At 33.5% G+C, this 72089-nt stretch overlaps 1 pseudogene; it reads left to right on the forward strand.

The window, feature by feature from the left end:
* Positions 1 to 31881: 31881 nt before the first annotated feature.
* On the forward strand, positions 31882 to 32540 carry LOC149564040 (agamous-like MADS-box protein AGL29; annotated as a pseudogene).
* The last annotated feature ends 39549 nt before the right edge of the window (positions 32541 to 72089 follow it).

The following is a 72089-nucleotide window of genomic DNA, read 5'->3' on the forward strand; positions in this document are numbered from 1 at the left end:
GAGTAGGGGATGGGGGAGAGAGAGAGAGAGAGTTGGTAGTGGGAGAGAGAGAGAGGGGGGATGGGAGTGTGAGAGAGAGAGAGTAGGGGATGGGAGATGAGAGAGGTTGAGAGAGAGTAGGGGATGGTAGAGGAGAGAGGTTGAGAGAGAGTAGGGGGTGGGAGAGGGAAAGCAAGAGAGAGAGGAGGAGATAGGAAATGAGAGAGAGTGAGAGAGAGTAGGGGATGGGAGAGGAGAGAGAGATCAAGAGAGAGTCAAGGATGGGAGAGGAGAGAAAGTGAGAGAGTAGGGGATGTGAGAGAGAGAGAGAGAGAGTAGGCAATGAGAGAGGGAGTAGGAGAGGAAGAGTGAGAGACAGAGCAGGGGATGGGAGAGAAGAGAGAGAGTGAAAGAGAGTAGGGAATGGGAGAGGAGAGAGAGTAGGGGATGGGGGATGGTGGGATAGGGAGATTAATTTTCACATAGTGCATACGCACTATGTGAAATCACCAAAAAATGGTCATAAAGCAAGTTTGGGTTCCTTTTGATCCATATTATGCTTTTTGTCTATTGTGCATTTTGTTGTTCTGATAGAAAACATGGGTTTCAAGCTGTTGGAAGATAGCAAACACTATTTGAAGACTTTTTGAAGGTAGCAAACACCAAATTCAATCATTGGATACACTATTTGAAGGATTTTGAATATTGTTTCTATATAAAAGGTTAGTGTAGTCCTTTTTAAGTATTGTTTGTTGATATATAGGAAAAATTTGATTATAATTTGACATGTTGTTTAATATATAGTGAATTCATTGAAATTTGTATGTTTGAATGAATTGTTATTTGGAAATGGTTAGAAATTTGGCAAGTTGTTTAATATATATTGTGTATTCATTGAAATATTTGTAATTTTTTTATGTATTTGAATGATTTTTAATTTACAAATTGTAAGTAATTTAGATTTTTGAATAATTTGACATATAGAAATCATCATCATGTCAAGGAAGAAACCAAAAACTCAAACAAAGGAAGAGAAGGAAACAAATTTGGCAATTAAAAGAGATAAAATGAAACTAAAATGAAAACAAAGAAAATTGGAAAGCAATAATGAAGAATTGACTTTCAAAAAGAAACAAGAACCACCAATACAAAGAAACAAAGAGGAAGAATTGGAAAGACAAAAAGAAAAAATAGACTATTATGCTCAAGAAGATAATTGAATTGTGAAGCTACACCATCTTCTAATGTTGGAGTCACATCATCCTCTCATGTTGAAGAAATGCTAATTTGTAGATCCGATGATGTACACACTACATTATGTCATGTTAAAGGCACAACATCAACATATTAAGTAGGTCATATTCCATCTTTTGTATCTTATGCCAAGGCACATCATCTTTGGTTCAAGGTATGCAAAACACTCAACATTATGTCAATGTTCAAAATGTTGAGGGAATAGAAGAGATTATAAAATCTTTCAAAATTCATTTTAGAAGACCAAAATATTTGTTTGATATTGATACTAACTATTGTCATAAAAGTTTGCACCCATGTCCAAAGTTTTTACCTAAGGACAACCTTGTGTAAGGAAAACCTCCAAGCTATGAGACTCAAACTATGAGGTTGAGTCTTCGGAGAAGGCCGACTTATTTTACTATCAAGGTGCACCTAACTACTCTTGGAGAGGAAAAGGGAGAAGGAATGCATAGAGGAAAAACTACCTATTCTAACCTAAGGGGGTGATGCACCAAAATAGAGTGTTCAGACCAATCTCTGCCCATACATGCACTATTGAACCATCATGACACCAAAAGATACACACATTCAGTCTTGCTTTAATCTAACAATCACATGCAGATCAAGAAACCCAAATGAATGACACAAGGAAAGAGAGGATTCACTTAAATACCATTCATAGGCCAAAAGAGATACAATCATGCAAGATTGAAAATCTCTACAATACACCAATGAGAGGCAAATAGTTCTTGCACTTTAGAATGTTAGACAATTTAGAGGCAAAGGGAATTTACACTGAAGTTGTAGAGCAATATTAGAGAAAATAGAGAAGAGTCGAGCAGAACAAAATCTACAAAAATTGCCTTTATAGTTCAGGCATAATTGAGATGTCCTCTAACTAAAGTTACTCCACAACCACCATCATTAAGTCGTACAAAAAATAATCATGTAGATCTAGGGAAAATCCAACCTTGGCACAGACTTAAATACAATAAAATCTAATATTTTGTCAAAGAAGGGCCTTGAGAAGATAGAAAATGGTGCCATTAAACCATTTTGACCAAGTAGATGGGTAGGATCAGAGATGATGGAGTGTTCCCCTTCACTTACCATGTGTAGTATTCACTTCGGAGTGGTTGGAATCAACCATGAAGATTGGATTGTGCAAGAAAACCTTATCCCCTCCATTTCTAGCTTTTGAATCAGCAACATTAGCAAGTCAACCAAACTCTACCACCAAGATGAGCCACGTGGGCCAATAGTCTTTCAATTTTCTACCACCCCACAAAGTCTCCATGTGGTTGACCACATCTAACTAACTAACCAAACCATGTTTTCAAAACCCTAACCGTAATGTCTCCCAACTATCAACCCTTACTACTAACATCCTAGCCGTAATGTATCTCCCCAATCTCGCAAGGACACATTTCCTTTAGGCACTTCCCCACATTCCTTAATTACCTCACATCTCCATATTGTAGGAAAGCATCGATTGTTGATTTCTAAAAGATCAATGACCGTGAAGATCCTTGTTACAGTGCACTTGCCCCATAAGGTTTCTAGGCCCATGAACACCTCGACAGCCACCTCAGCATGACTTGGCACCACCTTAGCATCACCCTATAGTTTCATAGAACAAACCTAACCCCACAAGGACATGCGACAGCAAGGCACTTGCCTGCATTCCTTAATATCCTTACAACTTCACATTGCATGCAAGCGCCAACCCTTGATCTTGGGAGATCGAATAGTGTTCATAACATGTGCCCTCTAAACCTATTTGAATATCCTTTGTGATGTCATTAGGACATGTGTCACCAGGGCAGTTGCTCACATTGTCAGAAAGTCTAACAAAAGACAAAATTGAGGAAAGTGGGTGCCAATCAAACTACCAGCTGGACTGAACTTTCTCCCCTCTATAGCCCACAAAAGAACATGGATCCCACCTTCCATGCATAAAAAAGGGGCTTCCCCCACATTGTTTAAAGGTAGTGCATCTTGAGAATGTGGGAAAGCACCCACCATAGATCTATGCAAGATCTGATGGTGCGGAAAGTTGTGGGTAAGTAGAAATAAATTTAGGGAAGAAAAGAAATACCATAAAATTTGTAATGTTTTTTTTTCATATTTCCAAGGCATTAAAATAATATTAAAATGGTAAGTGGCCGTTGGGTGGGCTCAAGTATTTGAATCCAAATGTTGGCAGGAGGCAAAATAGGTAACACTAACATTTTGAAATCAATGCCTAACAAGATTAGCAATCATACTTGTCAAAGAAATGTTAATCATATGTGGAGATTATTCTTTGAAGAATTAAATATTATAGGTCTATGCCAATTTTTTTGTTGAAATGATGAGGAATTTAAAAATTAGTCCTATCATGAAGATTCTTGGGCTAAGAATGATGGACGATTCAAATGAAAAAAGCATTATAAAGAATCTAATGAAGTGCTTATGAAAAAGTAGGTTCTAAATCATATGCCAAAGATAGTAATATCACAAGATGAGTACTTACATCGACAATAGTAAGTACCCAAATGAAGAAATCTTGACTCATGAGAAAGATGAGAAAAACATTGAAAATTGGTAAAGTTACTCTAAGGAGAGCCATGGTAAAGCATGAGAGATTGGAAGATCCAATAGAAAATGAGTTATGGAAATTTAGAGGTAGACTACCACAAAAGGATAAATAAATTAGTGAAGCTTTGAAATCATTGATCAAAGATTTTTAGAAAAATAACATGTGTTTCCCCTAATCAAAAAGATGTTCTAAGAAGGAGGATTGGTAGCCAAAATTGTGACCCACATGGAAAACATTTTTTGGACTCAACTCAGACACAATTTTTTTGCAAAATTTATTGGTATGCATCTTCAAATTCAAATAAGTCAAAGATTTTTGAGATGAGTAAACCTTTTTATGTGAAGATAAATCACACACGCACAACTTGTTGTTGTAGGATACATATTGAATTTTTGAACCATTTTGATATTTTTAGGCATATATGTGTGTTTTTGCATTCTAAGTTTGTTTTGCAAGACTGTGTCATGAATGAGCCACCAAGATCCTCAAGGGAATTCATATCCAACATTATATGTGAAATAGGGGATGACCAAAAAATTTTACAAGACATCATGCTTGGATGGTACATGCTTATTATGTGATTCTTTGAAACTTTTATCAACTTGTGAACATATGGATAGTAGACATTTAATTGGAAATGAAATAGTAGATTACAAAAAATTTAAGACAGTGACATATGCTCTAAAAGATGGGAAATAGGATAAAAGATGTGATTTAGTCATTGAAAAGATTCCAGTGTATGAGTTCATGAAGATTTTTTGTCAAAAGATTATTTACAAGTATGTGAGGCATACACATATAGCTCAATGACTAAATTTTCAATTCAAGTTGTGCAAGGATATGTTTCCACTGAATGTCGTTATTTTGGTTGTAGACTTCGTAGAGAACTATACACTACAACCACAAAATGAGGTGCAAGAAAAGTATTATACTTCTCAACAGGTTTCCGTATTTGTTCACATAACATTCATACATTCACCTATAAGTAAGAGGATGATAGGAAGATTTTGAGGGAGTACCATTTTTACATCAACAATGATTGATAACATTCTATGAAGTTTGTACATGGTTGTTTTTAACTATTTTATGGAGATTTGTCTAACAGAGGCATACCATATCATTAGCACATTATTTGGTCAGATAATTACACATCTCAATTCAAGAATGCATGGATGTTCTATTGGTTGAGAAAGATGCATAGGTTGTGTAGAATTCAATATATGTGAAATTTCATAGAGGTTGATAATGGAAAGGGAGACCACAATGGTGTAGGTGCATGCATGAAAATAGCCTTAGCTTATAAAGAACTAAAGTAAAAAGATGGAGCAATATTAATAGATGCAAAATCAATCACCAGTGGTGTGATGCTACAATAGGTCCAGGTAAGGAAGGTGAGTCTATAGTTCATATATATTTTTGGTTAATAGATAATCCTAACATCACACCATATGAGGATTGTTGCACACTAACAGGATCAAAGTGAGTTGCACTCTTTTAGAAGCTTTGATGCAAGTTCATGGATTATCCACACACAAAAAATGGCATGCTATTGTCCATCATGTGCAGAGGAAACATGGGATGACTTTGAGTTGACTAAATGGGTGGACAAATGGGATATATGGGTTTTGGACCCAATTGACACCTATCGTCCCCCATAAGCATTGGAAGTTGTAAAGATGGATTCATGTATTAATTTTGACAGCTTGCCTAATCAAGTGCAAATTGGTAATATATATATTTATATATTTTTGTAATTTCAATATGTACCTTTATAACTTTTACCTAAGTATTTTTTGAATTAATGACTGAATTTTATACATTTATCTCTCCAGGCCATGTTTTTGCCATTATTGCACCTTAAGGCAATGATGAAGGGACAGATTATTATTTGTGTCATTGTGTCCAAGACAAACAAAAATTAGATCACTCGATTATAGATGGTGAAAGTTTAGAGTACCATATTGGTGTAGTGGTTGTAACCAACACATGGATTAGACAATATTCTATGAAGAATGCTAACTTTTGGTTATTTGAGGATTGGCAAAAAAAGAGGAATATTCTTCATTATTCAAACCTTGTTGTCGCATCAAATGTCTGCTTGATAAAATATGGTGGAAACCCACATAATAAGACTCTTTGGAAAGTTCATGAGCCAGACCACGAGGCAATACTTGAGACATTAAAATGTAGATCAGATCTAGTCGGTTCATTAGATTGAATGGAGAGAGAGAGAGAGAGGGAGAGAGAGAGAGAGAGAGAGAGAGAGAGAGAGAGAGAGAGAGAGAGAGAGAGAGAGAGGTCAATTAGATCCTTGGTATCATTATAAGCTAGGATACCAAATTGAACCAAAGGACAAATTTGGGGAATTTGAGATATTTTGTATGCAATAAGTATTTTTTAGGTCTTTAGATATATTTAAATGCCTTGGGGTCTTTAGGCAAAGATTTAGGTGTCTAGGAGGTTATTAAAGCAAAAATGGCAATGTTATCATGCAAAAAAATGCAAAATGACTACTTTTCTTACTAAATAATTGAAAATGAAGTTTAACATTGGCATAAACATTTGAATGTGGTTATGACCATTGGAGGTAAGGAATACATGTTTAAAAGTGTTGTACATGGAGAGGACAACATAGTTGTACAGACTGGTGAAGATTTACATGAATAAAACTCTAATTTTCTACCTTTTTCTCTATTTTTTTGAGTTGTATGTGCTAGAAATGATTGAAAAGATCATGAGGAAAATTTGTGGAATGATCATATGGAACTGGTAAAGAATGTTCTCAATCATTATTTTGTCATTGATGTCAAACTTGCTACTTGCAGGAATGACAATTGCTTTAGTGATCCAAATACTATCAAGTGGTTGATTGACAAGGAGGAGGCAATCAAGAAGATGTAACTAGAACACGTAGAGAAAGGTTGAAGTTATGATGTTTTAATGAAGTACAAGGATCAGCTAAGTCATTGATGAAATAGTGTATTGATGACATACTCTAAGACACGGAGAATAGGCACATTGAAACATATCAAAGATGTAAGATTTTAGCTAAGACATCTGTAAAGCCTAACTAAAGTTCATTAGAAAGAAGGATCCAAGCAAGCTAGTAGGTGCCAAATAGATTCCTAGTTGAAGTTAAGCAAGTTCAACTTCAAGTGCCGAGTAAACTTCAGATGCTGAGTGAATTTCAAGTGCCGAGTGAACTTCAGATGCTAAGTGAACTTCAAGTGTTGGGTGAACTTCAAGTGTTGAGTGAACTTCAGATGCCGAGTGAACTTAAAATGTCAAGTAAAATCAAGTGCTGAGAAGATACAAGTGTTGAGCAAAAATTGATGCCGAGCATCATAAAACCAATAGTGTCGAGTAACATAGAGATGTTGATCATCAGTAAATCAATAATGTCGAGTTGCTGCATTATTTTGAAAATCAAAGATTCACCAGATCCAAGCCAGCAAAGTTGTTATCTAGAAATCTGTGAATTAAATGGAAGATAAGAATGATGAGCTGGTGGCACAGAACACCATGTAGAACATTTTTGGAGACTACAATTGGAGTCCAGATGAAGTTTCTAGATAAGAGCAAGATATGGGGTAGATACATTATATCCTACCTAATCCATTTGAAACCCTAAAATTGGAGAGGGAGAATTGAGCAAAAAAGGAAAACCAGATTTCTATTTAAGGAGTCATAAAGTCATGAAGCAAAGAGAGGAGAAGGTGGTCAAGCATAAAAGCATAAAGTGCTGAAGAAGGTGCTAAGGAGAAGAAAGCACAGAAACTCTATTTGGATAGAAGACCACAAGGATGATTCCATTGGTATGATGAGTAAGAAGACTCAAGGAGACGAAGCTTGAGATGACAAGCTGTAAGAGCTGAAGTGATTAAAAGCTAAGAAAAAGGACTAAACTGAAGAGTGATCTAAAATCTGCAAAGTATGTTGTAAGTTGTATTAGATCAACAATCCATTATTGTTACTCTCTAGAAATTGTAATAGATAGTTTAAATCCTATGGACTTAGGTTGGTTTAAAAGCCATGTTGTAAATCCTTTAACAGGGTGACATTCCAAGTGAATGTTCTAAAGTCCTTTGATCAGGCCCATTCCTAACAGTTTGGTGAAATCCTCTAACAAGGTCACATTTAATAGTGTGTTATAAGCCTTTAACAGGGTAGGCTTTTAAAAGGGCATCACTTTAGAAGAGTGAGAATCAAGTAGCATGTTACTGGTGGTTTTCTTCAAATTGGGTTTCCACGTAAATCATTGTGTCATGTGTTGATCTTGCATGTTTTATCTTTGCATGTTGATTTACTGTAACTTGCTAATATGGTTGATCTAAGTTTGGATGGATAAAAAGTGTATGGATTCATTAAAAGTAGTGAAAAAGTATTATTAGGGCATTTGGACCTTGAATAACTGATTCACCCCCCCCCCCCCCCCCCCCCCCCCCTCCCCTCTCAGTTATTCTAAAGAATTCTAACAATTGGTATTAGAGCCAAACTGTTGATTCAGTTTAAAAGAGACTATAAGCAGAAAAGATCAAAATGCCTAAGAGAGAAGTTCCCAAGCTCAACAAAGACAACTTTGTTGCATGGCAGAGTTTGATGAAGCTACATCTTGGATCCATAGGATATTATACCCAAATTTCAATTTTTACTGAACATGTTGATCCAACTAGTACTCTTATTGTAGAAGATATGAAAAACAAACAGGAACATAATCAAACAATGATGGAAATTGCCTCTGCACTCAACTATGCTAAATTTGATGATATTAAAGGATGTGACACTACATTCAAAATGTGGAAAGCCCTATCAGACATCTATGGAGGAGAACAGAATGTCCAAAGAGAAAAAAGAGAAAGCCTCAGAGAAAAGTTTGATGATATGAAAATGGAGGAAAATGACAATGCTTCTCAGTATGGCGCAACAATAAAGGAAGTGGTAAGTTCAATAAGATGTTTGAATGGTCAATTGGATGAAGATACTATTAATAATAAGTTCTTAAGAACCTTGCTCCCTATCTATGCTATTATATTATCTACAATACAAGAACTAAGATGTGTACTAGGAAACAATCTAAGTTTTGAAGGTATAGTGGGTAGACTCACTGCATTGGAGTTATCTAACTTTGACAACTACAGACCTAAGAATGTTGAATCTTCTTTTAAGGCCAAGCTATCACTGTAAGATACTAAATAGGTAAAATCAAAAAAGGGAAGAAAGATGAAATATGTATCCAGTGACAGTAGCACTGATGAGGAAGATGTGGAACAATTGGAAGCTTTGCTAGCTAGAAGATTTCATAGTAGCAAAGGAAAATTCAAAGGTAAGATGCCTATCATTTGTTTCAATTGTAATGAAGTAGGACATATTTCTGCAAGGTGTATACAGAAAAAGAATTACAAGGAAGGCAAAAAATACAAATTTAGAAGAGATGATGAAAAGAGAGATTACAAAGACAAAGGAAAGAAGTGTTATATTGTTGAAGAAAATTATGATGATAATGATGATGAAGTTGTTTATGTAGCTATGAAGGACCAATCTGATGAAGAAGAGCCTACAGCACTGGTAACATGTATGAACAAAAATGACAGATGGATCATAGATAGTGGATGCTCACATCACATGATAGGAGACAAAAGTAAGTTTGTTAACTTTACTCAGTATGATGGAAATAGTGTTAGATTTGTTAATAATGCTCCATGTCAAATAAAAGGAAAAGGTTCCATTAAGCTTATAGAACAAATTTCATGTGATAATGCATACTATGTTGAAGGGTTAAACTACAATTTGCTGAGTGTCTCACAGTTAGGCATTATAGGATGCAAAGTAGAGTTCGAAAACAAAACTGCAAAAATCTATGATACTGATGGTAAACTGATAGGAAAAGGAGATCAAATAAGAAGTAATCTGTTTTACCTTGATATGAATGATGTTTCTTGTTTTGTTACAAAATTTGATGATGAATGGTTATGGCACAAAAGACTATGTCATGTCAACTTTGACAATCTGGTCAATATTAGTAAAATGAAGAAAGTCAGAGGTTTACCAAAATTGAAGAAGCCTGATAATACCATGTACAAACAATGTCAGCTAGGAAAGATGACAAAGTCAAGTTTCAAAAGAAAAAACTATACATCTAAATATGTACTTGAGTTAGTTCATACTGACTTATGTGGTCCAATGGAAGTAAAAAGCTATAGAGGAGATAAGTACATAATGTTGTTTGTTGATGACTATTCTAGGATGATGACTGCTATGTTCTTAAGACAAAAATTTGATGCCTTTCAAATATTTAAGAGGAATGTGGCTATAGTTGAAAAGGAAATAGGAAAGATCTTGAAATGCCCGAGATCAGACAGAGGTGGTGAATTTACATCAAAAGAATTCAAGATATTTTGTAATGACAAAGGAATCAAAAGACAAACATCAGCACCTAGAACTCCCCCACAGAATGGAATTACTGAAAGAAGAAATAGATCTGTGATTGACTGTGCCAGAACATTAATGATGGAAAAGACTGTTGCTCTAAAATATTGGAGAGAAGCTGTAAGTGTAGTTGTTCATACACTGAACCGAGTACAAGTCAAGAAAGGTACAAATTCAACACCTTTTGAATTATGGTATGGTTACTCACCCAATGTAAAACATTTCAAAGTATTTGGTTGCAAATGCTTTATCCTTAAAGATGCTAGAAATGGAAAATTTGATGCAAAAAGTGATGAAGGCATATTCCTTGGTTACTCCACTAGAAGTAAAGCATATAAGTGTTTGAATACTAACACTAACAAAATTGTGGAAAGTGTAAATGTAAACTTTGATGAGCATACAGAAGTCCAAGCTGAAGAACCAAAGAAAATGGATGAGTATAGAACTTTTGTGTATTCTTATGAAAAAATGCCTGTTGATGTGGATGATGTCAATCAAAATGAAACCCAACAACAAACTTTAGTTTCAGTCGAGTCACAACCAGTGAATGCCGAGTTGCATTCAGAAGCTGAGTTGCAAAATGAAGGGAATACACAATCTGATACTGAAGTCAATACACATGAAATAGATGAAGAACAACCTGACAACTCAGTACATAGTGACCCTAAATTAGAAAGATCAAACATGGAAACAAGGATAGAACCAAGATTATCCAAATATGTAAAAAGATATCACCCTCCTGAATAGATAATTGGTGACAAAGATGCAAGACCAATGACAAGGAATAGACTGAGACATGAATAATGTCTAATTAGAAAATCTAAACCCAAAATAGTATATGGTGCATTACAAGATGATGACTGGTATAAAGCTATGGAAGAAGAGATTGATCAAATAAAGAAGAACAAAACTTGGAGTTTAATTCCCAGACTAGTTGACAAAAATGTGATTGACACCAAGTGGGTATTTAGGACCAAGCTAGATGAGAATGGTGAGATTACTAGAAACAAAGCTAGACTAGTATTCAAGGGTTATGCTAAAGAAGAAGGACTAGACTATGGGGAAACATTTTCCCCTATTGCTAGAATGGAAGGAGTAAGAACTTTACTTGCATATGTTGCATACAAAGATTTCAAAGTTTATCAGATGGATGTAAAGTCTACTTTTTAAAATGGTATACTAGAAGAAGAAGTCTACATTGAACAACCAGAGAGATTTGTTGATGAGAACAATAGGGATATGGTTTGTAAACTACATAAAACACTCTATGGTCTAAAACATGCACCTAGAGCATGGTATAATAGCAACATGTACATCAAATCAGACGAAGGTAGGGATATTATTGTATCTGAAATCTTTGTGGATGACATAGTGTTTGGAGGAAATGAAGTGCTTTGCAAAGGCTTTTCTGAAAAATGAAACATGAATTTGAGATGTCTATGTTTAGAGAAATCAAATTCTTTGTTGGATTGCAAGTACAACTAAAATATGGTATATTTGTGACACAATCAAAGTACATCAAAGAGATACTTAAAATATTTGGATTGGAGGAGTCCAAACCAGTCAGCACACCAATGGCAATAGGAAATAAGCTATCCAAAAATGATGAATCAGTTGAAGTCAATCAAACAATGTATAGATTCATGATTGGAAAACTATAATATGTTGTACATAGTAGACTAGACATAGAATTAGTAGTTGGTATAGTGGCTAGATTCTTTGCTAATCCCAAAGAAAATCATCTCATAGTAGTAAAAAGAATAATGAGATATCTTAAAAGAGCTGATAACTTTGGTATATACTACAAAAAGAATGGAAAGTTTGAACTCAATGCATATACAGATGCAGATTGGGGAGGTAACATTGATGACAGAAAAAGCACAAGTGGAGGTGCATTATTTTTAGGCAAAAGGCTAGTTACCTAGACTAGCAAGAAAAAAACATGCACATTCCAGTCCACTGCAGAATCAGAGTATGTAGCAGCTACAATCAATTGTAAAAACATTGTGTGGCTCACACATCTATTGAGAGGAATGAAAGAAGAGGTAAAAAAACCTGTGATATTGTATTGTGATAATACAAGTGCTATAAACATATCCAAAAATCTAGTAATGTATGAAAAAACCAAGCACATTGCACTCAAGTATCACTATGTCAGAGAATTGGTAGAAGACAAACAAGTGAAGTTGGAATACATTCACACAAAGGAACAAATTGCAGATATCTTCACTAAACCATTGCCCAAGGATGCTTATGAATATCTTAGAGGAAAATTTGGGGTAATACCCCTAACTCAAGCAGTTTAAAGCAACAAGGATGTTGCCCTGCATCAACATGAACAAATCATTAAAATATCAGAAGAATGATGCAGAGGATGACAACAGGAGCAAAAACATCAAATCAGTCACAACCATGGTGATAGAGGGAGAAAACATGAGACACAAAGCTTATATTTTGCATGATAAAGATGCTACATCTTTGGCATTTATGTCAAAGAGGGAGAAATGTGTAGAAACCTGATCAATACAAAGCAAGAGGGAGATATATGAGACTAGTAGTAAAGATGCAGTAGCCAAGAAAAGTAGCAGACAACATATACAATCTTGGTGGTAACTAAGTTGATCAATTGATTAGTTCAGTTTTGCCATCAATGTCAAAGAGGGAATTTGTTGGAAATGATTGAAAAGATCATGAGAAAAAATGTTGGAATGATCATATGGAACTGGTAAAGAATGTTCTCAATCATTGTTTTGTCATTGATGTCAAACTTGCTACTTGTAGGAATGACAATTTCTTTAGTGATCCAAATACTATCAAGTGGTTGATTGACAAGGAGGAGGCAATCAATAAGATGTAACTAGAACACCTAGAGAAAGGTTGAAGTTATGATGTTGTAATGAAGTACAAGGATCAGCTAAGTCATGGATAAAATAGTGTATTGATGACATACTCTAAGACATAGAGAATAGGCACATTGAAACATATCAAAGATGTAAGGTTTTAGCTAAGACATCTGTAAGCCTAACTAAAGTTCATTAGAAAGAAGGAGCCTAGAAAGCTAGTAGGTGCTGAACAGATTCCTAGTTGAAGCCAAGAAAGTTCAACTTCAAGTGCTGAGTGAACTTCAACTGCCAAGTAAATTTTAGATGTTGAGTGAAATTCAAGTGCCGAGTAAACTTTAGATGCCGAGTGAGTGAACTTCAGATGTTGAGTGAACTTCAAGTGTCAAGTGAACTTCAGATGCCAAGTGAACTTTAGATGCCAAGCAAAATCAAGTGCCGAACAGATACAAGTGCTGAGCAAAAATAGATGACGAGCATCAAAAAACCAATAGTGTTGAGTAACACAAAGATTCCAAGCATCAGTAAATCAATAATGTTGAGTTTCTGCATTATTTTCAAAATTGAAGATTCACTAGATCCAAGCCGACAAGGTTGTTATCTAGAAATCTATGAATTAAATGGAAGATAAGAAGGATGAGCTGGTGGCACAGAACACCATGTAGAATGTTTTTGGAGATTAAAACTAGAGTCTAGACAAAGTTTCTAGATAAGAGCAAGATATGGGGTAGATACATTGTATCTTACCTAATCCATTTGAAACCCTAAAATTGGAGAGGGAGAATTGAGTAGAAAAGGAAAACCACATTTCTATTTAAGGAGTCATAAGGTCATGAAGCAAAGAGAGGAGAAGGTGGTCGAGCATAAAAGCATGAAGTGTTGAAGAAGGTGCTAAGGAGAAGAAAGCACAGAAACTCTGTTTGGATAGAAGACCACAAGGATGATTGCATTGGTATGATGAGTAAGAAGACTCAAGGAGATGAAGCTTGAGATGACAAGCTGTAAGAGCTGAAGTGATTAAAAGCCAAGCAAAAGGACTAAACTGAAGAGTGATCTGAAATCTACAAAGTATGTTGTAAGTTGCATCAGATCAACAATCCATTATTGTTACTCTCTAGAAATTGTAATAGATAGTTTAAATCCTATGGACTTAGGTTGGTTTAATAGCCATGTTGTAAATCCTTTAACAGGGTGACATTCCAAGTGAATGTTCTAAAGTGCTTTGATCAGGCCCATTCCTAACAGTTTGGTGAAATCCTCTAACAAGGTCACATTTAACAGTGTGTTGTAAGCCTTTAATAGGGCATCACTTTAGAAGAGTGAGAATCAAGTAGCATGTTACTAGTGGTTTTTCTCAAATTGGGTTTCCACGTAAATCATTGTGTCATGTGTTGATCTTGCATGTTTCATCTCTACATGTTGATTTACTATAACTGGCTAATATGGTTGATCTAAGTTTGGATGGATGAAAAGTGTATGGATTCATTAAAAGTAGTGAAAAAGTATTATTAGGGTATTTGGACCTTGAATAACTTATTCACCCCCCTCTTAGTTATTCTAAAGAATTCTAATAGTATGGATCTATAGAGATTCGTGAAGGAGATCAACTATCATTGGTTGGATATTCTAATGGACTAGGTCTCATTTTCATTTGGTTTGAAGGTTATATCTTTTCATTTTCTTAAGTTATTGCAGTTTTTGTGAAGGTTTCTTATTTAGGCCTGAATTCAAGGGTCTTGGCAAACATGTGTCTAACTTGCAAACCCATAGTTGGAATTTAATTCATCTTTGGAGGATTCTAGTTAGGGGAGTGTACTTTGATATGGAAACGTTTTAGACCTGGAGGAATTGGTTTTCTATTTTTACCAGCTGTCCCTATGTTGAACATCCCTATGTGTTCAACCAAGAATTGAAGAAGAAGTGGAATTTAGGCTTCCAAATTGATTTTTTGAACCTAGGTGAAGGGTGAAATGGAGTTTTACAAAGGACAAGAAGATTTTAATGGGGTTGAGTTGATTCTATGAACCCAGCTTCAAGCACTTTCTTTGGAAACCCAACCTAATTAGGTCTATTATGTCTATGAACTAAAGTGGAGTTTGGGTATGCTAGAATGGAGTTAGCCCTTGATCCTTTAAAGTCTCCAAGAACTAGGTAAAGGATATTTGAAAAGGTGATAAGTTGGCCTTGTCCTTTGGAAATTTTGGAATTTTTCCAAGGAAAACTAAATTTTGACGTACTAGGATTTCTAGGCCTAAGTCAGGGATATTGATTCCTTGAAGGTATTGGGGCCTTGAAAGTGCATTAATCCTAGTGGTTTAGTACTATAAATGTTGAATCAAGTCTAATGTTGAAGTCTTGAAACCTTTTTACTTGTTTTTCCTTAATTGGCCTAGTTTAGGGCAACTGTCCCTAAAGCCATATTTTGATCCAAGTTTGCCAAGAGCCCTAGGAAAAGGGAAGCACCTTAGGAGATTGAAGTCCACTTGGATAAGTAAAGGTCATCATTTTAAAATGGATGGTAACCAAGACATTATCCTGAATTGGGTTTGGCTACCCTTAGAGGTTTAAGAACCATGTGGCAAAAGTAGGTTGTGTGCTTTGCATCAATAAGTGTTATTAGACCTAGGTGTAGATTGTTTCATCTTAAATAATGACGCATATTGAGATGTTACTTTCTTTAAAGGGTTCATAAGTTACATGCATTAAAAAAATGCAATTGGGTCTCAAAAACTTTATTGCAAGTTCTCTCATGCCTTAGTGGTTGGCAGGCCTTGAGACCCAACCAATAAGTCATTTGTTTATGTTGATAGGCATGTATTGTAATCACATCTCTAGGAATTGATTGGAAGCTCTTTAAGAATCTTCATGTGTCATTAGGTTAAGTCTTGCATCCCTACAATCTAGTATTGAAGACCTAATTGCATATCACCCTCTTGACACAATCATAGTTAAGTATTTGAGACTTGACTACATATCAACATGTATTGAACTTACAACTTGTAATGTAGCTTTACGACCCAATTACATATTGTATCTCTTTTACACTTGCAATCAAGTCTTTAGGGTATGATTACATATCTTCTTTATAGAAACTTTTAGGAAAATTGATGCAAATCAAGATGGGCCCTTCTAAGTGCTATGAGAAAATACTTCAAACAATGTGTTTTCCCAAAGGTTTCCGAATGCAACCTTCAGGCTTAAGTTTCCCAAATCAGGTAAATGACTTATCCAAAGACTTCTTAGTAATATAATGGTTTGAATATCCTAATACACTCCAAATAACAAGTTTACCAAATACCAAGAGCCTATCTCTAAGGTAAACCAATCATCCCAGCCTACTAGGCCTACAAGCCCTAATTAGCCCTCAAATGCTATCCTCTTGCATTTTTCTCCACATTTTTTCATAACATCAAGAAAATAAATTGAATATTAGGATACCCATTTTTCTTCTTTATAACATATATATCAAAAGATAAGGTATGGTTTTTTTTCGACCAAGTCTCTATTGTTACACTATGGGCCATTTTTTAGGCATAAAAACCCCTCCATTTACAAAGGAACTATATGGAATAATTATCCACCTACCATAAAACTTGGTAAAGTGTTTTAATATGATCCTAAAGTGATGATTCTTCAATTGGATTAAACTCATCAACTCACTAAATGTTCTTTTTGTGAAGCCCTCACCAAATAAGGCCAAAAACTAGGGCCTCTTCAAATCTGACCAAAAAATCACTTTCAACACCTATTAGTTGATCCTACACCATGTTTATGATGATTAATTTGATTATTTTACATTAAAAAAATGGCCTCCTTTAGGAAAATTTTCCACTTCTATACCCATGACATCAAATTTAATGTATTTTCATGCACCCAAGCACTCCAAACTTGTCCAATTGGATAATCATCTATATCCTCTAACTATTCCCTACATTACTATGCATAATTACATATGATAAATGTTAATAATCCATCCCCAAGTCATAGTTAGAATAGAAAGGGGATGGTTATATCATTTTTCTTGAAGGATAGTGGTCCTAGTTTTGGATTTGGAACATTAATAAGAATGTTGTGATAAACCAAAATGTAAGGTCAATTGGCTCTAGGTGCCATTATAAGCCAGAGTGTCAGATTGTACCAATGGGTCAAAAATAAGCAATTTTTGGTGGTTTTTAAATGTAGATAGATTTTTATGATAATTAGAAGGTTTTAATTGTCCTTAGGGTCATTTGGTCAAGTCCTAGGTGTATAGGAAGTTAGTTGTCAAAAATTGTCAAAAATTGCAAAAATTATCTAACAAAATTGTAAAAATACTAATAACTTTGCAATATGGTTACAAAAATGGTTGTACATTGGCATAGCCATTTGAAATATAGTTATGACCATTGAATACATAGAGGACATGTTTAGATATGTTGTACATGGAGAGGACAACATGATGGTACAGACTGGTGAACATTTGCATGAATAAACTTTTATTTTCTACCATTTTCATTGTTTTTTGTGTTGTGTGAAACTATATAGATCAGGAGAAGGGATCAATTGACATGGTTGGATAGCCTGATGAACTAGGCTTCATTTTCTTTTGGTTTGAAGGAATTATCTTTCCATTTGTTCAAGTTATTGCATTTTTTGTTCAAGTTTCTTGTTTGGGACTAAATTCGAGGGTTTTGGCAAACATGTGCCTCTAACTTGCTATCCCACAATTGGAATTTGATTCCACTTGGAGGGATGCAATTTAGGAGAGTGCACTTTGATATGATAGAGTTTTAGGCTTGCAAGAAAAGGTTTCATATTTCTACTAGGCGGCCCTAGGCAGAACATCCCTATGTGTTCAGCCCATATTTATAGGAGAAAGTGGTTATTAGACTTCCAAGTGAACTGATATGACCCATGAAATGGGTGAAATGGATATGTTGCATGGGGAGGAAGAGTTCCATGTAGTTGTGCTAGTTTTCTGAACCCATTTCCTAACACTTTCTTTGGAAAAACAACCTAATTAGGCCTATTAGGTCTGTGAACCAAGTGGGGGTTAGGACATGCTAGAGTAGGTTTAGCCCAAGATATTTTGGAGTCTTCAAGAACCTAGTAAAGGGTATTTGTAAAGGTTAATTTTTTGATACCTCATTTGGAAAATTTGGAAGTTAGCCATAGAAAACTGGAAATTGACCTCCTAGGACTTCTAGGCTTGATTTTGGGAATTTGGTCTTTTGGGGATGTTAGAACCCTGAAAGTGCATGAATCTCTATGGTATGAGCCTAGTGATGTTGATCCTAGCCTAAGTCTAGAGTTTGGAAACTAGATTTCACATTTTTCTTTATTTGGCGTAGTTGAGGCCTAGTGTCTCTAAAACCTATAATTGACCCAAGTTTGCTAAGATTCCTAGAGAATGGTAAAGACCTTAGAAAAGTGGAGTCCACTTGGAGAGATAGATTTCAGCATTGGGTAAAGGTTGGTAAGCCTTATTTGCATCTTGCAGTGGGTTGGGTGCTAGTAGGCACTTAGGAAGCTTTTGGTGAAAGAAGGTTGTAAGTTATACATCAAAAACAATGTGAAAATGACTATCTACAACACTTCATCTAAATAAATGAAAACTTCAAATTGGACCTAAGTGTGGTAGTATGGGTATTGGATGCCATTTATTACAAACTTGCAAACATGAAGAGTTTTATTGTTGCATTTCACCAATCTCACTGTGTCCATGGTCATTGTTCTCTTTTCATTCATGTTTGGAGGTATGTTCCTAGTGCAGAGCACCAAGGCACTTGGTTTATATTTTAGTTTTCATGTTTTTTCTTACCTACTTAGGCTAGAATAAACAACCCTTGGATGAGAAGTCCATGGTTGTCAAAGCAAGACACCATTTTGTATCCCTAAGGCACTTTATGCAATTTATAAGAAAAAGTTGCTCATTAAAAAAATTTGGGATTTTTAATGTTTTTGGTCAAGAAATGCTAGAAATAAGTTTTTTTTAGTTTTTTTTATGTAGTTTGGAACATTTTCCAAGTCCTAGAAGTGGAATCAAGTAAAAAATGTAAAAAATACACTTTTTGTGCAAAGTTGCATTGTTGAAAGTTGTAAAAGTTGCTCAAATTTGTAATTTAGTGGGAAAAGGATTATAAATATTAAAATATTGGTTATAACCATTAAAATATATATAGGAGATATTTATACCTCACTTTTGAGGTCTGGAGGGCATTAATATACGGATTGCAAGAAGTTGCAAAGAAAGAAATTTAGTTTTCGAGTCATTTTTACTACTGTTTTCACACTATACAAAATGAATAGACATTTAGATTAGATGTGATGGATTTTTGAGATAGAGCTTTGAATTATCTTTCTTTTTCCCTTTCTCTCATTGCTCTACGTATTTCCCAACTCAATTTATTTTATTTTTAGTGAAACTAGGTTTTTAGGACATCATTTTGGTGCAAATAACAAAATAGGGCCTCTAACTACAATTTCCTTGGTTGAAATTTCATGGCCACTTGGGAAATGGTATTTAGTAGGGTCCTTTTTAAGATTCCAAGGTTTCAAGACTAGAGGATGTGTTTTGTGATTTTTCCAATCAAACCTTAGGTCGAGTACCATGAAGGATTTGACCTCTTGTAGCGTGTTGATTTGTGAATGGCAGAAGTTTGGAAATTGGTGAAGAGCTAAGAATTTGGAAATAAGTTATTTTTGGTGTTTTTGAACCTTCTTGAGCATTGAATTCATTTTCACAACCCCATTTCCTACTAGTTGCTTTGTAAACTAGTCATCTACTTGACTAGGACATGTTTGGGAACTAACAATCTCTATTTAAATTGAAGTCTCCATTTAAAGGTGGCAATGATTTTTTTGTTGTTATGTTAATATCATTAATATATTTCAATGAGAACTTTGAGGGATCATGCCCAACTTGAGTATCTTGTCTTCCCAAGTCCTATAAAAGGACATTGAATCTTTATATACAAAGCAATGGCAATTACAAGTGTCTATCATGAGATGATCAAACATTGATAACTTATAGAGACTAAAAGTAGAAACTCGAGATCTTTTCTTAAGATTCATGGTACCAATTGTGAAGACCAAATTCATGAGGTATGCTGGGAAAATGGATTTGAAGAATATGTAGAACTATCACAGTTTGGAAGAAGAGAATAAAGTGCATTGGCTACCATTAATATCATAAGAGGCACCAAAATAATTTATACATTCACTCAACAAGAAGTTTAGTTTTAAATACAAACTAGATGAATCTAAAAATGTGAGGAATGATGATTTCGTGTTACAAAAAGAGACACTCATTATTCTAGGGTGTATTGATTTTTCCCCATATTTTATTCCCATGGCTAGATACAACAATGTAGATATGCCCTTTCTTCATCATAACTTGTTTGTTTGAATATTGGTGGAGATTCAATAGAATGAATAAAGAGACTCAGGTACATTATCTCATGGATGGAATCACTCTAGGGTGATTAGAATCCAGATCTCTACCAAGCCATTCAAATGAAAGATGCAGGTTAGTTGCCCCACCAAGTATGGGAAGATATAATAGAAAGCAAAGCCATTCTATGATGACTAATTGGGGCCCCTAGTCCCCTTTAAGAGGCACAAATTGGTTTGGTGGTTTTTGACATCCAAATGAAAATCATAGTTTATAATTTAACATTAAAAAGTGAGATTCAATGCCATCATCTCCATGTTTGAAACACTCACAAGTAGAAACATGAGTGTGAAGAATTGTAAATTCATATTGACCATTCAGTTGGCACATCTTGAGTTGAGAAGTTGGATTTAACATGAAGCCTCTACAAGGAGTAGTCTTAGATTTTAACACCCAAATGAAAATCATAGTTTATAATTTAACACTAAAAAGTGAGATTCAATGCCATCATCTCCACGTTTGAAACACTCACAAGTAGAAACACAAGTGTGAAGAATTGTAAATTCATATTCAGCATTTAGTTGGCACATCCCGAGTTGAGAAGTTGGACTGAACATGAAGCCTCGACAAGGAGGAGTCTTAGATTTCAATAAAAGAAAGAAGACTGATACTCATCTTCTACCATGAAGAGGCAAAATTTTCTAGGGAGAATTTAGAAATCTCACCACATAATCATCCCTTCTTGATCTACACCAATTTGGCTATAGGTTAAAAAACAAAGCTAGTGACCCGACTGTAAAAAAAGATCATTAGATCAAACTTATTATGATGAATCTTCTTTCAAATACTGGCAATGTACACTCTCCATTAATGATGTTAGTCCTGATTTAATCTTCCTATTTGGCCATTTAGAGTTAATTTGTATTTATTTCTTTGGAGGACAATTGATGCAAGTGGCAGGGTACAATCAAGGTAGATTGGGAGAGCACAACCTACAAGAAGAAGCTAACAAGGTTTGACAGCCCAAACAAGGCTCAAGACCCTACACTTGCACCTTGACAACAAATATTGTTTAACACAAGAAACCTACACTAGAAATGGAACCAAGAATTAAAACTCAAGAAATGATGTTCTTACATTAGCATAGGCATATCGATTGGAATTCAAGACCTCAAACTAAGAAAAGGACATAGTGCCTTCATTAACCTCTTGGGTTCTTAGTAGCCCAAGGAATGGGACTTAGGTCTATAACTTGAATAGTTAGCATGAAAAGAAAAGACTAACACCAGGATTACCTCCTATTTCTAATGTACTATTAGATTCTAAAGTGGAGAGATCCCATTAACAAGAAAATTATCAAAACTTGTGGGGACAACATTTAGACACAAGGGCTAATTAGGCCACATTTACAAAGAAGGTACCATTTCAGAACATTATAGAAACATGAGACCAATTGGAAATGTTGAGGAATAATCCAAATATTCTGATTATCAAGTTACAAACTATAATATGGAGTTTTGAGGCCTTAAAATGTTAGGACATCAGGTTTGTGTATTGATGCATACAAGGTATATGCATCTAGGATATCATGTTTCTTCCTTCTCCCTACATCTTATCACCTAAAACTAAAATAATATTAAAGTGCATTAAAAATACAAGGATTCCACCATAGGCCATAATTTTCTTATGCCGAAATCTCACATTATATCTCAATTTCAATCAAAACCCTTGAAACCCTTGACTTTCGGGCTGTTAGCACTAAAATAGGAATAACTTGAGTTCTACAGCATTTCAAGACCTCAAACCAATTTCATTAGAAATTTGATTAAAATATCTATCTAACCATAATAAGCACAAATCCCTAGGCATTTTTACACATCTATACCATGCAAGAAAAACCCAAAATATAGAAAACAAGGTTCTTTTTATTGATTTCAATGCCAAAAATGTATGTTGTACCTTCCACCTGCCTAAAAGGGCTATATTAAGGTCATCCCCAACTAATCAAACCATATTTTAAAGGTTGTGACCATTGGAGGAAAGATTAGAAGCATTTTTTCTTAGTTACATGCAAAAAGTTGCAAAGTTGCATAGCAACTTTTGCACTTTTAATGTATTTTTTACACTTTAGAGCCTAAAAGGAATTTTAACCATTCAAATGAGTCTAGATTGACCAAACACAACTACTAGACCATAGATTATAAGTATATTCATTCAAATTTCTTAAATTGTGCTCTTGTGACCTCATTGAGTAATGAGTTCATAATATACCCAAATTGCTAATGGGCCACACATAAGGGTTAAAGGTGAACCTAAGAGTCTAGGATAAATGTATATTTTAAAACATATAAAATAAACTTTGAACAAGGTTATGAATGACCCAAACACCCTTATCTCATCATTCCATGTGAGAGTGCTCTTGCACCAATTATCTATTCAATAACATATGATAACCAATAATGTCATACATGAACAAACATATAATGTACAAGGTTGCACGGGGATGGGGGTACTTGGGTATGTCAAAATTTATTTTTAATTATACTTTTATATTTATAGAAAACCTAAATTTATGAGTTATGACAATGATTTTTCAAATCAAGAACAATGATAAAGTTTGCAAATGTAATGTATTGTTTTCAGTTTCAGATTTGTTATATGTTTGTAATAATAATTTTATGATAAATGTTTAGATGCATAACATAGAAGGTATACTTTAAACATGAACAAGAAGATCATAAATCATATGATAATGACATAGTGCAAATGATAAATTTTTGGCTTTAACACTGATAAAGTTTATTGTTGATCAATATTGTATCAAAGTTTCAAACTGATTAGGTATTGAATTAAGCTTGATAAATAAATAACAGAGAAGGAAAACTTTAAACATGAACAAGATCATACATCATATGATGATGACATATTGGAAATGATAAACTTATGCTTGAATAGTGATAAAGTTGATTGTTAATCAATATTCTATCAAAGTTTTGAACTAATTAGGTATTGAATTAAGCTTGATAAATAACTAGCTAATACATAAACAAAAACTAAGAGAAATAATCCAAAATCTTACAATAGGTGCCCTATCTACATTAGGGTCATGACATGCCCCTGGCCTCTCAAATGATGACCCCCCACCTCTACCCTGAGATTCTAATACATCAAAATAATTGGGGATCTCCCCAAGGACAAATTTGCAACACAATTTCTTTAAGAACTACATTGGACCTCATGATTATTGTAGGGAGGGGCATCAAATACCATCCACCATCTATCCCATAAATTATTTCTAATAGCATCCTGTATGCACCAATGGATGGGGAACCATTTAGTTGTCTCTCTAATAGTATTTTGTTCACCAAGCTTTCTAAACAATGCACAAATGCTACCTTTTAGTATTTCTTTTTTTTACATCTTGCTATGATAATTTGTTTGCATAATATCTTTTTTGTTCATCCCTTTTAACATGCCAAATATCCAACTAACCACTAACAGAAGCTACATGGATCATAATGGACTCAAGGGAGGATGCCAATTGTGCTCTCATTGGATTGGTTTGCCCACAAGTTTTTAACCCACTAATTAGTGCTTATAATTCATTTTTGCAACTTTCTATTTCATTTATTATGTTGTCTTTTGTTCCAGGAGGAGGTCTTCCTCGGTGTAGGTTGCAAAATTTCGTGTTCTTGTTGTGGAGAGTTTTGATTCTCATCTTGTGGAAGGTTTTTGTTTGGATCTTTTAGAGGGTTTAGGTTTTGATCCTGTTGGGGATTTTCAAATTCATTATTCACATTTCCTAATAAGAAACCAATTGCAATCTAAATAAATAAACAAATTTAAAGCAAAATTGAAAAAAAACATACAAAATAATGCAAAAACATATTAAAAAATGCAAAATCAAGAGTAGACAACATATGGTGTGATCTCAATCTTGAACTTCAGTGATGAGGAGGCATTTTGAGTAGGTAGGTGATGAGAATCTTCAATTCCTTTGACTCACATATGTGATGTGAGGAGAAAAACTTGCAAAATAAAGTTAAAATGAAATGGGCTACAGGTTTGTAGCCCATTTATAAGAATTTTTTTCTTTACAAAGTAGGTACACACTATAGTGCATATGAACTATAGTTTGTACGTGCTATGGCTTGGGCAACACAAACCATAGTGTGTGTGCACTATAGTGCGTACACACTTTGTAAAACTAGAAACAAAAGAACGTGTCATCTTTTTGGCACCACAACTTCATGCACTTACCCTAAACCAATAATGTTGAATAGTATAAAAAACCATACATAAAGAGAGCTCATAGAACCATATTTTGTTAGCTAGGAAACCCTAGCAAAGGGAAAACCTCGATGGGGATGAAACCCAAAAGATGATTCACTATATAAAGAATTTGATTAAGGATATTGACCCTATTAGGAGTCTATGAAGAACATATAGTGTCTTGAGTCCCTATTTGGAGACTAGGCCTTGTTAGAAGCCTCAACCCTATTAGGAGTTGGTAGATCATATACAAATGTGTGCAAGAAGAGCCCACTACCCTAACATGCAACTATACAGTTAAGCTTTTCAGAAATAAATAGACATAAAATATTGGATCACTTGTTATACTTCAATTTTCTTTTGATTATTAGATCTTCATACAAGCCTTTAGTAGACTATAGACAATCTTCCTTCCAGTTCACTCAATGTCATAATCAAGTATTAACTATGCATTTATCAACTTGCATTATATCTCACATTATTATATCATGTCTTTTTTTCACATTATTACACACTTCATAAATGAAGTTCTTTACATATATCAATCATATTAATAAATCCTTCCTTAGTTAGCTCTGATATCATCCCTAGAGTCATCTCATCAAGACTTAATAATCAACATAATTCTTTAAGTTGTGCAACTCAATTTGATGACATGCTCTATTTTGTACTATGAAGTATCTGCATTGATATTTCCTTCATAAATTAAACTTGGTTGTCTATACATACATGTGCACTAGTATACATCATCAAGACAATGTCATGCATCTGTAATCAACTTCACAAGAGAATATTCTTAAGGAATATTCCAATATCAATAGGACTCATCATGTTGTTGTATCACTGTCCAATACCTAGACAAATTTCCATCACAAATAATCATAAATATACTATAAAACATATGTTATCATAAATGAAAACTACATATCTCATCTTATTTGACTAGTTGGCCATATCGCCAACAATCTCCCCCTTTAGCATTGATGGTAACATTTTGGAAAAATTGGCTAAGTTCCCAAAAAAAATGTTGTCATACCAATTAGAATAAATAAACATAAAAAACACAATATATCTTAGAAAGATTACATCTAAAAAGATTATATCCCTTATAACTCTTATTACAAAGCTTGCCTAAAGCAAAGCTTACTACTATACTTCAAAAGTGCTATACAACTATAAGACTTACAATTACAATTTTCCTTATTTCTCCCCCTTTCACATCAATGACAAAGGTGTCAATAAAAGGAAAAATCATGTCAAAATATGAAAGCTGTATCAAAATTTGGAAAAATAATCATTGAAGTCTATTATCAATTGTACAAGGTGTTTCTTCCAATAGCCTTTCAATGCATCTGACACACTTATTAGTGCATATAGAACATATGTGGCTAACTCTGTTGTAATCAAGTTTGTAACCAAAAACTTGTCATATGAAGCTTTAGCTACCAAGCATTCCTAGAGCTGCATCAAAATCTCAAAAAAAATCACTAAAGTCTATTTTCAATTATTCAAGGTGTTTCTTCCAATAGCTTTTCAGTGCATCTAACACACTTATTAGTGCATATAGGGCATATGCAACTAACTTTGCTACATTCAAGTCTATAACTGCAAATTTATCATATGAAGTTTTAGTTGCCAACTAATTTTGTAACAATGCAATCTGTGGGGATAAATGGTCTCTCAAAAGTGAGAATCTATTTAGGGCTTTCACTTTTTCTTCTTTTATACCTCAGATGCTATCATGAATTGCTTCCATTGTATGTTCAAAGTTTTCTAACTTCTGATCTTGTTTTAGAAAGTTATTAGTAAGCGTATGTAGCTCAGTTATCTTTCCTTTGATCTGTTCATCAAGACTATGAAGGTGAAGGTATGCCAAGTTGCACTTAGCATAAATCTACTTCCCTTCCTCCATACTTTGCCTCAATACTTTAATACATATATTTAATGTTTCTATATTATTCCTTATATTTGTATAAATAGTAGTAAGAAGACTTGCATCATGCTTAGTCTATGCTTGCACTGCAGCAACATTAGTAAGAATTGTAAATCATTGTCAAAAGTTTTACACTAAGTTGCTGCTCTCTACTGAATGTCTGTAGATGTATCTACAAAACTTACTATCTTCTCTAATCTTTCCAAAAGTGAAGTTAAAGTCTTCTCAATTGACTTAACTAATTTTTTCTTTTCAAAGAATCTACTTAAAGAAGATATAATGTTTTTTGCTTCAGTTTCATCATTTGATTGCACTCTTGTGGTGACCACTATTTCTTGTGTAGGTGGTGTAGAGGGTTTTACTATTACTGCACAATGGGCACATTTGTAGTAGCTACCTTAGTGATGAATGAAACAACTTCAAATTTCTTCTCAAAAGATACATCTTCTTTCTTTTTCTCTTGCTCCTCTTCATCAACAGAGCTACTATAGTCAACAATGTCAGAGCCAAAATCTTTGGATGGATCTTCAGTTCTATCCACTATTACATTAGTGTTATCTACTTGCATGGATTCACTATCAATGGTAATGTGTGGTAGTGAATCACTTGGGATTGAAGCTTTAGTCGGTTGCTTAGAATTGTGAGGACTAATTGCTGCCACAATAGGACTTGTCTCCCCTAATTGCAAACTCTTCTTAGTCTCTTTAGGTAATGTAGACATGTATATGACTATTTCCTTTTTAGTTCCATATTTACTTCTTCACAATTTCCTCCCATAAGAAGAATGGATCTCTTCTTATTCCTCAAGAAGGCTGCTATAACTTTCAAAATTTCCTTTAACTCTTCTTCCTTGTTTACTATACATAGCCTTTTCACCATATTTATCCTTCTTTGCTTGTCTTCCTCAATTACTCTACTCTTTCTATTTCTTAATCTATTATACAAATCTTTAGGGATTTTACCTTTGATGTTGTCAAATCTTTTATCTTTTAAAATCATATTTCTAACTACAACATTCTCTAGCTATCTCCTATCCATATTATTGTTCAAATCATAATACTTATTCAATTGCACAAAGTTTTTATCATTATTAATTTACATATTAAGATTTTCTACCTTAGGTTTCCATGCTTTCCTTCTTGCTCAAGTCTTTACTTCCCATTCTACAAGCTCTATTGATCTGTTGCCAAACTCTTCTTTAGATTTTAAGGAATTGATCTACAAGGTTTTCCTCCTCTTACTCAGTCCACTTTTTGTTTTCTTAACTCTCTTCTCAGGAGAGGGGATCTACATGGGTTTTTCTTTCTCAAGTCTTGTAGACTTTCTTAGCATTGATGCTTCCACTAACTCTTTTGGTTCCTCAAGGGTTGTTGTTGTGCAACTGCTACATATGGCACTGAAGGTGCTTGCACACTTGTCTATGCAATTATGACCTCAATAGTAGGTCTGACAATTGCAATAGTTCTAGAAGTTAGTAGTTTAATTTGACCACTAGACTTCATCTCTAAGTCTATCCCTTTCACCTCTTTAAATTCTTTCCTAGACATCCCTAATTCTTTTCAGATAGAATCGATTACTTTATCTACCTTTTTCTTGATGTACTTATCCATTAGATTTGTTTGAAACTCCTTCATCTTGTCATTATATGTTCCCCATCCAGGGCATCTAGAATCTACTTCAGAATGTAGATTTATTTGTGCATAGCCTTTAGTTAGCTTAGCATTCATTTCATAACTCATAGGTTCAATGAACTTTACTCAAGGAACTATTGCCTCCATGCATGTGAAATCTATTTCTACCATGAAACACAATTCATCCTTATATTTCTCTATCAGCACAGGTGGTATCCTATACTTCTTCTTCATTTTAGCTTGAAATAATTTCATTATTCTATTAGTATCATTGTCACTAGTCTTCTCACTAGGTCCTTTTTTCTTTAGGTTATCTATCTTGTCCTTTAGTTTAACAATAAAAGATTGTGCATCTTCATATCTATCCTTTAGGCCATCTCTTTCATCAATAAGGAGATCAATTTTCTCAACAGATTCTTCAAGATTCTTCTTCAACTATTCCATATCCATAGAGATTTTATTCAAGCTGTTAAGGGGGGGGGGGAGTGGTTTGAGTGGTTGAATCAGTATTTTCAATATTTTTTCCCACAACTAGATATTATCTATTACTTTTCCACATGCATAAGAAAGTAAACCAACAATGCTAAATAGTATAAACAACCATACATAAAGAGAGCTCATAACACCATATTCTGTTAACTAGGGAAACCTTGGCCAAGGGAAAACCTCCATGGTGATGAAATCAAGAAGATGATTCACTATATAAAGAATCTAGTTAAGGATATTGTTAGGAGTCTATGAAGAATGTATAATGTCTCAAGTACCTATTAAGAGACTAAGCCTTGCTGGAAGCCTCATTCCTATAGGAGTTTCTTCAACCCTATTAGGAGTTGGTAGATCATATACAAATGTGTGTAAGAAGAGCCCACTACCCTAACATGCAACTATATAGTTAAGTTCTTTAAAAATAGATATACATACAATATTGGATCACTTGTTGTACATCTCAATTCTTCTTATTGTCAAATCTTCATAGAAGCCTTTTGTAGACTATAGACAATCTTCCTTCTAGTTCACTCAATGTCATAATCAAGGAGTAACTATGCATTTATCAACTTGCATTGTATCTTGCATTGTCATATCATGTCTTTTTTTCACATTATCTCACACTTCACAAATGAAGTTATTTACTTATATCAATCATATTAATAAATCCTTCCTTAGATGGATCTCATATCATCCTTAGAGTTGACTCATCAAGCCTTAATAATCAAAATAGTTCTTTAAGTCATACAACTCAATTTGCTAACATGCTTTGTTCTATACTGTGAAGTATTTGTATTGATATTTCCTTCATAACTTGACCTTCATTGTCAATACATACATGCACACTGGTATACATCACCATGACAACATCATGCATCTCTAGTCAACTGCTCAAAAGAATATTCTTAAGGAATATTTTGCTATCAATAGAACTCATCGCATTGTATCATTGTCCAGTACTTAGACAATTTTTTGTCACAAATAATCATAACTATACTAATAAATATATGTTTCCATAAATGACACACATATCTCATCTTATTTGACTAATTGGGCATATTGCCAATAACTCTTTCTTGTAAATGAATGTTCAAATCCTTGAAAAATAATGAACCATAGAAAGTTCTAGTTAGAATTAATATTGAAAGGTCTATTATTAAGAAAAATAAATGGTATAAGGATTCTCCCCTATGTGAATTTTCTATAGTTAATTTTATAATGAAAATATTGGATTCTCAAGTGTGTAATTCCTTGTAGAAGTCATGGTCTCAAGTAAGGCCTTTACTTTGATCCAAAGGGGCTATTATTGGCCCTCCCTCATATGTTTTCATAAATTGATCTATCTCATTAGGGTTGGTTATAAAACCAAGCAGAAGTTGTCAATCCAACTCTATGAACCTAAGATCACTTGCATGCAAATGTAACCTATCATCGAGAAGAGTGGAATAACAAACCAAGGGTCTAGAGTCTCAAAATTTCGAAGCTTATATTATGAAATCAAATAAATTAATAAAAGATATAATGATCAATGAATATATCAAAGATTGAGAATCTAAAGTAAGAAAACATTAAAAGAAATCATTTAATAATCAAAAATGACACAGTGATATCTTGATAGCAATATCACAATTTGACTTGCTATAGAAATTATCTCCTACTTTTCAATTGATGAGCTTAAGGGGCTTTCTAATGAATGGTTCATAAGGCACAACACTTGCTTATGGTTTTGAAAATGGGGTTGCAAGCTTTGGATTTAAACATGGAGGAAACTCCATAGTTAAGCGTGCTTAGGGTGGAGTAGTACTGGGATGGGTTACCTCCCAGGAAGTCTTGGTGCTTCACCCCTATGAGTATCACCTAGATCCAATGAGTGCTAAATGCTCCATTTATTCTCATGAGAGATGGTTTTATGTTGAATCACTACTCATGAAACATGGGTCAATGAGTTTGAATAAAAAATCACACAGTTAAATCCTGATAGCAATATCACAATTTGACTTGCTATGGAAATTATCTCCTACTTATCAAGAGACAAACTTGTTGACAACTAAATATATTTTTAAAATAAAATAATACAAATAATTAAATTATTATTTTATAATATATTTAGGTCATTACACATTTTCTAAAAATGCATCATTGTTCCTAATAAAGTCATTTAATAATAAAATTATAATAATTTTATATACAACTTTACATAATTTTATCTTTTAATAGTAACTATTTTTAAGAATAATAGAATTTTTAAAAGTTAAAAATAATATTCTATCTATAAGCTTTTTAATTCAGTCTGCACATTGACATCAAACATTGTAAAATAATACAACAATTTAGAATAATTGTTTGTAATAATTTAAAATATTATATAATATTTAACAAAAGATACTTAAATTTTAATAATTTTAAAATCATTGAAACCTTTATAAAAAAAGGAAAGCTTATTATCTTTGTCGCACAATATATTGTATGCTAACTTTCCATATTGAAATGGTTGACTTTTTGTTGTTCTCCCCCCCCCATAAACTACAGTCCACCTGGTAAACTTTTTAACGTGACCGATAGCGCTGGGGCGACATGCCCACTGGTACCACGAGGACGGAGGAGACTAGAACCCGTGACCAACCCCCTGCAACAGGGAAGATTTAGCCAACCGAGCTAGGGCCCCAACCCTACTTTTTGTTGCTCTCATTTAGTAAGATTCTAGATTTTAAAATTTCACATGGAAGATTCAACATGAATATTTCCTGTTTATTTTTTTCATAAAAAAACTTTCACAGTGAAATATAGTTTACCTTAAATAGCATGCATGCTCAATGATTTTCATCATTATTTCATAAAGCTTATGAATGTAGGTTCATTCTCGTTGGGCTTTGAAAGCACATATTCGAAATTCTATTTATTTATGACAGGTTTGAGGCCATGTTTGCATGTAGAGATGTTTTAGTATGGATGTGATGAGAAATATGGTTTTAAATTTTTAATGTTTAAAATCTCAGCATTTCCTATGATTCTTTGCAACTTACATTAATATAAATATCAACAAGAGATATTTCATCTATTCTATATATCTATTTTGATTTTCTTGGATGCTGATTGTTGGCTTTGATGTTTACAACAATGCAAGAATGGGCAGGGATAAAATTGCAATAAAAAGAATAGAGAATGCAAATGTGAGCCAAGTGACCTTTTCCAAAAGGATGATGGGTTTCTTTAGAAATGCCGGTGAACTGTCCATGTTGTGTGGGGCAGAGATTGCAATCATAGTCTTTTCTCTTGTAGGGAAACCCTTTACATTTGTTAATCCTGATATTGATTATGTGCTTCACAAATATCTGAACATCCCACTTCATGTAAGCGAAAAGGAAGTTCAAAAATCATGGAGATTAGAGCAAGAATACAAATCTATATTGGATGAACTGGATGCTGAAAATAAATCCAATAAAAAGCTAAAAAGACAAGGAGGAAATAAAGATGTTGATTCTTTTTGGGGAAGAGAAATTGACTATTTAGCACTAGGCCAACTGAGAGAGTTTAGTGAGTCAATAAATGAATTCAAGAAAAAGGTTGTTCAAGCTTTAGAAAGAGAAGTTATGAAGTTAAGAAACAAGGCCTAGATGACATAGAGGCTGAAGAAATGTGTCAAGGACAATCTTATCTAGCTATGTTGGGTGAGAAAGCAGATTGTAATTGTAATGCTCACTTTCTAATGGGATCTTTTTCAAATAAATACAATACATTTATTTATAATGAATCCATGTTATCTTGGAATTATTACATTAATTAGGTTAGTTTATAATAAGGGAATGTTAGATCTATTAGATTAATGTAATAAGGGAGAATGTTAGATTTGTTGGATTAATGCAATAAGCAGGAATGCTAGATTTATTATATTAATTAGATTAGTTTTTATATTTAATTTAAATAAATAAATTAGTTTAATATATAGTTGTTGGAAGTTATTCCCATAAGTAATTTTTGTAAGGGAAAATAAGACTATATAAAGATGTTTAGACATCAATATATATATATATATATATATATATATATATATTCAGTATCAATTCTATATGTATCCTAATGTATCCAGTAAATATGAATAATAAAATGAGCATTTTATATTTTAGCTTTTTCATTTGGATCAAAGCTTGTCAATCAATGGGGAGAAGAGTGCTTTTAATGGATTTTGGATGACCAGACCCTATTTTTTGTGAATAAAATAGGAGGCTGAAGGCAATGGAGGTTGGAGGAATTTTATCATCTCGAGCTAGCTTCTCGCTCAAATATGATTATTGCATGGGAAGCAACTATTTGTGTCCCTATAAAGTCGGGGCTTGGCAGATTCATCTATGATGTGAAAAGGGGACTTAATAGATTTGTGTCCCTAAAGAAAAAGTGGGGACTTGGCTTTGTGATTGTTCTTCTATGGAGTGAGGGGGCCAGGATTTGAAGAATGACATTAGAGACACTAGGAGGAGATGTCAACTTTTGGAGGAAAGACATCTATGTGCAAATGTATTAATGATGATTGTTTCTACGGCACATGAGGAGGCATTAGACACACTCGAAGGAGATGTGAACTTTTAGACGAAATACATCTCATGTGCAGCATAGGAGGAGGCATTAGACACACTCCAAGGAGATGTGGAATTTTTGGAGGAACTATGTCTCATTGTGCAAGGGAGGTGGAAACAATCTTATTACGAAGACAACTTCAAGATTTGTAGTCTAAAGTTGGGATATGAGGAGAACTTTAGGATTAGGATTTGTAATCTAAAGTTGTAGAGAGAAAATCTACTTTCAAAGATTGATGAAGGAGCTTCATCAAAGTTTCTAGAGGAATAATATTTGTGAATGCTTTCACTTCTATTTGATCAATGTAATAATAAAGGGGAATGTTGGACTTATTACATTAATTAGGTTAGTTTATAATAGGGAGGAATGTTAGATTGTTAGATTAATGTAATAAGTAGTTTTTGTAAGGGAAAATAAGACTATATAAAGATGCATAGACATCAATTTATATATAATATTCAGTATCAATTCTATATGAATCTAAAAAATCTGAATTTATAAAATCAACATTTTATATTTTACCTCTTTCACTATCATCCCACGAAGGCTGTCTGACTTGCAAAAACTGGTCATTCCTCTTGGAAAATGAGATATGCTGTTTGAGGGCTCTTTCCGAAAGTGGGTGTAATATCATCCACAACAAAAGCAATTTGTAATTCTGTCTCTACGCAATGGAAGTTTATTCCTTAATAAAAATTTCAACGACTGCTCGTTTTATGAATCTCGTATCATATCTAAACTTGTTTCTTTGTATTTATCGTAGCTAACAATAATTAGGTGCATAACAAGAAAAGAAAAATAACAGCCCAATGACCCTTCGCGAAACATTCTGATTTATAGATTTTAAAAGTTAGAAATTATATTTTTCATGGTGTAAAAAACCAAGTCAACTAAGGTGTTCACGTCTGAATTATTAGGAAATTTAATATCAGTGAGAATTTGTGTAATCACTTATCTTTTGGAGTCGCATTGAAGATCTTTCTGGTATCTTCATTCATCCTCGTCATGGAGTATTGGTACAACAGTTATTGGTTTCTTAGTTTCTCAATGATGTATGATGCAAAATTTTGTAAGTTTACCTTTCTAAATAGAATGAAATGTTTCCATCAAGCAGGTAGTCTGAAGAAGAACATGTTGTCAACGGCACTTGTGCATAGAGTTCAATTCAAAACTTGAATTTTCGAAATAAAGTGGGAAAATTTTTATATGATAGGAAGATATAAATAGAAGTAATGTTTTCCAATTTATAGTTAGTTTGAAGAAGAATGTTTTACTAAGAGTTTCGAACAAAGAATTGTGATAGATAATTTGGTAGTTTTAAATTGTGAGGGAAATTTTGTGTAAGTGATGAAGGAGCATTTTAGGGTATTTGACAATTCTGCATGCTATATGGATTTCTAGCTTGTGGCATATGGAGTTCTGGAGGATTTTTTTGGATGGTTTGGCATGTTTATTGTATGAGGATTGAGATGGTGACGTGGATCAATTGTTGGAGTTGTATGGACCTATTTTGGTCTTGATTAATTGCTCTTGATATATTTAATAAGTGTTGTAATCTTTTTAAGACATTTGGTTTTTAATATCTATTGGAGGCTGACTTGTGGCTCAACATGTATTTAATGTAAAGATTTATTTAATTTATAGCTTACTAGGCCGATTTGTGGCTTAGTTGGGTATAAATAGGGGGTCTTGTAGAATCTGTAGTCATTATTCACCCATCTCTAGAGAAGAGGATGTGGTAGAGGGTAGCTAAGGCTTGGGAAACAAGAAGATTGTTTGGTGGGCTTGCGAGTACAAGTTTAGATCTTCCTTGGAGGTTTCTACCAAGAGTGTGGATCTGGACTAGCTAGGGTGTGGATTGGATCTTGAGAGATTTTGAAAAACTATTACTTGTTTTGTATTTGGTCATGACCAGAAAAATCTTACAGCTCAACACATTGTATGTAATCAGTTATTTTATTAATAAAGAGTCATGATTTGATATTAAATCTTGCATTGTTGTTATGTTTTGAGTCTATGATTATTTGCTGAGGACTAGGACATTTCCTTTGAAGATAAAATAGATAAAATGTTTTCTAACAAACAGTTATTTTAAAGAAGAATGTTGATAAGCATCATTTATCAGTCGATCTCTTTGAAAAGTTGTGGCTACTTCATTGCATCTGCTTTCTTCTTTGTTACAATGGAAGCCTTGACTTCCGACTCTCTTTCCCCAACAAGAAGCCTTGACTTCCTAAGTTGTGGGACGCTTCTCTTTAACACTACAATATTTCAATCTATACAATTAGACTTTAGACTTCTGCAGAAGCAATCTTTCTTACAATGCAGTCGTTCTTTTATAAAGGTTACCTCTTTTTAAACCTTCCAAGATTTCTTCAATTATGACGAGACTGGAATTTTCGCACGAGCTTTATTGCGAATTCTTACATCCAGGTGAGTTCTCGAACTTGCTATCTATCTTACCAAAGGAAGAAATTGAAATAGACAGATAAATTGTTCCATAACAATAAATAAATATATCAAATCAATTACTCATACTACAGTGGACCATTTTTATTCAAAAACTATATGTTACAAAAAGTTGTATGAAAAACATAATTCGTAGCTGGATAGCCTCAAATCATTTACTCATACTAAGCTGGACCATTTTTATAAAAAACTACATGTTCTAAAAAGCTGTATGAAAAACTTAATTCGTAGCTGGATAGCCTCAATAAGTTGAGCTTTACAATAAATATATAACATGTTTGAATAATAGTCAATTTCATTTGACAAGTACGGGCTACACAATGGTCAATTTCATTTGACAAGAGTACGGGCTGCAGAGGGTAAATGGGTCATGTGGAAATGATATCCAATGCAGAAAAAATTAGCTATTTAAGTCATTTACATAGTAATCTATTTATGGAGAAACTAAAACAGCAGGGGAAAAAATAGAACACGTAGAGAATACCAATAATTTGAACAGACGTATACACAAACACATCAATATCTTTATTGATCTCCAAATCTGATTACATTCTTGAAGGATGTTACACATTCTATTTTGTAGCTTAATTAAAACAATTACAATCACTTGTCTATAAAGTTCTCTATATATAATCTTCTCCATAATTGTGGAATGTCTACGGTGAAGGAAGTTATTGTTTACTACTTGTAATAACAGATTAAACATCAATGAAGTCCACTTCATTTCATGCAATCTGAACTATGACAAAATCTGAGTTTATTGAAGTAGTGGAGTTAATGGAGTTGGAGTTGAAAAATTCCAATGAGGACGGTGGAACTGCGACTCAAACATCACTTATCTCAACACTCCCCCTTGATGTTGAGTCTCACAAATTTTTAATAGAACTTAATTTGATTCATGTACCTCATAGTGCAACTCTTCATCATTAGAGTCATATATACTCGCATACTGCTTCTAGTAGAAGTCAATTGCCTCTTTCTTAATTTTTGTCTTTCATGAGAGATCACAAGGTTCAGTCTTCCTCTCCTTTCTCTAATACAGAGAAGACTTGTGACACTTCCATATGCCAATCAAAACAAATAGTCATCAACTACATCACTCAAACATTAAAACCTTGATTCACCACTGTCATTTTTGACATGCAAACTTGAAGGTTTGTACAACCTTCTCAACATCCTTGTCACCTTCTACCAACAAGATCCATCGATCCATCCATAATCAATCTACATACATTTTTGTTTTAGATTGTTCATCACAATCTCTATTTCAACATGATTTTTCATTGTAACTCTTCAAACCACTAATGCTAGAAGGTTGAAGATCCCAACACATATCATCTATATGTCCATCTCTACTACAATGGGAAAATGAAATACATTCCTTAATCAAATGTGATTTGTTTGAACCTACCGTACTACCAACATCAGATCTTTAATTCATTATCCAGATAAATTTCATCCATACCTATAGATGGCTTCTTACCTTCATCTTTAACTGACAAAATAGGAGAACAAACCAAATCTTCTGTGCTACAAGAAACATCACAAACTGATGGCTTTGATTTCAACATTTCTTTTTCTTCTTATTTTCTTACCCAAATCAACATTCTTGTTTTTAACTTCATCAAACAAGATTTTCTTTCAGCTCATAATTTTTTGTTCTAAATTTCTCTAATTCTTTCTCAAGACATTCTATTTTGCACAAATATTTATGTCTCTCCTTTCCAAATTTTTTGAAATTCTCCACCAATTCTGAATTGAACTTTTCTAGTTTTATCAATTCATCATTCAAACAATCCTTCTCAGAAATCAAAATCAAATTTTCTTTTTAAACTTTCTTCCAAATTTACCATTAAAAAATTTTTTCCTTACACAAATAGATTACCTCTACTGTGGTCACTGCTCTTGGACTGCACAAAATAGATGTTTAGTCTCTATAAAACATTTTTTCTCCATCTTTAATTTTTGTAAACAACATTTCCCAAATTACACATGCTCAAATCATTTTCAAAATAGTAAAAAAAAAAATATCAATAATTTACATAGATATACATACCAACACAAAGAAAATACCAATAATTTACATAGATATACACATAAACACATCAATATCTATATATTGATCTCCAAATCTGATTACATTCTTGAAGGCTGTGACACATTCTATTCGACAGCTTAATTAAAACTCAAATTACAATCACTTATTTAGAAAACTCTATCTAAAGTCTTCTCCATTATTTTTGGAATGTCTACGGTGAAGGAAGTTCTTGTTTACTACTTCTAACAAAAGATTAAACATCAACAAAGTCCACTTTATTTCATGCAATATGAAATATGGAAAAATCAGAATTTACTAAAGTGGTGGAGTCAATGGAGTTGGAGTTGAAAAACTCCAATGAGGACGGTGGAATTGCGACTCAAACAGCACTTATCTCAACAATTTAAGTAGTGCAATTAATAATTTTTTTTCCTATTTTCAAAAAACAATCTAGAAAATTATTTGACATTTATTTAAGACTTTGGAGATTACTAATGTAACTAAATATTATACAGTTTATTAAAATTTTATATAAAAGTATCATAGATATATCGATCTAAAAGTCACTAAGCATCACTAATTTTTAGGAATAAGACAAATGATCAAATCAATTTAAGAGTTTTACTTCATTCTACCTATTGCATATGTCCAATCGAACACACAAGCATCATGAGAGTTTGACATTTTGAATGTATTTCATTTGACATTTTAGAAAACCATAAATTCTCAAAAACGGTTTTATTTTTCAAGATGCAAAAAAATTATTAGTGCAACCTACATTGAAAACCTCTAAATGATTTGTAAGTAGTCCATTCATGTCAAAGTGGATATGCTTTTCCAAAAGCTTGACCCATAAAATAATTATGGAACTTAGAATTGAGATTCATTCATAGCCCAATAAACAACTACTATTAGTCAAAAAGGTTAGGTACATGCATTTACTTTCACAATTCACTAATAGCATGGTCATTATTACTAATAAAATATAAAGTAGATAAACAATAACATGTAAGATATCACACACCAATAACACATAGATTTTTTGTCTTGTAGAAAACCTTTGGTTAGAGGAAAAAATTGCGGTAGGGGTGATACCCACTACTTCATCAGTGTAGTAGAAAAAGGTTGCATGTTCAAGCATACAAGATGTCACATTCTAAATGACTTACTTCATCAATGTAGTAGAAAAAGGTTGCATGTTAAAGCATAGAAGATGTCACATTCTAAATGACTCACTTGATAAGGAGTGAATGATACAGTGTGAGTTTTATCTACAACCTTATTAAGACTACTTTGTTCTACAAGATTTTTTCCCACCTATTTGGCATTCACCCTATTAAAGGATGTACAAAAAGTTCTTAGATGAACTCAACAGTCATGTTAGAAACTACCTTGTTAAAGGGTTGTAGAATACCTTATAGAGATCTAGTTAGGATTCCTTACAAGATAAGACCTATTTGTGTTTCCATCCAGATATTCCCAAATCCCTAATAGTCACCACTCTTTTAGTTGCTTTCCTTCCTCTTTTCTCAACCCTTTTTTTTTTCAATCCTTGTAACTCTTTTTCTCCACAACCTTAATCCTTTTATCCTCTCTCTTATCCTTGATCATCAATCATGTAATTCAGACCTTAGATTTTATAGTTCTTCCTTTTCGATCCTTCCATAAAATCTTTCCTCTTTGCTCGATTGTCAGCTAGTATACAAAATGCTTGTATTTCTGATAGTTGTTGGATTTCAATAGCTAATCTCCATGTTATGATATCATTCCCTTCTTTTTAATAAATCTAATATGCTTCAGTAGCATAGATACTTTGATAATGTAAATATAGAACTCTTTGTATTCCTTGATATTAATGACAAAACTATATATTTTGCAAACAAAAACATTCCCTACTCTACTAACATGTGTAAAGCTTACTTGTTCCAAAGCTTCACTAAAATGTTTTGTAGCTTCGATGATCGTATCCAAATTATTGCTTTGGATTAGAACTTAAGTGTACGCTCCAATCACAACTTTTGGGTTCCCTTCAAGCCAATGTTTCTTCCACCCCATCTCTTGCAATCAATAAACTCAAAAGAAATGCTTGGGATTCTGCCAAGTTATTTGTCTCAATGCTAAAATCTAATGAACAAAGAAGGTTGCACCTATTGTCTTTATCTAATCTTTTATTTTCTCTTGTGATTGATCTTCATGTTGGTTATGGTCAACATGATTTAATTGATACATGTATAATTGGAGTTGATTCTTTCATAGAAGTGACATCATCTCTAGTATGACCTTGAATTTGGAATCTTGAGACATTTTTACTTCTAGATCCTTATAGTCATGAACAAGTTTCAAGGTCACCTATTGAGTGAAGATACTCTTTGAATGTATTAATTAGATTTAAAATATAGGTTGGGTTTATCAAACAAGTGAAATTATGGAGTTGTAATAGAGGTTGGTGAAAATCAAAGTGTGTTGTAGGATGAACTGTAAATTAGAAAGATGCATCCCTATGATTAAAGCTTTATATTATCATAATTCTATTCTTGATTGTATGAAAAAAACCGTCAATCCTTTGATAATGAACTTCTAGAAATTTAAGATCAATATGGTGGACTACATTAATATAATGACTCAATATAAATGAATTTTTTTTTGATTTACCAATTTGTTTAATTTTATGAAAATGACAAATATTAAAACTTGTAAAGATTTGAAAAGGAGCCTAGTCTAGAAATTATATTCATAACTATTTCCGAGTTTGACTCGAGATGTTCGAAATTGCTCTCTTTTTAGAAGCATTTTTTTGTAACCGACACAAACCTACTAAAAGAAATGTTCAAAATGGTAAGATATTTTTTCTAAGTAAAAGAAATGTTTTCTCTTTGAATAGTGATGAAACTCTTTCCATAAGTGAGGAGATTCTTCTTAACGAAAACAAAAGAAGTTCCTAAAGTAATTTTCTAATGCATTTTGTAGAAGTTGTAAAGCTTTATGTTTTTTGACTATATATTTTTGCAAAAAATAATTAATTTCTATTTATTATTTGGATCATCAAACATAGAAAAAAAACACTTGAAATAGTTGTTTTGGGCCCAAAATATATTGGGTGCATGTTCTCGATAATTTGCACTGAGTCTTGTAAAAGAAAAATAATTCATGAAAGCTACCTCAAGTGATTTTTAGCTTTCAAGGGTAATTAGGTAAGCTTACTACTTATTTCCTTTGAAAATATTTGAGTCTACCTCAATATATATGTATGTATGTATGTATAAATATATGTACATACATACATACATACATACATACATACACACATATATATATATCTACACACACACACACACACACACACACATATATGTATATATATGTAGATATATATATATATATATATATATATATATATATATATATATATATATATATATATATATATATATATATATGTAGATATATATATATATATATGTATGTATGTATATATATACATATATGTATGTATATACATACATATATGTATGTATATACATATATATATATATATATATATATATATATATATGTATGTATGTATGCATGTGTATATATATGTATATATATGTATGTATGTATATACATATATATATATATATGTGTATGGATATACATACATATACATACATATATATATACATACATACACATATATATATATATACACACATATACATATATACATATATATATATATGTATATACATACATATATGTATATATATATATATATATATATATACATACATACATATATGTATATATATATACATACATATATATACATACATATATATACATATATATATGTAGATATATATATGTGTATGTATGTACACACACACACACACACACACACACATATAAAACTTTAATTCCAACCTTCTTGAGCAATAATCAAATATCAAGTATCCGACTAAGGCTACACATTCAACACTCCCTCTTAGCAAGGGAGGATTATATTATCTCACAAAATGGTGATTTTTATTCTTAAGATGCTTATCAATAGAAATATCCTAGAGAGAATTTTAAGTTATCTGATTATTGACACATTTCGGAACAATACCTTAGTATAGTCTAATACTAGATAACAATCTTTCCCTTTATTATATCATGATCTTGGTTCATTATAATATCCAATAATGAGAGCCAAGAATGCAACCTATCAACACAATAAATATCATGATTTCTAGCTCATTCTCGAACAACGCAAGAAGTCAATGATGATACCTTTGTTATCATATTATCCAACACTTTCCTAGGGAACAAGTTAATGAAGTCTATGATAATAATTCAACCTATTGTTAAGGCCATCACCTCGCTATATGGACCTAACATTAAAAGAAAGATAATCTTATTTCCACAAATAACAGTTAACATGTGTACACAAGTAACTCTTAACATAGACACACACAAACACTTTATATATATATATATATATATATATATATATATATATATATATATATATATATATATATATATATATATATATATATATAAACTGAGATTTTGTCTGAGGATTTAAACTGACAATTAGAATTTTTTCATACCATGTTTTCCTCTAAAGTATTCCACTTTCAACATTGCAAGAGGTTTGGAGATATGTCAGTAGAATTTTCTTCAGTGCTAATATATACCAACTTGAAAACATCTTTATCTACCATACCTTTTATGTAGTGGATTTGTATCTCTATTGGCTTGGATTTGTTATAGAAGATTGGATACACTAAGAGTTTGATACAACTTTGATTATTAAAATGTATAACTATAGGTTTTATAGGCTTCCCAAGCAGTCAAACCAATAACTTCCTTAGCCTTACTACTTGTCAAGTTCCCATGGATGTGGTTATGTATTCTACTTCAATGGAACTTAGAGTGATAGAAGATTTCTTCTTACTAAATTAGGAGATCATTGTAGATCTAAGACTAAAACAACATCTTGTAGTTATCTTTTGACCAATAGAACATTCGACCCAATCAAAACATGAATATTAATAAAGCTATAACTCAACTTTGTTATATTTTAGGTCAAGTCAAATAGTGCCTCGTATGTACCTAAAAATGGGTTTTGCTTTCATGAGATGAATCATCTTAAGTTCACACATAAACTGACTTAGTGCATTTTTAGCTTAACAAATATCAAGATGTGTGTTTACTGAGTATACTAGGGATCCAATTATATGTTTGAATATGTAGAATCAATGGCCTTAGACTCATGTGCTTTAGTTTTAATTTTATGAAGATTTGTCTCCATAAGTGTGGATAATGGTTTGTAGCCCATCATACCAAATCTAAGTAATATGTCAATAGTATACATCCCTTGGTTTAGAAAAATATTTTCCTCCTTTTGTCTTATGTCTAATCCTAAGAAGTAATATAGAAGACCTAAGTTCATCTCAAATTCAAATATTTAAGGAATTTCTTACATTAGAAAATTAGGTAGTCTTTGCATGTTATTATAAGATCATCAATATAGAGAATTAGTATTAGCATATCTACCTCTAATTTCTTGAAGTATATGTTAGGATTTGCTTCATTTCTCAAGTACTTTGATTTGATAAGGTATTTATCTATTCATTCATACCATGCCCTAGGAGCTTATTTAAGACCATAGAAAGCATTATTTAGTTTGCAGACATGTGATTTCTTTTCGTGGATAACAAACCCTTTTAGTTATTCTAGGTATACATCTTTATTAATGACTCTATTCAATAATGTCATCTTTACTTCCATCTGATGTACCTTCCAACCTTTGGATGTAGCTAGTGCAATTATAGTTCTAACATATGTGCAATGGGAAATAGGAGAAATTCTTTCTTCATAATCAATTTGTTCCTTCTAAGAAAATCCTCTAGCCACAAATCTATCTTTGTGTTTTTCAATACTCTCATAAGGTGCTTGTTTGATTTAAATAACCATCTTGAGGAGACAATTGATTAGTCTTTATGGTCTTCGTACAATATCAAAAATATTATTTTTCAATAGAGATTGACACTCCTCAATCATGACATCCTTCTAGACTTGGATTTTTAGGGCTTCTTCAACATCAAAAGGTTCTAAATTAGTAGCTTCATTTATGTGAGTCTCATAACATGAACAATTTCTTGTCTTCTTGGTTTCTCTAAGGATTTCATCAAGCACAACGTTGTTTCTTCAAACATTTTTTTTTCCATAAAGGCCTTTTCTTATTGAGTGTGTTATCATTAGGGTTAGGTGTTGTGGGTCCATTATTTTCAAAAAATGGATTGCCATTTTTTTTTGTTTTTCTTAAACAAGTGCCCTTTTTTTTATTACTATTTTTTTGGGAATTTAAAATGCATTTTAAACATCAATTTTATTTTTTCTAATTGGACACCCATTTTTTAAATTTCAAATAATAGGCCCTCATTTTGTACAACATGGGACGAGATTTTTTTCTCCTACCTCATATTTTAGTTCAGGATAGGCTCGGTGTGACCAAGCCTATGCCTTGACCTCTTAAGATTTGGCTAAGGTATTGAACTAACCAATTCAAGCCTTGCCATAATTTCTAGAGGGTCATCTCAATCAATTTTTTTTATGAAACAAAAGCCCATTAGAGTTCTTAGTGTCCTGTTTTCAGAAATATAAATTTTATGGTGTTATGAGTTTATTTACCATTTTTGGTATTATTTTTTAATCAAAGGTGCTACCTAGATGTAAAATACCGAGGTTCACTAAATCTTAAATAACTTTTTTATTTTATTTTTTTCCTTAAATTAATTTATGCCATCAATCTACATACAATTCTTTTGAAGTTAAAAAATAATTGAAAAAGGTGAAATTTTGATCAACCTATGGTGTTCATACATAAGAGGTTTTAAAATTTAGCTTTATAGCCAATTTTTTTTTAATAAAACAATTATTCAATTAAAAATCAAGGATAATTATTTTCATTAATCTTTGGTGTGTTAGGTAACTACATTGAAAATGATTTATAAAAATTCATTTATTTGTGTCAAATTATGGTGTCCATACACAAGTGTGTTATGGTACTGAAACATATATTTTCAAAAAGTGGATTTTAAAGATACATACACCCAAAAAATCTATCATATGGGTATACAAAAAAAATTACATATTTTAAAAGTAGATTTTGAGCAGGACAATTTTTATTTCTAGAGTTTTTTATATTCAATCTCTAAATGTCTCAAATTTTGATATCAATTGACAAGAAAATTCAAAAATAGAAAAAATAAGTCCACTTTTTGCCCAAAAGTGAGACCCAACTTCTTTCACTTACCACTCCACTGATTTTAATTGTCCTTGAGCCTCACACATATACTCAATAGGCTTCAAAAGAATCACTATAGCTAGCAAATATGCCTTACTTTCTCAAGGGCTCTAGTTTAGTCCTTTTCTCCTTAGGAATATGAATATATATAGGACAAGCAAAGATTCCTAAGTGACTCAAATCAAGTTTTTTCCTAGATAAGAATTTTCTAGGTCTTATATCTTGTAGAATTGCATGAGGGAATTTATTTTGAATGTATACTATAGTGTTGGATGCTTCGACCCAAAATGTTGTATGCATATCTTGATTGGTGCAGGGGAACCTAGGTAGTCTTTTGAAAGACCTAGGGTTCCTAAGATATTTTGGCTTTTATTGGTGCTAGCCACACCACTAGGTGAATAGTATGCCTAACCCAGTCCTAGGTTGAGGTTAGTTAAGTTGAGGAAGCCTCAAAAGGTCTTAGTTTCTCCTAGTTGCTTAATTAGGCTTTATAGAGCACTTTTGTGTTTTGAGTGGTAGAATGGTAAAACAAGCTTTTGAAGGTCCTTATTACATGTTTGATAACAATTTAAGGATTTTGGCAAGGATTTGCAACATTTGGAGAAATTTTGAGAGTCAAACTCCAAAAGATGTAAAAGTGTCTCAAAAGTTGTTAATGTTGTCATTGACAAAATTGACAACTTTTTGTTGCATTCAAGAAACTTTTTAGTTTGAGCCTTGTGACTACTTGAAATAGTTAGAGAGATACTTGGGATGTGTTTATAAGGCCATCCTCAACCTTGTTGTAGGGTTGGAATTTTGAGAATATTTTGTGTGTACAAACTGAACAACAAGTTAATATCATAGTTTTATTGTTTTGAAGATTTTGGCACTTTAATGGATTAGATTGAGAACTATTATTTTTTGAAGTGTTAAAAGAGATTGATGTGAGATTTTGTATATTTATAAAAAAAAAATTTGTCAATTTTTTGTTGCTTGTACAAATAATTTTTGTTTTTGTGTGCTTGTTGTGCAGAATTTAGTTTTGGAGCAAGATGGGGTCATTACTCCCTCTCCCACCATAGGATTTGTATGGCTTCTTGAGATTTCGAAGATGAATCCTTGTAAATATTGTATAGAAAAGGAGGGCCCTTGGAACAAAGATTAAGTAATTTTATGGTGATGCCCTAGGCAAGCTAGAGATGCATGGCTAGGGGTCATGGTCAAGTGCAGAGGTGTTAGGAGTGATTGAATGTGTGATACTTCAATCAATTCTTGGAGTGTGTTGAAGGAAGGTGTGGTGAAGCCCCAAATTCAATGGGAGCCTTTGGTAAAATTTCTATTGAGGGAGAAACCTACTTGTTTTTAGATAGCCAAGTACTTGGTTTTAGGCTAAATTTGTGGTCATACAATATGAATAGGTTGAGAACCCTAGACCACCAAAATTTGTGAGTTCTCTAAAAAGGTTGTCTAGATATATAGTTTATTTTGTTAGTGTAGTTTTTTATTTTTCCTATTTTGCTAGGTTTTTCCTACACTTTTAATAATCTCGCTTAGGTTAATAAAGCATGTCTTATTAGGTGAATGGTTGTGAGGTGTCACCTTCCTACATGTGAGCATCCATTAGCTATCTTGGGAAGATACTTTTCTATCTTTAGTCTGATAGATGGTTGCTCCTCATTGGTTGGTGTTGCCACCTCCTCCCTCTTCCTAGCCTATATAAGCATGCTACCTGGCTTGTATTTGCATCTCTTGTTTTTGCATCCTCTTAATGCTATTTTGCTTCCAGCATTTGCATTACTCTCTTGGAGACTAACTCTATGATGCTATTTTGATTTTGTATCATTTGCATTCATAGTTTAGATATTTACTCTTTGCACTAGTTTTATGGGTTATTAATCTTTTCAGATTCTAACATGGTATCAGAGCTTGGTTTTGGCTTGGTCATGGGTTCAAATCTCCCCGATGCCTTCCTGACCTGCGTAAGCACCTGGTATGCACGTCGAGGGGGAGATTGTTGGGTGATGCGACGCGCTCCCCTACCCACAGGTAGTTAATTATGTGGTGTTCTATGTTCACTAACAGTCATGGCTTTTGGTGCAACGGCAAATGGGCCCTACAATTGGTATCAGAGCAATTGGTGCAAACTGCAAGGTCTGTCTAGCCCAAAGTGGACTAGAAGATGGAGAATCTAGAGGAGAATCAAGCAGACTCGTTCACAATTCCAGGATGCTCTACATATCTTCATTGCTACTGCCTCAAATCCACAGTCCTTTCATGAGGCTTCTGGTATTTTTGAGTGGGATACAACTATGTAGGAAGAGTATAGTTCCTTGATGAGGAACCACACTTGGGATCTTGTCCTTTTTCCTAAGGGAAGAAAACTTGTTCGATGCAAGTGGATCTACCGGACAAAATTTGCAAGCTTTGCTGGAGGTGCGGGATGCTACATCTTTTGGGGGGGCCTCTTCCTCTCACTTGGAGTCCTAATTTTCTTTGGGGAGTCTCTTTTCTCTCTCTTTTGGGGGAATTTTATGTACATGGGTACCTCATCAGGATTGACTTGCCGGGACCCATTTCTACATCCACCTAAGCTTCGCTTATGGGGGGGTGTTAGTGTAGTTTTTTATTTTTCCTATTTTGCTAGGTTTTTCCTACACTTTTAATAATCTCGCTTAGGTTAATAAAGCATGTCTTATTAGGTGAATGGTTGTGAGGTGTCACCTTCCTACATGTGAGCATCCATTAGCTATCTTGGGAAGATACTTTTCTATCTTTAGTCTGATAGATGGTTGCTCCTCATTGGTTGGTGTTGCCACCTCCTCCCTCTTCCTAGCCTATATAAGCATGCTACCTAGCTTGTATTTGCATCTCTTATTTTTGCATCCTCTTAATGCTATTTTGCTTCCAGCATTTGCATTACTCTCTTGGAGACTAACTCTATGATGCTATTTTGATTTTGTATCATTTGCATTCATAGTTTAGATATTTACTCTTTGCACTAGTTTTATGGGTTATTAATCTTTTCAGATTCTAACATATTTCACCCCTTACTAAGGAATTGTGCAAGTTCTTTTTCTTCATTTGGAGGGCTAATTGTTTGTAGCTTTTTATTTCAAGCATTTTTTTGTAATTCAATGTTTTTTTTGTAACTTGTTTATGGTTTCATTTCTAAATGTGGTAGCAAGGTTTAGGAATTGTCTTAGTGTCATATGAGATATTCATACTTCCATTTTGGGGTGTTGATCATGAATTTGAGGTGGTTTGTGGACTGATTGGAGAGGAAGCAATAAAACCAAAGTAAGTATAGGAAGTTTAAATGGCATGCTTGATCTACCTAGTTTGTGTGCACTAGTTGAATGGAATAGGAACTCAATGTAGGGATCCTAAAATAAGTATGGGGACTAGTAACCCTATTAGGTCAAGGAAAATACCTAAGGAGACCATAGAGGAAGCTAGGGTAAGAGCAAGACTAGTGGTCACATCAGAGTGGTATTAGAGCGAAGTTAAAGACTTGGGAAAGAAGTGTATGTCTATAGATACTAGAGAGTCAGCGAGTAAGTCAATTATGGTGACTAATGAAGAGCTAGCTAAGGAAGTTTATGAGAAAAAGGAGAAGAATAGAGTCCTTGAAGAAGCCTTAGTAGGGATGAAGATAAAATTGGATGGATTTTTTATGCAACCAAGAGAAAGGAAGAAGAAGATATTGATAAGGGTAAAGAGGTAGTGAAGGAAGATATTGTCCTTGAACCAAAACTTGTCTTGAATAAAGATCCCTTCTTGAAAATTATTAAATCCCTAGGAGGAAATACCTTGGAAAGTGTGCCTCTATTAAGTGGAAAGTTGGACATAGATGTAGTGATGGATTGGATAGATTGGATGGAGAACCATTTTGAATATGAAGGGGTGTTAGAGGAAAAAAAGGTCAAAGGGGCTAAGTCAAGACTCAGAGGCTCAGCCTTAACTTGGTGGAAATATGTCCTAGATGAGAGGATTAGCATGGGCAAGAAGCCTATAGCCAATTGGAATGCCACAGTCATGAAACTAAGGGAGAATTAATTTCCTACCAGAGCACTATGAGATTGAACTTCACAAAAGGAGGCAAGGGCTGATTTTTTTTTGGATGTGGTCTCTTATACAAAGGAGTTTTAGAGATTGTGTCTTAGATCCAAGAAGTAAGAGGAAGAGCCAATAAAAGTGGCTAGGTATTTGGGTGGCTTGAAGTGGAATATCCAAGAGGATCTTAGCTTGTGGATAGCTAAAAATGTTCAAAAGGGTCTCAACTATCCCTAAAGGTGGAGGAAAAGAACAAGAATAAAGGGGATTCCAACTTCAAAGACAAAGAAAAGGGAAAAAATCAGAGAGGACAAAGAGGAGATTAGCAAGGAAAAGGTATTAAGAAGAGGAACCGAGGTGAGAACAATCTCATAGAAAAAGCCACTAAAAGAACTCTTAGAGGAGGTTATAGTAGAGGAAGAGGTAATAAGGGAGTCTCTAATAGGGGTAGAGAATCAAGCAAAAGAGACTCATACTTTGCTAGTATGAAATGTTATAATTGTGGTCAATTAGGCCATCCAACATATAGATTCCCTGAGAAGCCCTTTTCTTCAAATCATGACAAGAGAGTGGCATATGTGAAAGAGGATAGCTAAAAGGAAAATGAAGTGGATCACATAGAGTCTGAGAAAGGTGAGAACCTTATGTTCAGAAGAATATTGATCAAACAACCTACTCCTAATGGACCCAAGCACAAGAGAGCTTTGTTTAGGATCAGATTCAAGATCCTTGGAAAAGTTCATAAGGTCATGGTAGATTTAGGCTCTACCAATAACATCATAGTAGAGGAGGCAATTGAAAAGCTCAAGTTATCTAAGTTACCACATGTGAACCCATACAAGGTGACTTGGCTCAAAAAAGGGTAGAGTATACTAGTCAATGAATATACTTGGGTTAATTTCTCCATAGTAGGGTACAAGAATAGGTTATTTTGTGACATTTTCCCCATGGTTTCTTGTCATTTGTTGTTAGGTAGACCTTGGTAGTATGATAGAGAGATAATATATGATGGAAAGGAAAACTACATATCATTCAAGAAAGGAGGTAAAAAATTTAAAATCTAGTCCTTTTTGGAGGGTGAAGAACCACAATCTAAGGTGCCTCGTGTGTTGTTATGCAATGGGAAGGAATTTATTAAAGATCTAAAAGATGAAGAGAGCTAGGGCTATGCAGAGGTGTTGAAGTCCAGTGGAGAAAACAAGACAATCAAGGATCCATTACCTATAGAAGTTCAAGTATTGCTTGAGAAATACAAATACATTGTGAGTGATGGAACTCCTACCACTCTACCTCCTAGAAGAGTCATAAGCCATCAAATAGACTTTGTTCCTAGTGCATCCATACCAAACAAAAAAACATACAAGCTAACTCCAAACCAAAACTTAGAAGTGGCTAGAAAAGTACAAAAATTAATGGACTAAGGTTTGATCAAGAAGAGCATAAGCCCACGTCTAGTCCCTATTGTACTATCATCCAAGAAGGAAGCAAAATTTAGACTATGTATGGACTCAAGGGCCATAAATATGATCACAATTAGGTATATCTTTCCCATACCTAGGATTGATGATCTCATGGATTTTCTTGGAGGGTAAATTTACTGCACAAAGTTGGACTTGAAGAGTGGATATCACCAAATCAAGATTAAGGGGGGAGATGAATGGAAGACAAAATATGGGCTTTATGAATGGCTTGTGATGCCATTTGGTCTTTAGAATTATCCTAACACATTCACAAGGCTCATGAATGAAGTGCTAGAAAATTTTAGTAGGAGGTTTGTGGTTGTCTATCTAGATGATATACTCATCTCCAACAAGACAAGGGAGAAATACATCAAGAATGTGGAAGTAGTATTGCAGAGACCCCATGAAGAGAAGTTACCTATAAATCTTGAGAAGTTTAACTTGTTAAAGAAAGAGCTTGTGTACTTGAGTTTTGTGGTGTATCAGGAGAAGGTAGTTGTTGTCCCCAACTAGCCACCACCTACTACATCTATTGAGATAAGAAGTCTTCATGGTCTAGCTCAATTCTATAGGAAATTTATTAGAAATTTTATTGGCATATGTGCACCTTTGATAGATACCATAAATTGTGGGGTCATGTCTAAGTTCAAGTGGACCTTGGAAGCTAAGAAATCCTTTGAGATGTTAAAGAAACAAGTAGCTACCAAATCTATTTTGCAATTTCCTAGTTTTGACAAAATTTTTACCATAGAGTGTGATGCAAGTGGCCTTGCAGTGAAAGAAGTGTTAAGTCAAGAAGGTAGGCCAGTAGCCTTCTCTAGTGAGAAACTTAATCAGGCCAGAAAGAATTATTCCTCCTATGATTTATAAATCTATGCCCTAGTTTAGTCTCTTAGGAAGTTGAGATACTACCTATTACAGAAAGAATTTGTTATCTTTATAGATAATAAAGCTCTTAACTACATTAACACCTAAGAAAAGTTGAGTAATAGACATTTGAAGTGTATGAAGTACTTGCAAGCTTTTACCTTCACAATCAAGCATAAGAAAGGGTAGATGAATAAGGTGGTAGATGCATTAAGTAGAATGATATTGATAGTCAATGAGGTTCAGTTGCATAGCATTGGGATAGAGAGTTTCAAGAGTCTCTATAAGGAGGATGAAGATTTTGCAAAGGCATACAAGGTATGTTTTGATTTTGAAAATTATTTCCATAGAAAATTCTCTAAGTTTACATTGCAGAATTGATTGCTATTTAAGGGAAATTAGTTATGTGTACCAAGGAGATTAATAAAGGAGAACCTAATACAAGAGAAGCACAATGGTAGTCTAAGTGGGCACTTTGGTGTATGAAAAACCTTAGAACTAGTACAAATATTCTACTATTATTCTAAACTAGTAAAAGTTGTGACTAAGTATGTCAAGCAATGCATGGTATGTATGAAAGATAAAGGAGGGATGAGCAATGTAGGTCTTTATTAGACCTTACCAATCCAAAATAGGCCATGGGAGTGTGTAAGAATGGACTTCATAATAGGACTACCAAAGAAAAAATAAGGTTATGAAAGTGTCTATGTAATTGTTGATAGGTTCAAAAAAATGGGGCAATTCATTCCATGCGAAACTACCAATGATGTAAAACACATTGCACATTTTTTAAATTTTTTTTAAAGAGGGGTAAACGCTTTGACCTGGAGCTATGAACTAATGAGGCCACAAATGAGGGACCTCATCCACATTAGATTTGAACCTTGATGGCAAAGATAACAACTCAACACCTTAACCATCATAACATGCCACTATTGGCCAAAACACATTGCACATTTGTTCTTCAAAGAGGTTTTGAAAATTCATGGACTTCCATTAAGCATAGTTTCAGAAAGAGATGTAAAATTTGTGAGTCACATTTGGAAGACCTTGTGGAGAAAACTTGGTACAAACTTGTCATTTGGATCATCCTACCATCCCCAAATAGATGCTCAGACTAAAATGGTTAACATGGTGCTATGTAATCTCTTGAGGTGCCTAACTAAGTTGTATGGAAAAAATTGGGATGTCATCATTCCCCAAGTAGAGTATTTTTACAATGACAATAGGAATAGAACCACATGAAAAAGGCCCTTTGAAATTGTGTATGGGATGAATCCAAGAGGTGTATGTGAGTTAAGGGATCTTGAAGAAAAGGAGCATAGAAGTGGACACGCTAAAGATGTTTCCCAAACCATGAAATAAATCCAAGAACAAGTCAAGAAGATTGTCCAAGATAATACACAAAAACTAAAGGCCAAGGTGGATGAAAGAAGGAAAGACATTCAATTTGTTGTTGGTGACTATGTTGAACAAGTCTAGGTTAAAAAGGGTTTGCCAACCAAGATAAAAATGAAAATAGTGGGACCTTGAAAAATCATAGCCAAATATGGAGCCAATGCCTATAAAGTTGATTTTCCATTATATTTGGGCACCTCTCTTGTATTCAATGTGCAAGATTTGGTTGAATTCAAGGGTATAGTACCTCATAATAGTCATGGGGTTAGTACTAATTAGGAGCCTATAGTAGTACCCACCACAAGCAAGTTAGAAGATGGAGTGTTAGATTCTAGAGTTAAGAAGGAAACTAGACACTAGGTGTATATGGATGACCTCATCAAATGGTGAGGTAAGCTAGATTTAGAGGTAACTTGGGTTACTAAAGTGGATTTCGAAAAGGTAGGCATCCCTCAAGATCTATTGTCCATGGGAGTGACATAGTTTTCTTTGGTGGGGTAGTATGGTGTAGGGGCACCTAGGTAGGCTCGTGAAAGAGTATTTTTTCTTGTAGTGGTGCTAGCCACACCACAAGGTGAATGCTAACATAGTCTTAAATTGAGGTTAGTTAAGTTTAGGAAGTCTCAAAAGGTCTTAGCTTCTCCTAGTTGCTTAATTAGCCTTTATAGAGAATTTTTGTGTTTTGAGGATTAGAATGGTCAAAAAAGTGTTTGAAGGTCCTTATTACATATTTTATAACCATTTAAGGCTTTTGGAAAGGTTTGATAAGTTTGGAAGTAAAACTTCAAAAGATGTAAAAGTTCGTCAAAAGTTGTCAATGTTGTCTTTTTGTTGCATTGAAGAAACCTTGTAGTTAGAGTCATCTAACTTTTTGAAATAATTAGGAAGATACTTGGGATGTTTTTATAAGTCCATCCTTGACCTTTTTCTAGGGTTGGAAGTTTGAGAAGATTTTGGCTATACAGATTGAACAACAAGTTTATTATCATAGTTTTATGCTTTTGAAGATTTTGGAACTTTAATAGATTAGATTGATAATTGTTATTGTTTGAAGTGTTAGAAGAGGTTTATTTGAGATTCTATATAGTCCTAATTTGTGTTTTTGTGAAGTTTTAGTTTCTTATATAATTTGTTTTTGTGTGCTTGTTGTTTTGAATTTAGTTTTGGAGCAAGATGGGATCATAACTCCCTCTCCCACCATAGGATCTATATAACCTCTTGGAATTTTGGAGATGACCCCTTGTACATATTGTATAGAAAAGGAGGTCCCTTGGAAAGTAGAGAAATTAATCATATGGTGATTCCCTAGCTAAGCCAGAGATGCATGGCTAGGGGTCATAGTTAAATGTAGAGGTGTTAGGAGTGATTGAATGTATGTGATACTTCAATCAAATCTTGGAGTGTCTTGAAAGAAGGTGTGGTGAAAACCCGATTTAAATGGGATCCTTTGGTAAAAGTTTTATGGAGGGAAAAACCTACTTGTTTTCAAACAGCCTAGTAAACCCTTAAAATCCTTAGTTTTAGGCTAAATTTATGGTTGTACTATATAGATAGGTTAAGAACCCTAGACCACCAAAATATATGAGTTCTCTAAAAAGGGTGGCTAGATATATGGTTTATTTGATGCCTTACTAAGGAATTTTTCAAGTTGTTTGAGTTTTTCTTCATTTGGAGGGCTAATTGTTTGTAGCTTTTTTTTAAGCAGTTTTGTGCAATTCAATGTGTTTGTTGGAACTCATTTAGGGTTTCATTTTTGAATGTGATATAAAGGTTTGGGAAGTGTCTTAGTGTCATTTGAGATATTAATACTTCCATTTTGGGGTGTTGATCATGAAGTTGAGGTGGTTTTTTGACTGATTGCAGAGGAAGCAATAAAACTAAAGCAAGTATAGGAAGTTGAAATGACATGTTTGATCTACCTAGTTGGTGTGCATTAGTTGAATGGATTAGGATATTGGTGTTGGGATTCTAAGAGAATTAGGGGCACTAGAAACCATATTAGGTGAAGAAAAAGACCTAAAGAGACCCTAGAGGAAGCTAGGGTAAGAGCAAGACTAGTTGTCACATCATTGATTATGCATCATGTTCTTAACTAGTTCAATAATACTTATATTCTTCCTTTCTATTGTTCCATTGTTTTGAGGATTATATGGTATAATATACTTCCTTTTAATCCCAAAAAATATACAAAAATCTTTAAACTTTTTTGAGATGTATTCTCTTGCATTAAAAGATCAAGTAGAATTTTGATCTTCTTCCCAGTTTGATTTTCAACTAATATTTTGAATTCTTCAAATTTGGATAGAATCTCATTTGACTCTTTGAGCCTATTTGGAACACAAATTTGAGTAGGAATTGGAATTTAGAATCCTCAAAATTTCCCAATCCACTATTTGGGTCTATAAAGTGAAAATTAGAATTATGGGAATTATGGATTTGGTATCCCCATTTGACCCATAAAACAAGAATTCCATCTCCCTCAAAATACTTGTTATTTGGAATTTCCATTTTAATTCCCATTTTAAATCCCACTTTTTTAAAATGGCAATTCCAAATAAAATGGAATTTAATTAGATTTGACATATGTATGATTGATGTTGGAATTACAATAGGACAATTGAACTTCTTTGGGGGGGGGGGTTGATGTTGTGAATTAGTAGTTCAAACTTGAATCCATAAAACTTTCACCATTCATTCATCACATGCATTAACAAGTAAGCTGAAATAACATGTAAAGAATATGCATCTAAATCATGTAGACATCTAATCATTCACATACATAACACCATATATGACTACACATAAACCCTCCAAGTAAGAAGGTAAAATTGGGGTAGGGATGACACCAACAAATCTTCACTACTATAGCAATAAAGTGTATCCAATAAAGGTTACAATGTTTTCTCCATGAAACATGATCTACCCTGTGAAAGGTCTGCTCTGTTAAAGGCTTACAAAGACTATTAGGTCTCACCTTGTTAGAGGATTTTAACACCTTGTTAGAAGTGTACCTTGTTAAAGGAATTTATCTTAAAACTAAGTAAGAATCATGTTAAAGGATTTCATACAACCTATTAGGACTACTCTGTAAAGAGATTTGACTAAAATCACCTGTTAAAATGTCTTAGCATAGATCATGTGGTTGGCACTTGCCTACCTAATAATGGATCACCTCTAAAAAATATCTAATTGATCCTTCTTAATCAAAATTATCAATGCTATATCCTTTTCTCTATCCTCTGTTCTTCTCTAACTGATTCTACAATTCTCTCTTTCTTCTAAGTCACCTTAAATGCTCTGCATGCAAACTATCTTGTTCGCTCCTTCAATTCATTCCAAATTTTCTCTCCTCTATCATTTAGAATTTAGGGCTTCATCCTCCTTAAGAAGACTTATGTAGCTTAGGGTTAGGTATGAATCTATGACTGAGATCCATCTATTTTACTACTTAATCCTTCTCATTTTTTGATTGGTTGCATGTGATTGCATAAGGAATCCAAATAGAGATTTTTCCTTATCTTCAAATATCAAAATATGATCTTAAGCTAGATAAAAAATTCTTTACATAGTTGTTTGTTCCATTGCAAACAAATATTTCAAAATTGTGTTACTCGGCATATGAAGTCTCCGATGCTCGACATGCATTGTTCTATATACTATCACTAGGCATCTAAATTGCTCAGCATTCATTATTTATTTTTCTCTTGAATCACTTGGCATGGTATATCTACTTGGTACCTTAGTGACTCATCATATGAGTGACTTGACACTCATTGCAACTTAGCATGGTCTAATATTTACATGTTGTGCCCAGGATGTATTACTAGTTCAACATGAACTAAGTAAATGGCTTATGTGTGGTTACACTCACTTGTCAAAACCAATCTAAGATCAAAAATCTCCCCCTTTGACATGAGTGTCAAAAACACTTAAATATACAATATTATCCTTAATTTCTTGAGCACAACATATCCATGACTCGACCCATGTACAAAACTTCAAAATTTCAAAATTTTGCAATAACTTAGATACCTCAAAATTTGATAACTCCCCCTAAGTTAGTGTGTCTGTATTGTATCCAAAATTGTGTGCTCCTTTTTGAGTAAGTGTCTCTCTACTGATACACTTTGACTTCAATGCATTGTGTTACTGATACTCTTTAATTTTTCTCTTTCTCTCAATTTCTCCTCTATTTTATTTTCTGGCTGATATGCTCCCCCTTTCTTATTTCTCTCCCCATTTTATATTCTTTCCCCCTTTTAATTTGTATGGTCCCCCTATTTCTATTTATCTCCCCCTTTTTTGACACTTATGTCAAATGGGCTATACACCTATCGTGTGTTTGTCCAGAAAAAAATTATGGACTTCCATTATTATCTTGAGGATTGCATCCTAGTTATCACATGCAACATCCAATGGCTTAATTTGGATTTCAAGCTTAGCAGCAAGGTGTACTAGACCATATAAAGTAGAAAGATTAGGGTCTTTCTTTATTAAGATCTTGACATAGCCTAGTTCCTTATGTAATATTTCCATGTAAAAAGTAAGGGTAGCCTGAATGCTTGTCAGTTTGGGCCTTATATTGGCATCATCTATTGTCAATGCTGCTAACTGACTCTATATCTAAAGCAATGTTCTAAAATGTTACTTGCTTTGAATTGGATTTGATGGTAGTCTTGCACCTGGTGTAGATATTTGACTTTCTAGATTCATAATGCAACTTTTTGTTTCTTGGGTGAAGAGTGATGGGTTATTTGGTGTACAATGAGAAAATATTCTTAAGTACCTTCTTCACATGCTCAATCTTTGTTACTAATGTACCTTTTTGTAGTGCTATCTCACTAGATATTTTCTCATTTACCTTTATGTAAAACTTCTTTTCTAGGCATTCTAGGAGTTTGCATTTGTATCAAGGTCTTCATTTATGACCTTCTCCCCTATATCTGTTAGTAGTTCTATTAGTGGCTTGGTCTCTCAAAGAGTTGGTAGGCTAAATGTATCTAAAAAGATGTCCTTTATATCTTGAAGTTCTTTCTTCCACCTATGTTCTCTCCTAAGCATTTCTTGATGCTTTTTCCTTTCTAAGGCTTGCTGTAAAATGCCTATTTGTTCCAATGTCATAGCATCAAAGTCATACTTTGGAATAACAACTCCTTCATCAAGAGTTATATCTCTATAATGTATTACCTTTTCTACCTTTGATGAGCTTGGGCTTGGCTCTTAGATCTATAATGGATTGGCTTTTGTGCCTGGCTTTTGAAGAGCTTATGTAGAAGGAGTGCCAGATGTTGGTAAGGCCACCAAAGCTTGAATGACCACTTGTTCCTTTACCTTAAGTTTTTTCTCTTTAGGCTTTCCCTAGTCTAATACTATGACTTGATGTGCACCTTGTTCTTATGTTGTAGGTACAGATGATTCTATCTGTCTTGTTTCCTTCTGTTGTCTCAAAGTGGTACCTTTTTCTTCTACTTTCTCCTCAACAATATCAACTTTAACAATTGTATCAATCTTGGTAGATGTTATTTCTAGAATTTGGACCAAAGATTTTACATTGGTAACTAAAGGGATAATGGAAGGTGGTTATTTTGGATTCACCTTTTCCCTTGTAAGATTAGTTACTACCTTTTGCAATTCCTATACACTAACCAAAACTAGATTTCTACAAAGTTTGGCCTATAATGTAGACTAATCTAGAATTTTCTTTAAGTCTTCTATAGTAAGTGGATTGATTTCCTAAGATGATACATCAAAGACATCCTTTATAGTTATAGTTATAGTTTTTTTAGTTGTGTCATGGGGAGGACTAACACTCGACACTTGTGTGTCCTGCACACTCTATTCATCTTGTTATTGCTTAGCCATTGCCTTGTCATCATCTTTCTTTTCTATCTTTCCCCCAACTGTAGTATCTTTATTATCATCTTCCTTATCATCATCTTTGTCATCATCTTTATCATCATCTTTACCTTCTAAAGGGTCAGCTTCTCCTTTCTTAATAGTGGTCAACCCATAAATGATCTTTTATATTTGTGTTGACTTTTTCACAACATGTTCAATATTATTTTGGAGAATGTTGAAGGCTCTATATTTTGGTGTGAACTTAGTTGCATATTTCTTGATAGCCTTAGCAATTTTTCCTTTAGTCAACTCTAGCATTACTTGGGCTAAAGTGGTTTCCTTGATTTGTCTTTCCAAATTTAGATAATAATGCCATTTTTTCTCAACTAAATCATATAGACTCTTGGGTACAGAGTTGAAAAATTCTAATGGAGTTTTCTTAAATTTTGACATCATTGCATATAGGGCTTCTTCTACTTTATTCTTCCCTTCTTTACCCAAATTATCAAAATTTACATGACTAAAACCTGATAAATCAGCATTGCTCTTGACATTTTCACACAAGTTCTCAAGATCTGAGAGAGGATTGTGACTTACCACCTTAAATTAACTAATATCATGTAACTCAATCTTTTCTTCATTAGAATCCAATTGTGCCACATACTTCATTTTCTATCATTATTGTTCTTGTCGTCCTTGCTCTATCTACTTGGCCTTTTCTTTGGCCCTTTTAGTAGTTATACATGTGGTGGCTCAGGTGGTAGTTGTTGTAGGCTTGGCTTAATTAGGTTTGAAAATTTTCTTTGCCTTAGCCACTAGTTGTGCCTTTTCCTTCCTCTTCTTTGACTTGGAAGGAGTAGGTGCTTCCTCAACTTCTTTTCCCTCAACACCTTTATTCTCCTCCTCTTTTTTGGCTTCTCGCATGCCTTAACTTAAAGCTAGAGGTTCTTGAGTTTGAGTTTCATCTTATTCTTCATCCTCTTCTTCTTCTTCCTCTTCCTCCTTGGAACCCTCTCAAAATTTGGCTTTTAGTTTCTTCACTAGCTTATCCTTCTTCTTGATTTTAGAGGTAGTTTCCAATTCCATCACAATCTTTGATTTCACCATCTCATAATTTCCAAAGACTTTTTCAGTCTTATCTACTACCTCTGTAAGTAGAGCTATGATGGTTGCTGAGCCTTCATCTACATTTATCTCATATCCTAAGGGTCTCAACCATCTAATCGTTCATGTGGTAGCTTGGACATATGTGTAATCAACATCAACAAGAAAACATAGATCATTATAATGTTTCTCCACCAAGGACATTGGTATCCTCATTCTTTTCTTTATTGACTTCTTGAAATCTTCAAAGTAACATGTCATGATTGTTTCAAAAATTTCAACCAGCTACTCAATGAACTCACCAATTTGTACTGCAACTAATCTATTGGTCTTCCATCCAATTGTTCCAAATTAGGGAAATGTGTTCTATACATAAAAGAATATTCAAACTAGTATAGAATCAAACTTTTATTGTGCACTCTTAGTTTTCCATATTGCTCCAAGATTCTCCATAAGTTTTTGTAATTAGAGTTCTACCAGATCATATGTATGATCTTTCTTAACAATTTTATAACCAACATCCATAGCTATGTAGAGTACATTATTCAATCTACTATATTGATAGAATTTATGTGAAATTTCCCTCACAAAAAACTTTAGCAATGGATCTGTGATGGTATCTATAGTCATACCTCTTTTATTCCAAACAGCTTTAATATTCTTCTCAATTACTTCCTCTGAATCACTTCTAAGTGTCTTTGGCTGATCTATGGTTGGGTAGCTAGTCACCCAATGAATTATTCTCTTAGTAATCTTGATTGGTCCACCTTCCACCCACAAGGAACCATCATGAATTCAACTTAGTACAATATGTATCCACTCAGTTTTGAATACATTTGGAAAACACAGGGCTAGTGTTAGACCCTTTTTCTCAATAATTTCATATTCCTCATTTAAAACACTATTTTCACACAATCTATTGTATGCACCTCTTATTTTCATGTCTTCTATGCTTCCTATTTTGCAATTGTAGCATTTCCTTATATTTTGGACCATTATTACATTTGGTGGGTTCATAGACAATGCACCAGACGAATCTTGTTTGTAATCAATGCCAAGAATGACCTTAAACATAGGCTACTTAACTTCATTACTAACTATTTGAACATTCAAATCTTCCTTCCCTTTAACATTTTTTGAACTTGATGCCATTGTGATGAGCTAGGGTTTATGAAAATTTAAACTACGTAGCTCAGCTCTTGATAAATACCTTTGAAATTTTGACAAACATGCAATGAATCTCTGCACAAATCTTCTGCAATCAATTCTAACAAACTTCCAGGTTGCTTCTAGAACTTCTCACTCTTTCTCAATTTTGAAATGGTGAAAAATGAGTTAAAATAGAGCTTATACCCTTTAAAAACCTTACATTTAATGCTAAGTGCTTGCACAGTTGTAAGCTAGGTAATAACTAATTTTCAGGTTCATTTGACATTTATTGATATTTCCATCACTTAATAGCTACTATGAGCTTGGTATCCACTTAACTAGTTGGACAACTTGGTATCAACCCAAATTCCATTTGGTACATATAGGAAGCTTTTCATACTCAACAACAACATGAGAAACTTGAAGATTTATCTTGAATTTCTAACAACTTCCTGCATCTTTTATTTATGCTAATGTAATCTTTTTAGTACTATCTTCTTTTGGAATTGATACATAATATAACCTTTATATGTTAGTCCCACATACTTCTTATTTTCCTAGTTTGATGAGGCGTGATCACTTAACCCATTGGGTGAAGTGATCCCTTCTTCATTTGATGTGTTGTAAACATGTTTCTTTTTCCATGTCTTATTCATTTCATTTCTGATGTGTTCAACATTAAACTTTCCTTTGTATTTGTCTGATTCATAACTTGGTACCTTTGACTTGGTTGGGCAATGCTTACTGATATGACTAGTTTTCAAATAGGTGAAACATGTAGTTTGACTTATCCATCTTTGGTAGTTACCTTTGAAGTGTGTCCTAATACAATTCTTAGGAACATGTCCATATTTTTGACAATAATGATAGCTATATCTTGTGTTATAATACCAATTGTATGAGTGGTCATTGTTTCTTACCTTTGTTTGCTTGTTTGATGACCACACGGACTTGGATCTGCATTCAAAAGCTCTATATCCATAATTCTAACAATTGTAGCAATATCCTCCAAATCTTTTTGTATGCATGGTCCTGGTTCTACATTCATGTGGCTAATGACCTTGCTTGTTACACTTATCACAATTAGTCATATTCTTAGGCTTGACATTTTGATTCATAAACTTCCTCCTGCACATATTAGTAATATTTCCTTTCTTACCACAATTATGAAAAGTAGGTTTGGAGTTCTTACCTTTGATGTTCCTTTCTTCTGCAAGTTTGGATGATTCTCCTTCTTCAGTGCTTGTGTAGCCCAATCTTGATGTATCACTATTGTACCTAGGGGATCTCAATAATTTCTCAAAGTATTTTGATGGCTTCATTTAGCTTGTTGAAACTTTCAAAAAATTCCTTTTCTCTCTTTAGGTCATTCTATAGTTGTTCATTCTGCAACTTCAATGTAGTTATCTCAATGTCTTTGACATTTAACTCATAGTGGGAATTCATCATTTGACTTAGAGTATCCAATTGCATGTTGGAAATCTTGGTTAGCTCTATTAATTTCTCTTCCAATATATTGGCTGTAATTCTTTTGTCTTCTTCAATCTTCACTTTGTCTTCCATAGCTTTCTTATTTTGTTTAGTTACCTCACATAGCAGCATGGCTTGAGATTCTTTCTCTAGCTTGAGATTTCTGATTTCCTTAGCTTGTACACTATCCTTTTCCATCAGATCTGCAATTGCTGAATCAAATTGATTGTAGTTACCATTAGCAAATAGCTTGGTAGTTTCAATCTCTCTATATTGTGTGTCATTCTCTACAATAGCAATTTCTTTCCTTCTCTTTAAAGACTTCTATAATTCCTCTCTTGCTTCATCCAATTGATGTAGAATGAGTTGTATCTCAATTCCTTGCTTCTCAATATTTTTTCCCAATTTGTAGACTTCCATTTCAAAATGTTTTCCTCAAAGCTACAAAGCTTCTTCTTCTGAGAACTTAGCATACCAACTATTGGAACAATAGGAAAATTGAACTTTTGAGGGGGTGGGGGAGAAGGGTGAATCATTAGTTCAAACTTGAAGCCATAAAAATTTCACCATTCATTCATCACATGCATTAACAAGTAAGATGAAGTAACATGTAAAACATATGCATCTAAATCATGTAGACATGCAATCATTCACACACATAACACTAGATATGATTACCCAAAAACCCTCCAAGTGAGAAGGTAAAATAGAGGTGAAGATGACACCCAAAAATCTTCACTATTACAACAACAAAGTGTATCCAATGAAGGTTGTAATGTTTTGACCATGAAACATGATCAACCCTATGAAAGGTTTGACCTATTGAAGGCTTACAAAGACTATTAGGTGTAACCTTGTTAGAGGATTTTAACACTCTATTAGAAGTGTTCCTTGTTAGAGGACTTTATCTTTCAAATAAGTAAGAACTCTATTAAAGGATTTCATATAGCCTATTAGGACTACTCTATAAAGAGATTTGACTAAAATCACCTATTAAAATGTCTCAACATAGATCTTGTGGTTGGCACTTGCTTTCTTGATAATGGATCACCTCTAAAGAATGTCTAATTGATCCTTCTCGATCAAATGTCCTAATGTTGTATCCTTTTCTCTATCCTCTATTCTTCTCTAACTAATTCTGCAATTCACTCTTTCCTCTAAGTCACCTTGAATGCTCTACATGTAAACTATCTTGTTTGCTCCTTTAATTCATTTTTCATTCTCTCTCCTCTGTGATTTAGAATTTAGGGTTTTGTCCTCCTTAAGAAGACTTAGGTGGCTTAGGGTTAGGTATGAATCTATGGCCGAGATTCATCAATTTTTCCACTTAATTCTTCCCATTGTTTGATTGGTTACATGTAATCATATAGGTAGTCACAATAGAGATTCTTCATTATCTCTAAACATCAAGACAAGATCTTAAGTTGGCTAAAAAATGGTTCACATAGTTGTTTGTGCCATTATAAACAAATATGTCAAAATTGTATTACTTGGCATATGAAGTCTTTGATGCTCAAAATTCACTATTCTATATACTATGACACATCATTTGAATTGCTCGACATCCATTGTTTACTTTGCTCTTGAATCACTTGGCATGGTCTATCTACTTAGTACTTGAGTGACTTGACATATGAGTGACTCGACACTCATGTCTTTGATGCTCAAAATGCATTTTTATATATACTATGACATGACATTTGAATTTCTTGGCATCCATTGTTTACTCTACTCTTGAATCACATGGCATGGTCTATCTACTCAGTACTTGAGTGACTCGACATATGAGTGACTTAGCATGGTCTTATATTTACATGTTGTGCTTGGCATATATTACTATTTTGGCATGAACAAAGTAAATGGCTTAACTATGTTGACACTCACTTGTCAAAATTAATCTAATATCAACAATTAATTTATATGAATCACCATGAACATCTCAATCATCTAAGGCTTCAATTTTCCTCTTTTGATAAATCCTACTTCAAGAAACCTTAATTACATAGTATAATTACATGCTTGAGAAAAAATAATTTACACTACTATAAGGAGTTGAAAGTGAGTGGAGGATTCCTAAGAAGGTGTAATAATTATCAATACTGAAACAATACCCTTTATCCCAAGTTCTTCAAGGAACAATGGTCCCAGGCTTACAACTATCCTAGGGATGACAACACTAGTACCTTTACCTATCCTACCAGAATAGATTACAAAATTGTCTTTTGTGGTATAATAGATTCCATCTTTGGTTTCTTCTTGTATATCAACATAATTAACAAATAATAAACCTCAATATTTTTAGATCTACATTTTTCTTTGTAAACTAGATTGAAGCAACATTTTTGCTTATATTCAATTAATATTGGAATTTCCATTATTAACATTTTATATTGGGGGTGTCATTGTTTATCTTCATGCATAACTTGTGTTTTAATAGAATGGGTAAAATTAATCTCAATTAAGGCAATAATTGGTAGAGAAAAAGGTAGGGCCCTGTATTTGTGATTGAGTGTAATATTTTTTTGAAACACATATTTGCATTTTGAACCAAATAGGTTTGGAATAGAAAATTTTGAATACCAATTTTTTTTAGTTTAAACCAAATGGTCCTAAGATAAATTCTAAAAATCCTAATTTGGATTTCAATTTCCAAAATCCCAAATCAAGGATTTTGAATGCCAATTCTAAAATCATATTCCAACAACCAAACAAGCCCTTATAGTTTAAGGAAATATATCTCGATTTTCCTAGAATAATAATCCATATAGATGATTTAGTATGAATATCCTTCTAATGAAGGAAGTGACATAGGTCCACATAGGTCAGTATGAATGAGCTCAAGAATGTTCTGTTATTTATGTTCACTATGAGGGAAATAAGCTTTAGAGTTATTTCATAATGCACAACCTTTACATATCCCTTCCTATTCAAGTAAAGGGTTCAGTAAGCCTTTTACAAATTTATCTATAGAAGGTAGAGCTCATAAATTTAGGTTTCCTAGTTTTTTATCCCATATCTCATTTGTTACCCCAATTTCATGGCTTAGGGCTAAATTTGAAGAGTTACAAAGTTTGTAGAGACTCCCTTCTCTAAATCCAATTGACATGACAACCAAACTTTCTCTCAAACCCCAAGCTCTTCAGAGTCTTCATTAGGTCATTTTTTGACAAAATAGGGCTTCTACACACCCTATTGCCTTTAAGGATCCTAGCTAATAGTTCCCATTCCTTCAATTAGTGCATTGGTTAGTACAAGTTTGCTCATAACTTCTGCAAACACACAAATAACCCCAATGATCTTTGGATCTTTATATATGGCCAAATGTACACTTAGGAATAATTGAGGACTCTCTCCAAGGTTCTTAACCAAAAACAAGATTCCAACCCTAATCAAGTTGCAAGTCACAAGTGCAAATGCACTCAAACGCTAGGAAAAAGACTACAAGGATTAGCCCTCCTAATGTACAAAAATTAGAATTTTGAAAAATACCTTAATAAGTTCCCAAAAAATGTAGAAATCAAAATAAACTTTTCATAAATCTTGGATATTTTGAAGGTCTTAAGTCACCAAGTTGTCTGTATAGCCTAGGCACAAGTTTAGCCTATTGATGAGTGTTTTAAGGGTTTTGGTGTTGTCTATGACCCCTAACCAAACTAGAATGGATTGCCTAGGGAATCAAACTAAAAATGATTGATGTAATTCCCATGGGCTCCCCTTTTCTATACATTATGTAGATGAAGTCTAGCTCCAAGTCCCAAAAAGCTATACAAATCATATAGTGGGAAGTGGCCATAGAACCCCATTTTCCACATGCTGCTCTATTTAGACCAGAAAATAGGTGAACTCCAAAACAATTAACTTAAGAACCCTAATCTCTATTAAAAAAAACTTATAAAAAGTATTAGAAAACAATCTCCACTATCACTTCCAACATAGAAACTACTAAACCTAATATGTACTCATGCCAAGAACAAAGAAACACTAAACTGTTATGTCAAAATTATTGTTGCATAGGTTGGAACAAGTTGAATTTGGTATTATATAGAATTTTCATGAATGAACCTAACTAACTTAAGTGATTGAAGAGCTCCCATGAAGAAATTTCTCATTTTGCGAGAAAATTGCAAAATTTGTTAATGACAACTTTTTCAAGAATTGAGCAATTTTCCACATTTTCTTCCTAAAATTGCTCCAATTTATATCAAACTTTTAAAAAGGCTTTAGATAGGTTAAGAAAACCTAATGAGGACCTTAAAAAACTTACTTTCCCTATTTAGCCCTCAAAACCCAAAAATGCTATATTGAGCCAAATGAACAATTTTTTTATCAACTAGGAGAAATATTGCATTTTGGGGCTCTTCTACACTGTATAATCTCATCTTAGGACCAATTTTGCTCCCTTATTGATCTAGTGATGTGGTTAGAATCACTCCAATCAAAAACATCAAAGAAATTGTAGCTTTACCATTAGCCTACCTAGGTGCTCCTACACAATACTCCTCCATCAAAAAAACAAAATCACACCTGATTCCAACATGTCCAGGGCTATGCCAACCTTCTTGAACTCTAACTTAGTAACCAAAATAGCCTTTGAAATTTCTTGGTCCTTCCATTGGATTTGATGCTCCATATAGACCTTGTGTCTTGTAGATTTCTTCACTCTTTAGTCTAACACTTTCTTTACTTCCAATTTGTTGATATTAGGTGTTGTAGTAGATTCAAGGTCATCATGAACATCTGATCTAACTTGAGATAATGTGCCTTTAAATGTCACCAACTCTTGGACATTGTGAATATGGGATATGCCTAGATTTGATGGTAAATCTACCTTGTAGGCATTTTCTCCATATTTTGCCAAGATTTTGCAAGGCCCTACCCTTTTCATCTATAGCTTGGTAGGAACACCTTTTTGAAGAATTTCTTTATTCAAATGGACCATTACATAGTCCCCAATAGAAAACTGAATATCCTTTCTCTTTTCATCCACTTTGGCATTACATTTTTTAGTGTTGTCTTGGATTGTCATTTTGACTTGTTCCTAAATCTCCTTCATGGTTTGAACAAATTATTTAGCTTGACCACATCTCTAATCCATATCACTAAGAATCCTCAATTCACATACACTCCTTGTATGTGTTCCATAAACTATCTCAAAAGGACTCTTTCTAGTGGTCCTATTGCTATTATAATTATAGGCATATTCTACTTTTGAAATGATTAAATCCCAAATTTGACCATATTCCTTAGTTATGAACTCTAGAAGATTCGCTAAGGTCCTATTAAACATTTTAGTTTGACCATTAGTTTGAGGATGGTAAGCTGAACCAAATGACATGTTTGTACCTAACTTTTTCCACAAGGTTTTCTAAAAATGGCTCATAAATTTAACATCCCTATCTGATACAATTCTTAATGGAAGTCCATGAATTGTTAAAACCTCTTTGAAAAATAGATGAGCAATATGACTTGCATCATTAGTTGTCCTTGTCACCTCTCATAATAGGTCAAGATAATCACACCACCATTCCTCTATCAAGGGTATTATATCCATTGTAAGAACTATCTATTCCATTATGAAAATGCATTTTCAATTGTCAACCCAGAGATGTAGGACTTGAAATGGGTCAACACAATATGTGCACTGATTTCCTTTAAGAGTCATAAAACTTATGCTACAAGAAAGTGAAATGCATGAAAGAAATCTATACTACTGGCATAGAATAGTAAATTCACTTAGACTAACAATAGAGAACCATAGAAACTATAGAAAAGGGAATTCTGAACTGGTTAACAATTCAAACATCCACTATGATCATTTTCCATAAGTGTTGTAGGAACTTCATAGTAACTATGTTGCAAGACTAATGTAGTAAATCTATCTTAAATAGGAAATTATAGTAAACAAATCTATTCTACGTAAATCTATTCCACCTCCCCAGTGGGAAAACTTGATTGGCTTCAACTAATTAAGAACTCGTCAAGTAATCGAAAATCACTTTCTCACTAGAATTCTTCTTTTGTTACATAACTAAACAATTCATAGAGAATAGAGAAAACAACTTCAGAATCATTTCTAACTTCTTCCAAAAACTCACTAACTCCCTATGTACTAGAAAGTCTTTCATATACATAGAGGATTAGAATTTATTACAAACATAACATAAAAACTCGTGAGCAAACATCATCAGTAGAAAAAGGGTGGGATGCCAACCATGAATTTTTAGAACATTGATTGAGAAATAGAATAATGGTCAATAATTAACGTAACAAGTTGGGTCTACTAGAATAACTCCTCACACACATGGCTTATCATCCAAAACTAACCTGCACTTCTCATGCTATGACTGGTCTCCATTACTTCTTCTTTAATGTGGTGCTCTCCACTCTTTGTTCCACTTCTCCATTTCCTAAAATTTAGTAACATTCAAACACTTACAAAAACATTTCTACTCTCATTCAAATATTAAAACATAGCTTAAAATATTATATGAAATACTACACTTTATATATAGTATTATATAAGGTATTTAATATCTATTATCCATATATTTAATAGGTTTTAACTTCATTCAACATAAGTTCACAAGACATTTAAAACATATGTATATTGGAAATGTTTCTCACAAGGCTCAAAGGGTAAGTTCAGAACATATCAAAGACTATATCAAATTTGAGACATTAATATGCCTCATCATCTACCCTACACTATGCAAATGCTTGTCCTAAAGCATTGTACTTCTTCATCGTTGCTCTACTATCCCCCACTATTGTGTTCCCTTTTTTCCCACTTTTGAAGGTGTATAAATATCCTTTAGAGAGTCTCCAATGCTCACCCATGTGTTCTTCAACTAATTGATCTACTTGGTAGCATTTCTTTCATATAGGGTCTAGAGAAGGGTAGGAGGTTGGAAGGTTAGTGGCATCCATAACTCTTTCCTAATTTTCCTTCCCAATTGCATATATTTAGCCACTCTATTCATTGCTACTTCAAAATTAATAGGGCTATGTGGTTCAAACTTCTTGAAGGACTTTGGCAATGGAATCCATCTATTTCTAAGTCCTACAATTGCACATTTTTGTGTGAAATTAGGAAGTGTCTAATACTCTCTATAAACTTTTTCCCTTTCTTCAAACACCTTCTCTCTGATTTCTAGTTTTGGCCTTCCATAGGTTAATTTGAGCTAATCTCTCAAGAGGTCATAAGGTTTATGGGATTTAGCCTGGAGTGGCAATGGCTCAAACCTTTCAAGCTCTCTATAGGTATCCAACTATCTATCATAATTTGTTTCATTGTGCATCCATGACATTAGAGCCCTTAATTGAACATCTCCTATGTAAAGTAGGGGATTCCACTCTGTTTCTTGTGGAATTATAAAATTATACAAATAGAGTTCAAACAATAAGTACTTTTTCCATGAGGACAAAGTTTGATACACATTATAAAAATCTCAAGCATTCTTAAATTCATAATCAATATTTCTCATTATCATCATCAACTGAAATAACAAAAAATATTCTTTCAAACACATAACATACACCCTTGGGGGTGCTCTATAGGCCAGAGCTTGACTAGCTAATGTTAAAGCTTTGTTCATTTGTTGCTTCTATTTTTCTAGTTTCTCTTTAAATGATTCAATTTCCTCATCTTTGTCAAATATCACTTTTTGCATTTTGTCTCTCTCTTGTTTCCACAAGGCTTTCTAAAAAGTAAAATGGTTATATAGACCAAATAATATTGACTGAATTGTTGATGATAGCACTTCTCGAGTTTTGGCTTTTATCTTTTTCTCTCTAGAACCTTGTTGGAAATGTTGGGTGTACCAGGAAGACTTATAAGGTATAAGGGAAACATTGGAAACTCTAGGAACTGATGGCATGGTAGGTTACTCATTGCTAGGTGTTTCTTTTAAAATAACAGTAAGATTTGATTGGCACATTTCTTAATTTTCTTGCAGTGTCTCCTTGATAGACTTAGTTTCATGTATTGCTATATTTTGGGACTCTAATTGCATAGAAGAATCATCTGGGATAGTTTCGAGTTCTAACTCTATATGAGACTTTAAAATTGGGATTTTTTTTTTCAATAGAAGTTGAAGATACTCGAGCTCACATATGAGGTCTTCTACATTCAGGAACTTCTTTAGCTTTAACCACTTTGCAGGTTTATTTTTGTTTAGGCACGACTAGAGTAGATGATGTAGGACTAGTTGCTACAGGAAAAAACCTCTTCCTTTTTTTTAATAGAGGGATTTTATTCTTCCTTTTCAAGGTTAGGGATAACCTTACATTTTCCCTTATCCCTAGAAGAGCTTGGCATATCATCTTCTAAATTAGGCTTAGCAAACTTATCAGGAGAGGGTTCTTTTTCCTTCTTAGTTGGCTTTTGAGCTGCCTCTGTGGCTTCTTCCTCATTTTCTAAATTTTGAGGAGCTAGGTTGGGTTGAGGCTGTAAGGTCTTGGTTTCAACAAATTCTGCACATGAGATAGGGGAAGAATCCCTAAGAGGTCTTTCAACTAGAAGCTTAATGAAGGCATGATGGGAAACAAAATTTTCCTTTCCTTTTTGTGTTTCCTCAACACTTATACACAACATATTGTAAAGAAAGTTGGGAACATTGACTTGCATGTTATGCCTTAAATACAACTAAGAAATTTAAAATGATGAGCATGAAAGTTTGAAAACCTACCTTCATAGGTTAAAAATATGATAATGCGGGTTGCTAGCTCTAGATACGAAGGTGGAAGAAAAAGTCTCTTCCATCCTTGTTTTATAATGTCCATTTGAGGATCACCATGTTGAGAGAACTGTGCCCTTGAAGATCTGGCATCATGTTCATCTGGGTAATGTTCCCCAATTGGCGATAATCCCATGAACTCTACTATCCTTTCCTTGGTAGAAACCACTCTCAATCTTCAAATTAAGGCCTCTTCCTCATCAAATTTCATCATGAACTCCATTGACACTTCTTCATTGAATTATGTTAATTGAAGAAAGTAACCGAGCCATCCACAAGCACAAAATCACCGAACTGCTTCAATGTCTGTGAGTAAAACATTATGAATGATTGGATCATACCTCTTTAGTTGTTTCCCCATTTTCAAAATGTCTAGCTTCAAAACTTGCCACTATGATAAATTTTTTCCCCTTTTTACCACTACAAATTCCCTCTTTCTTTGCACTTTAGAATTAATCCTCGATAAAAATATCGTATGCCGTTACCACTTCTCATAATCAAGACCCCTTTATTTCTAACATGTAGAATAATGATACATTAATGATAAAGGAAATTGAGACTTTAACTAAAGGTGTTCCCATAATAACTCTTAGTCCTTTCAATCATGCCAAGTATAGGAGATCTTTTCCCAAAAATCACAACAAAAAGGTACGACAAATAGAGAAAGATTTTAAAAATTAATGAAATAAAAACTATCAGACTACCACCAAAGTACATTCTAATTAGGATAACATGGATTTTACATTTGGAAATTAGTACACTTTCCCTACCCCCTATGAAAATTTGACAAGTGTCCACACTTTATAAATTTTGGCATGGAGAGGAGAAAGTGGCTTAAGTCTTATATAATATATATAATGTAGTATTAGATACAAATGCCGAAACCTATATTTTAAAAATGAATAAAGAATAAAAGAAA

Source organism: Cupressus sempervirens, chromosome 4 (assembly GCF_028749045.1).
Source record: "Cupressus sempervirens isolate cs-2001-9-10 chromosome 4, ASM2874904v1, whole genome shotgun sequence".
Taxonomy (NCBI): Eukaryota; Viridiplantae; Streptophyta; class Pinopsida; order Cupressales; family Cupressaceae; genus Cupressus; species Cupressus sempervirens.